Here is a 72,089-nt window from a genome sequence, read left to right as displayed (position 1 = left end):
CACTTTAGAAAATAGTAGGAGAGTTTATAATATAAGTAAAATCTATGGTATTTACTCAGCATGTATTTATTGAGGATTACTCTGTGACAGGTACTATGCTAGAGTCTTCGGTGAAGGACACAAAAGTCCGTTTCCTTCTTTAAAGGAGATTACATTCTGAGTGGGTGAAATAGATAAAAGAGTAATAAGCGTTTCAAGTTATGTGTGCTCTCATAGAAGTTTATGAAAGGCATAAATAGCATGGAGACGAGAGTGACTAAAATCCCTTAGGCAAGACCAGTGTCAGGAAGACCAGCAAGGAGGCTACCGCAGCGGTTCAAGTTCGATTATGACGGCTTGAACCACACAACTGCAGTGTTGACGTGGACAAGGTATATTGAGAGGTGGAGCTGATGACCCGCTGCATGTGAAAGCAGAAGAAGGACTCCAGGGTTAGCTGTAGGACCCTTGTGTGGGTAACTGGAAACCAGTATTCAAAAGCAAAAGAATGAAATATGTTAAACAGTTTAGATGTAGACATCACTTGGGGTCATACCCAAAACGGACCCATCCTTTTTTAACCATTCCATCTTATCCTAGCTAGGCTTTGCCCTGGAAATCCGTTGTTATGTGTGGGCTCAAGACCACACTTCCTACAGTTGATGATAATATACTAGGTGATTCAAATCTTTGCCCCTTAACTTTTCTTCGTGGTCTATGAAATGTTCTTACTATGAGAGTCCATACTGTAAGTCAAACAAAATATCCAGTTTGTCTGTGAAAATGGTGTCACACACATGGGAACCTACTATAAAGAAATCCAAGTACTTCGGGAGTTGAAGCATAGAGTATGAGAGTCCTGGGAAGTTGTTCTCTCACAAATTCAGATGTGCCTTGAGCGGACCTTCTCCCCTGCAGGTTTCAATGGCACCATCTGCCATCAGAGTGACCTTCTTGCTGCTGAACCATCACTTTGGTGATTTCTTTTTTCATGCGGAAAGTTTATTCCACTCAAAGACAAAGGGGCAATGATATCTCTTCCCAACCGGGGGCGTATGAAAGCTCAGTGTGAACAGCTGTTGGAACAATTGTGGGTGAAAATTTTGCTCTATAGAAAACAACCTTGAGGAGCAGACATGGTCACACTGCTTTCAGGACTGATGCCCATCTGCTGGGCTGGCTGAGTGCCTGTTCACTGGTTGGTCAGACTTTAGGACATATCATGTCTCCGCCAGCAAGTTCTGGCTCCTCTCCTGCCACACCACTGCCCCCTGGGTGTTGGATGCTTCTTTATCTCCGACAAGCCGTCCATGGTTTCATCAGATATAAACCCCTCTTCTCACCAGCTCATCAAAAAAAAAAAGTCAAAATTTCTTGGAAGGTGTACATTGAAGGACAGAGTATATTGTCTGTTATTGGCTCACATTTTTTCTGTTTATTCTCTTCCCTCCAAAGATGAGAGAAGGTCAGCACAGCATGCCATGACCACACGTACGAATCACTGCATGTTGATGCTCCTTTGGTTTTCATAAAGAATAGCTTCCTTATAGATTCCCCTTCTGCACACATATAAAAAAATCAAATAAAATACAGTTTAGGAGTCTGAAAGCAATTTTTCTGATTTTAATTTCTTTTATTTTCTTACTATTTTTAAAATTTTCATTTCCTTGTTCCTTTATTTTTCTTCCTTCCTTTTCATCCTTTTTTTGACTTTCTGCTTTACTTTTCTCATAACATTAGGATTCCAGTTTACTTTTGCCCTGACCTTTTTTAGTTTCCCCTCAAGTCTTAAATCTCCCCAGTGTATTCCTCTAATTATTTCCTTCTTTCTTAATTCAGTTTTCCAGTTTGCCTGTCACTGATCCTGTGCATCTTCCAGAAGATTGAATTCTTCACATTCCTGGCCCTTTTGCAAGCTGTCTCATTTCACTTGCCCACTTCCTTCTAATTCCAAGAGGAACTATGGGATAATGTCGCATACCTCTCCTCTTCTACTGTGCTGATTAGCTGCGTTCCATTTGACACTCAGACAGCAGACAGACGAGGGCTCAAAGGGAATATAACGCTAAACAAGGAGATTTCTCTGCAGGACACAGAAACACATCAATGTCCTTTACGCAAACCTGTGTGGCTGAGGGGCTGGTCTAGGTAAGTCACTGTCACCTGGGGACCATGAAGAGTCACAGGCACCTCAGGCCAGAGATGCTCGTGTTTACGACATTTATAACACGCAAGATGAAATGCTGACTCTAGGGTGAACGGATACTCAACATTACAACATTTATAACACGCAAGATGAAATGTGAGTCTAGGGTGAACGTATTCTCAACACTGCTCTTCTTCCCTTCTGTTTAGCTGTGCCTCTTTTTCTTCCAGGCCACAACCAGGATGGCAAAAGCAAGAGAAGGGGGAAAATTCTGGGGGATGGTGAACGTAAAAATGGAACAAAATGTGTCACCTCCCTACTGTGCCCCAGCACCAGACACTTGACCACCCTGGCTTCATAGAAATCAATGAAGATTGGGTAATTGTGCTTTATTGTTGTTTTTTAATCAAATAAATAGTAGCAAATTATATGTCGTATTCATTGTTTAATAAATGTTTATTAAGTGGATCCACCTGTGACAGGTAATGTTCTAGCCACTGGGAAAGGCTGAACAAAATGTTAGTGTATATGTGTCAGAAAATGAAGCTAAAGTTATATCCCTGTTTAACCAACATATTAAGTTGTTTTTTTTTTTTTAATTTTTATTTATTTATTTATTTATGGCTGCATTGGGTCTTCGTTTCTGTGCGAGGGCTTTCTCTTATTGTGGCAAGTGGGGGCCACTCTTCATCGCGGTGCGCGGGCTTCTCACTATCGTGGCCTCTCTTGCTGTGGAGCACAGGCTCCAGACGCGCAGGCTCAGTAATTGTGGCTCACGGGCCTAGTTGCTCTGCGGCATGTGGGATCTTCCCAGACCAGGGCTCGAACCCGTGTCCCCTGCATTGGCAGGCAGATTCTCAACCACTGCGCCACCAGGGAAGCCCCATATTAAGTTTAATAAATCCCTTAGTCACCAAATATTGAAAATGTTATTATATTTAGAAGTAATTAAGCCCTACTAAGAATAAAAATACTTAATCTGTAAAATCATTTTTAAAGTGAGATATAATCAGCATATAACAACTGTGTGAGTTTAAAGTGTACGATATGTTGATTCAATATATTTACATATTGTAATATGATTACTGCCGTACCTTTTAGCTAACTCTCTATCACGTCACATAATTATCATTTCGTTTTTGCTGTGAAAACATTTGAGCCAGTCTCACAGCAGTTTTGAAGTTTATAATGTAGTATTGTCGACTGTAATCACTACTTTGTGCATTAGATCTCCACAACTTCTCCATCTTCCAACTGCGAGTTTATACCGTTTGACAACATCTCCCCAACTCCCCCATGCCCCAGCACCTGTTACCCACCGTTCTGCTCTCTGTTTCTACAAGTTGAGCGCTTTTAGATTCCACATGTAATATAATACAATCTTTGCCTTCGTCTGGCTTATCTCACTGAGCATAACGCCCTCGTGTTCCATCCATGTTGTTGCAAATGGCAAGATTCCCTTCTGTCTGATGGCTGAGTAGTATTCCGTGTGTGTGCGTTTGATGGACGCTAAGTGTGTTTCCGTATCCTGGCTACAGTGAATAATGCGGTGATAAACATGGGGATGCAGAAATCTCTCTGAGAGCCTGCTTTCACTTCCTTTGGATATATACCCAGAAATGGGATTGCTGGATCATATGGTAGCTGTATTAAAAATACTTAATATTCCTGAGGACTAACTATTGGCGCTATGCTCAGAATAATACAATGAGGTAGGCTGCTATTTCAAATAACATTTTGAAGGAAACGAACTCAGGAATGTAAGTGCTTGCTCACAGCTAATAAGTGGAAGAGCCTGGCTTGAGAATGCTCTACTTCGGGATCGTGGGGGAAACCTGTATAAGTGTGTGTGTGCGCGTGCGTGTGTCTATATACATATAATAGGTATATATATACCCATATATATTTTTAAACCTAGCTTCAGTCACTCTTGGTACAGAAAAATCTTTGTGCAAATGGTGAATATTAAAGTTCAATTTATATCATTGTTATCATAATGTGGAATGTTCTGTTGATTACATGCTGCAAAATGTTGACTGCTTTAATACTTAACTTGGGAATTGCTGCAGAGATCTTTCTTGCCATTTCAAGTGCTCTTTCTGCAAAAACATGCTACATCACCTCTCCCAAAAGCATTCTATGTGTTGCAGCAAAGTCAGGAGCATTTTAAACATATTTTAGTGAGAAGAAGAATTTCTTTAAGAAGACCTGAACTGAGAGCTAGTTGAGACAGAAAACTGAACTCTATGGTAATTCTCATAAAATTGCATTAAGTGCTATATTCTGAGATATTCTACTTCTTTTTTCAGAATCTGCTGGTATAATTTCTTCTTCTCCATTCCCATTCACACTGCCCCATATATAGCAATGAACTAAGAGCTTTGTCTTGTTTAAAAACAATCACCACCATCTATTACCAAAGCAAAATCTGTTAAAACTTTCCAAGATTTCTGCATTACCATAGGACTTAAGATATGTTAAACACTCAAATTTGATGTCATATATTAACATTTTGCCATTTGGCATTATTTGAGTTTATTTTATTGACAGTGAGCATACCAACTAGATCAAAGGAAAAAATTTAGATATCATCACTATTTTGGTCTATGTTATACAAAATATTTTGTCATTTGAGAAAACACTTAAAGGAGAGAGTTTTGCAGTATTAATTCTCTTCACAAGCATCATTTAGCCTATTTTGAATTTAATTTTAAATCAGTGCAGGTGATTTATATTTATTTTCATCAAATCCTGTTGTCCTGAATACTTGGAGTTATATTCTACTTATTTGGTCCTTATCATATATACTCAAATGCAAGTAAATAACATGAAGAGAGAATTGTGTGGAGAACAGTGGGTTATATTTGGAGTCACAGAATATTCTGGCAGGACTATTGTGGAGGGTATAAGATACAGCATGGTGATCTACAAGACCCAATCTGCATATAACATTTCATTGATCCTTTGTTCATAACAAAGTCATGTAATTTTTACATCAACTCTTTTGCAGAACAAGGTAAAACACAAATATGTAGTTATTAAATTATGTCAATTTACATAAAAACCCAAACTTCCATATTTTTGAAGTTAGTGTCAAGCAGAGAACCCAGGTCTAAATATTTTTCCAGACTGAGAACAGTAAAACCTCATTGAAATGCATAGCATAACTCTCTTTATATAAATTGCACTCAATTTAATACAAAACAACATCCTTCTGCCTCTATTATAAAGATCTTGAAAAAATTTTACATATAATCAAACACATGGTACATAAATGTTCTTTAATATAATTATATGCATATATATGTGCAATATATGATAATATATATGCATATATGTGCAGTAGATGTGAACTTATGTTATTTTCATGTCTGTCTCCATGTTGCTGTAAATTTATTGGTCTTTAGTAAATTCTAAAAGTTACAGCTGTAAAAGCTATTTTCATAATATTTGTACTTGTAAAGTATGTAAAATTTAATATATGATCTCTGCAGAGATCTAATGATTTAAATTATATCACTGTAGTCTTCAAATAAAGTAAAACTTTCAAATAGTGCTTCTGAAATGCATGACCCCTATCCCTTCAAACTTAAAATAATTATACGGCATTTTCTGTGCATTTGGTAAGTTAGAGAAAGAAATTATTTGGTGTGCTTTAATATACACCATCCAAAATAAGGCTACCCTCATATTTTCAGGCTCAAAAATGTGGGACATTTTTGCTTGTAAAAGGAACAAAACTAGTTTGAGAGAAAGGGTCACTTTGAGAATGCGAGGTCATTAAGAAGCCCATCATAAAAGGCTGAGTGATGGATTATACTGTGTTACGTAGGTGACAAGGGTGGAGGTTGACAGCATGAAGATGAGAAGAGGTAAGATCAAGGCAAGAGGTAACCTTGTTTATTTGGAAAGTAAAACTGGAAGCTGTCTAAACAACTGATAGATAAATCAACATGAAGACGTTCTTCCCAAGAAAATAAAAGTTAGAACAAGGGGTTTTTATGAGAGGAAATGCCAACAGTCCTTCCAGATAATAAAACCTTCTGTTAAATTTCACTCCATTCAGTTTAGACTAATTACAGAATTTAAGGATGTGAGATGCTCTCATTCTGAATTTCTTCTGAAAACACAGACGTACGTGTTAAAAAATGAAAAAAAAAACTATCAAAAAGCATTCTATCAGTGTTGAATACACATTAAATAAGTCAGTCAGCAAAACAATTTTCATCTTTCTTGTATGTGTTTTTATATGGCTAAAGCTTGGTTTCTGAGAATGTATTATACACACACACTTATATCTAGGGTTTCTAGACAAAGCACATTCTTAAAAAAATTCATAAAATAACTATTTTCTAAAAGAAATAGGGATACTCATGATATTCGGTGTTTAAAACCTTTTAAGTAAAAATCAACTCTACCTGTTGAGTTTTCTAGGTCTAAGAAACTCAAAGCAAAATGTTAACCTAAGAAGTATTCTTCCAGTATATTCATGAGGGAGTAAAATATTGTATTTAATCTATACATAAGCTCACTAAGTTACACAATTAGTTTGTAAAACGTATCAACACTTGTACTAATACTGTGGAGAATGCTTCACTCACTCACTAAACCGTTTGTTTTAAATGTGTGTTAGTCTCAGAGAAGCTTTGGGGGTGGGTGCCCATGAAATTTTGACTGTATTTTCTCTATGAAAATGCAACTTGCATGGTATTAATGAATAGCTTGCGTATGCTTCTTAACAATCAGTATAAAAATGGTGTATTTTAGGTGCACAACATAATGATTCGACATTTGAATATATTGTGAAATGATCACCTAATTAAGTCTACCTAACATTCATCACCATACGTAGTTACAAGTTTAAAAAATCTTTAAGATCTACATCTTAGCAACTTTCAAACATACAATACACCTAAAACTAATGTAACGTTATATGTTAATTATATCAAAAAATTTTTTTAAATGGTGTATTTTTTCCTATGAGGTTTTATCTCAGGTCTTGTTTGTTTGTTTTATTTGTTATAAGCAGGAAAGATTGTTCGAGTTCAATATCCCTTGGAAACCCGGATTGCAGAAGCCAATTGCTCAAGAAACACTACTTTAAGACAAGCTTGGCCTGCTTTAGTAAAGAGCTGGTAGCTAGCTGGAAAGCAGTCTGTGAATGAGTCCAGTTAAAGCACTCATGTCGTCCCTTCCACAATGCTTCCACAGTTGAAGCAGCAGTGTGGCACTGAGGGGAATGTGTCAGCTTTGTATTTAGGAACTCCTGAGCTTAAACGCAGGCAAATTAGCCTTTAGGAGCCTCAACATTTTCAACTGTTAAATGGGGATATGAATATCTTGTGTGTGGCTTGTTTTAAACGGATTAAATGAGATAAAGGATGCACAGCGCTTGGCACACCGGCTGTGCTTGGAAACTCATAGTGGACATCGTTACCTTTTTAACGTGGATCCTTCAAGATAAAGCAGAGGCTTGATTTTTCGTTGTATATCTCAGCCTGTCTTTGTAATCATGGAGGCTAAGCATCTTCATAAAATACCAACTATTCCCAGAACTTAAGTCATAAAATTTGGATTTTTTTCACGTAAGATTCCTTGATGTAGCCAAGCATGCAAGCGAAAAGTACTTCGATGGCTTTTTTTCCCATTTAATTCCTCACATGTAGAAATCAGACAGATTCACAACTGTAGTATGTTAATGATCAGTTTCAAGATGCCCTAGGACCACAATAAATGACCTCTGATGTCCATACCATTTTGTGACTCATTGTTCATAACCGAAGGACTTCCCTGACATTTATCTACTCTGTTAAACCACCCATATCCGTGCAAAAAGAAAAAAAAGGGGCATTAGCGGGTATATTTTAAACTAATCTGAACAAGGCCATTCAAACGTATGACCCAAAGCGTTATCGGAAGACTCAGTTATTCGATTATGGAGAAACCAGCCTACTATCGCACGTTAATTAAGTGTAAAATATGAACTGTCTCTATATATCTGTATCCTGACACTGCGAGTGATATCAGATGAAGTATTATTTTTATATGCTTTAACAATGTAATATATTTAAGGGCGGCATAAATGTCCTTTGACTGCCTTTTATTCTGATAGGCACTGCCAGGTAATTGCATTCGGTGGTTTATGCACTATGATCACGTGACTCTTTAACCTTCCGCTCAGGTTGGCAGCGGAAGCATCCGTAAGGAGAAAAGGCACCAGGCTTGCGGGGAGGCTGGCAAGCGGGCAACCTCCGTCACAGCCGCCGGTTAAAGAGAGGCGAAAGGCCACTGCGCCAGAGAGGAACTGGAGGGGCAGGGGATTGCGACCCCATCAGATAGGCTTTGCGTACTTAAAGCTCTGTGATCCTTTGAATTCATTGTTAAAAGTACAGACAACTCTGGGAGAGCTTACCCCTTAATCCATTAACAGAACACAACCGGAGTCGGCACCTGCACACCAGGCTGATGGGAATGTGAACTGCCAGAGAGAGTGGGGCATTACTGGAGAAAAGGGAAAGTAAGACAAGATACTCCTACTTCACTTCCTCAGTTTGTTTCAGTCCAAATTTGTCCGGTTCTACCCCCGTGAGACTGTAGAAAAGGAAATGGTTCTGCTTATGGTTGATTCTTATGTGCATTCTTCTTCCCTCAGAAACTGAAGTTGAATGAAAATAATGTCACCCTTGCGATATTATAAAAGCTACAACTGATTTCAAATATATCGTGAATGTTGGAAAGTATTACAGAATCGTAACACATAGAGGTGTTTGTATATCAGCCAGCCTAAGGTTGACTAGAATCATATCCTGCTAAAGTCCTTGGGATTAATGTGAACCATTTGAAAATAATAACATCTCTTACAGAAATGTCTTTAGAAAAGTGATAAAAATTTTAAAGTAAAAACAGCGGACTACTTCTCCATCTGATAATAGCAAGGAAAATCAAAGGCTAATGTCAGGGTGCAAAAGACAGGAATATTAATTAATGCCATAGAAGCATAAAACAAATGCCAGTTTAAAGGACAAAATATAGTGATGACAGGATCCTTCTGGCTCGTATGGGAAGGAAGGAAGTGATGCCTGGAAGAGATTGTCTGAGACTGTAGAGTGAAACTGAGGCTTTCAGAGGGCACACGCTTCCTCGACCTTGAATAAAGAAAAAGTTGCCATGACTATAAGCTTGTTTAAATGTAATTTATATAAATTCTGTATCTTCAAAGATCATCATGGTCATAACAGAACTTCAAAATGGAAAATTGAGTTTACAGGTGCTTTGGCATGGTCCTTTATACTGACACCTTGAAAATGTGCCTTAAGTATGTCTCCAAGATGTGCAGGGAAAGGAGGAAGCTGGGGTAATGTGGATATGGCAATCTAGAACCTACTCCCAAGTCAGAAACCACTGAACTCTAGAGTCTACTAAAGACTAGGGACCTGTTAACAGTCATCTAGAGAACTTGTTAACAAGAAGAATTCTTATTTGACTAGTCTAATAAGGGATCAACTAATCTCTTTATTTGAAAAGTTCCCCAGAAGGCTCAGATGTATAGAGAATTATTAACTGGTCTTTTCAGAAACGACTGGCCAGAGTCAGCTTTAGTTGCAGTTAGGTTCCTGCAGTTCTCTGGCTGGTTGTCCAGACTTACAACAGGTGACTCTGGTTGTCCCTTGTACCTGTGTAATGCAGAAGGGGCCGAAAAGCACAAATTTGAAGAACCCCCCCAAATTTGCCCCAGCACCCCATCTATTAAAAACAGCAGAAGACATCTCCCTGATCCAAAATCTTCCATTTCCTAGTCCTTGAAGAAGTAGGAAAATCAAGTCCATAGTTACTAGCTTTTTGTAATTTGTTCATGTATTGGAACAAATCCTCTGCTCCTACTTACGGCTGCATAAAATTCACTGGTTATGAAAAGAAAGAAAAGAGGAAAGGAACAGGTTTTCATTATCAGGAAAGGCGAGAAATGGGAAACAGTGAAGTCACTGGTCTGTAGAAATTCTGAAATCATGCTAAAGAAATGTCAGGAGGAGCCCTTATGTTGGGAGAGTGAAGCATGTTTTCATTGTTTAGACTGTAATTCTGGTTCCTAGAAGAGCCCCGTCTTCTACCTTTTCTCCATGGCTCTTGGCCATTCCTCTGATAGTTTATTCCTTTTCTACTACCCTCCTTGGACAACAAAACATCCTCATCTGGAAATGAGACCGGGATGCTATGTCCTCTTGGGTTGCTAAGCAGCTTTCTCAGCTGGCTCCCCAGCCGCCCAGAAAGTTAGGGACCAAGAGTCACTTTAATTCTCGTATGTATTTGTGTGTGTGTATGCCCACACACATGGGCAGTAAATCCTCTTAAAACCTTAATAGTTTTTCAAATGTTTGACTTAGCTAGTTACTTATGCCAATAGCCACGTTCAGAATTCTTTCTAGACACATTTCTTAGATTTACAATATTTCTTTGCTTCCTGCCTTATGCTTTCTTTTTCTCAACTTAATTACAGGCCTTAGGCCAATCAGGCTGAGGTGGGCGATCCGCACCTTTAATCTCTTTTCCCTTGAGCTATTTTATCCAACTGAAAGGATTTACTGTGTGCTACCTTAATGCATTCAAGGGGTTTTAATAATGGGAATAAACAGCTTTAGCCTTGATTTGATCTTCGCTTCAAGGCTAAATTTTAATTAGCCTTTGTTGCTCAAAGGAATTTTTTCCCACCCCTACAAGTCCCCGAATTTGTAGACTCTATTTTTGTTTTGTCACAGCCTTCCAATGAGCTTTATTAATGGTCATGGGACTATTAAGAGTTATTTCAAAGAATACCCTGGATTCTAGATATAGAACTCCTTACCCAATTTGTGAAGCAGCAACCAACTTCCTTTTACTAATAGAAATCAATTTCTGCCCATTTGTTCAGCAGTAAGAGGAGTTTTACATGGCTGGGAAGCAGTCTTAGCTTCTACATTAATGGAACTATGGCTTTATCCCTTGTGGAAGGGTTGTGAGCCCAAGGTTGTATGTAGGGGCAGGAAGCAAATATTTTGTAAATTCCTTTGCAGAATAATTTTGTACAGAATACACAACAGAGAAATCTTTAAAGGGGTCATGATGCCAGCAGAAGCTGTGCGGACAAGGAAAGCACGTCTCTATCTGTGATATGCATCCATTCCCGTGAGGACAAACTGCTGCACCTCATAGTGGAAAGGAACCAAAGTAATCAACCTGCCACCAGATGGCTGGATAGTAACTGACCTCTCCTGATCACTCCAAAATTGGTGCTCTGCTGGAGGCTCTATGTTGACATCTGCTGTTGGTAGGAAGGGCACTAAGTATCAGGTATTTACAGTGCAGTTGCTATATCTACATCAGTCATGAAAGAGGGGAGCCTATTTATAGCCTGCCTTGAGCGTCACTGTTCTGCCTAGAGAGAGAGGTCACCTAATATCTAGAAAATGAGTCTCTCTTGGTCATCTGACTGTTGAGAGCATCCTCTGCAGTAGAGGCCTCTTGTGGGCATTCATATACCACACAGATATCTATACACTATGTGCCCATTCCAAGAGACACAATCCACAACACCCCTTCAAAAGATCACCTCGTCACCAACCTTTTATTCTTTGCAACTGGCCAAATCATTATCCAATGTTCATTATATGGTATAAATTCATACCTCAAATTATTTCTCTACAAAACAATGAGGACAACCAGATATATGCCCATAATTATTACTATTGGGAAAATTTCATTTCACAGCCATCTATCAAGAACACTTTTGAATGGCCTATAACACATTACATCCACTTCTACCCAACCACAACTTATCATGCAGATCAACAATGACAACAAAAAAACTATGCCTGAACTTTTTCCTCTTTGGATAACTAGTTACACTGGTCATGAGGAATTTCCCACTAAGTCACAGATGGGAGCTGAGGAAAAGACCACAAAGCAGCAAGAGTGGGTGTGGGGCACTTGTTCATGTAATTTTCTGGACCTGCTTAGGACTGTCTCATATAGAGCATTCCTATCAAGGAACAGAATACTGATGCTTGTGTTCAGCCTTATAATTTGCTGCATCGAATAATACCCAGTAATCAGCCTAGAAGGTTACTGCTTGAGCTAAATCACTGACAAAGAATCCAGCATGGTGGGCAGAAATCTACCAGGACTGCCATATTCATATACTACACGGACACCTATACACTATGTGCTCATTCCAAGAAACACAACCCAACACCTCTTCAAAAGATCACCTTGTCACCAACCTTATTCTTTTCACAACCTTTCACCCACTTCTTAGAATCGAGCCAGTTCATGGATCCAGAGCCCACTGATAAAGGGGATCTGGGGATAAACTGTCTCCTTTTGAGGAGGGATCCCACAACACACCTCAAATATATGCTCTAAATTTTCTTCTACGCCTTCACTAAGGGGATAACAGACATTTACCAGAGTAACTGTGAACTAGAAAACAGTAAATACCCAGATATTCCAGGAGTTTCTCAACACTGGCTTTGAGTTTACATTAATCCCTGATGACTCGATGCATCACCAAGATCCATTGGTTGTAAGGATTGGGGTACAGACTGGTGACTTTGGAAGTCAGGGAGCAAGTGTAGTTTGGGGAAGAAGCCAACACATGGTGGGTTCTGTGAGCCCATGGAAACATCATACGGTGCTTTTCCAGTTTCTGAATGCAGAGTCAGAAGAGATATATTATACTTAGCACCTGGCAGAATTCCCATATTGTCTCCTTATCAGAAGAGGAAGGGTTGTCTTGAAGCAAGAAACAATGGAAGCTGTTATGACTCCAGGGCTGCAGGGAGAAGTGCAGGAATTATTTTCTCAGAGTCTTTAACAAAAACTGGAACCACGCAGTAGGGGCCAGAGGTAGGCAGGGAACAAAGCACAGAGGGAGCAGCCATTCTCACACTCCAGTCTCCTGCAGGGGTGCCTCCCACTGGGTGTGCCAACCGCAAGTAGCCAGTAGTGCAGCCTGGTTCACGCCACCCACAGGGCTTAGCCTCCCTGGGCACAGAAGAAAGTAAAGAGTGATAGAAAATGGAAGGGTTGCACTTCCCTGGCGGTGCAGTGTTAAGAATCCGCCTGCCAATGCAGGGGACATGGGTTTGAGCCCTGGTCCAGGAAGATCCCACATGTCGCGGAGCAACTAAGCCCGTGCACCACAACTACTGAGCCTGCGCTCTAGAGCCCGCGTGCCACAACTACTGAAGCCCGTGCACCTAGAGCCCGTGCTCAGCAACAAAGAGAAGCCACTGCAATGAGAATCCCACACACCACAACGAAGAGTAGCCCCTGCTCGCCACAACTAGAGAAAGCCCGCAAGCAGCAACGAAGACCCAACACAGCCAAAAATAAATAAATAAATAAATTAATTAATTTTTTTTAAAAATGGAAGGGTTGAGCAAGAGGAAAAAGAATAAGCAAAAGTTCCATAAGTATTTATCCCTGCCTTTGAAGAAAAAAGCTAGAATGGTATTTTCAGGAAGAGGTGTTTCATTGGAGAAAGAAATCACACTAAATATGTTGTTACTGTTGACAATTGATGTGGGATTTCCTGAGAGACAGAAAATGATTTATTTTTTAATGAACTTGACATTAATTAAATAGAAATAAATAAACCAAATTTGTATTATGTTAGAGATTATGTAGTTTGAGGTTAGAGTGTACAGAGGTATTCTTTGATCAAGCATTAGTTGAGTAGAGGGCTTTGGTTTTGCTTTGTTTTGTTTTTGCTATTAGAAATTTATTGAATTGAAAAATATGGTACAACTTATGTCAGACATACGTGTAGCAATCTTCTTTTTAAATAGATTTATCCATTCATCAGGCCTGTGTGCAGTGTGTGAGTGCCTGTGGATGTTTGTGTGAGTTTTATTTAATCATTCCTAAGTGAGGCAACTATTTTATTCTGAATTTTACACTATGATTTGTAGACTAAATTTTTAGAAAATGCCCTCCATCTCTCCACCTCTCATTTTTCCTGCTGACTTGCACTGTGAAGGTTTTAAGGCATTTTTTATTTATTTTAGACAGCTTGTAGAATAGAAGCCTGCCCGCAATTCCATTTTGGCCCAAATTTTGATTTGAAAAATCTAGTGATACAGTGTAATTTTTTCTTGGATATAGTTTCTTTCTCTCCTTGGTTGGACTTAGTAACTTTGAAATTAAACTTTTGGTCTACTGTCTTATAAAACAAAATGTAATACCGTAAGGAAAGATTCTGGGTGTTTTTCAAACAGAGGAACTATGTCTAGTTTATTTAATTTGCTTATTTTTCTTATAGCTGAATATCCCTTCTCTCTTAAAGCGCTCCTTTATTTTCTGTTTCAGTTGTGTAAGAACAAGCTTGGGACAATAAAATCCTTAAAATAAAGCCACAGTTCTCTTTTATATTCACATCCCTTAACAGACTTTCTTACTTCAGTGTTCAGAGATATATAAGTTAAAAGGACTGGGGAATGTGATTTTTCAACACATAAAGTATAAGAACCAAATTGTTAATAAATACTTCTATATCTGTAAAACCACCTCAAAACTTTATTTTAGTATAAATCATATAGAGATAATCTTTACATTTTTGTGATTTACAAGGCAGGAGAAAGAGTCTCATGGTGATGCTTTGGTCAAATGTAACCTCTGGGATTCTATATCAAATTAAAAACAAATACGTTCCTAGCCAGGAAAACTCTTAAATTTATGCTGTCATGGGAGCCCACATTCAAGATGTGTCTTGGGTGGAGACTGATTGGAATTAGAGCAGCAGTTATACTTTAGTCAAACTGTAGGCCCGGAGATACCCAAATGATAAACCTGACAATGTCTACAGAACATTCTGTAGAAGTTCAGCACTTTACTATGAAGAATAGAGAAAACATTCCAGAGTTTTCCCTCGAGATTGACCAAAGCTTCCTGGGGCAATGAGAGAACTCAGCACGCCTTTACTTCTTAGTTAAAAACATATGGGGTAAGAATTTGGAGAAAAGCTTCTGGTGACAGAGAATGTAGCAAAGTGAGAACTGGATCTGAAGTCAGAAGACCCAGCATAAGTGAGGTCCTGCCCTTACCAGCTGTTACTAAGTCTCCAAGGCTTGTTTTCCTAGGTGTGCCCTCTGGAAAAGAAGACCTGTCTGTCAGTTTGCTTATTTTTGGTTATGATAGAAAATAATGAGGACTTTCAGAGATGCATTATAAACTAAATACAGTATACAACACATGCTGCATGTTTTTGCTCGTAAACTTCGAGAAGTAACAAAGGGTGGGATTTTCTGTGGGTAACGCTTAGCGTTTACATATGGAGAGATAGAGATTCAAGAGACTGACTCCAATGCTTGGGGTCACACAGGAGAAAAGGAAATTAAAAACTCAAGTTCCCGGGGAGATCAGCTTCCTAGAACACTTAGGGAGAGACAGAAAGAAATCATAAAGATCAGATCAGAAATAAATGAAAAAGAAATGAAGGAAACGATAGCAAAGATCAATAAAACTAAAAGCTGGTTCTTTGAGACGATAAACAAAATTGATAAACCATTAGCCAGACTCATCAAGAAAATGAGGGAGAGGACTCAAATCAACAGAATTAGAAATGAAAAGGGAGAAGTCACAACTGACACTGCAGAAATACAAAGGATCATGAGAGATTACTACAAGCAACTCTATGCCAATAAAATGGACAACCTGGAAGAAATGGACAAATTCTTAGAAACGTACAACCTTCCGAGACTGAACCAGGAAGAAATAGAAAATATGAACAGACCAATCACAAGCACTGAAATTTAAATTGTGATTAAAAATCTTCCAACAAACAAAAGTCTACTTCACTAGTCCCAGATGGCTTCACAGGCGAATTCTATCAAACATTTAGAGAAGAGCTAACACCTCTCCTTCTCAAACTCTTCCAAAATATACCAGAGGGAGGAACACTCCAAAACTCATTCTACAAGGCCACCATCACCCTGATACCAAAACCAGACAAGGATGTCACAAAGAAAAAAACTACAGGCCAATATCACTGATGAACATAGAGGCAAAAATCCTCAGCAAAATACTAGCAAACAGAATCCAACAGCACATTAAAAGGATCATACACCATGATCAAGTGGAGTTTATCCCAGGAATACAAGGATTCTTCAATATATGCAAATCAATCAATGTGATACACCATATTAACAAATTGAAGGAGAAAAACCAAATGATCATCTCAAAAGATGCAGAGAAAGCTTTCGACAAAATTCAAACCCATTTATGATAAAAACCCTCCAGAAAGTAGGCATAGAGGGAACTTACTTCAACATAATAAAGGCCATATATGACAAACCAACAGCCAACATCTCCTCAATGGTGAAAAACTGAAACCATTTCCACTAAGATCAGGAACAAGACAACGTTGCCCACTCTCACCACTATTATTCAACATAGTTTTGGAAGTTTTAGCCACAGGAATCAGAGAAGAAAAAGAAATAAAAGGAATCCAATTCGGAAAAGAAGAAGTAAAGTGGTCACTGTTTGCAGATGACATGATACTATACATAGAGAATCCTAAAGATGCTACCAGAAAACTACTAGAGCTAATCAATGAATTTGGTAAAGTAGCAGGGTACAAAATTAATGCACAGAAATCTCTTGCATTCCTATACACTAATGATGAAAAATCTGAAAGTGAAATTAAGAAAACACTCCTATTTACCACTGTAACAAAAAGAATAAAATATCTAGGAATAAACCTACCTAAGGAGACAAAAGGCCTGTATGCAGAAAATTATAAGACACTGATGAAAGAAATTAAAGATGATACAAATAGATGGAGAGATATACCACGTCCTTGGATTGGAAGAATCAACATTGTGAAAATGACTATACTACCCAAAGCAATCTACAGATTCAATGTAATCACTATCATACTACCAATGGCATTTTTCACTGAACTAGAACAAAAAATTTCACAATTTGTATGGAAACACAAAAGACCCCGAATAGCCAAAGCAATCTTGAGAAAGAAAAACAGAGCTGGAGGAATCAGGCTCCCTGACTTCAGACTATACTACAAAGCTACAGTAATGAAGACAGTATGGTAGTGACAGAAAAACAGAAATACAGATCAATGGAACAGGATAGAAAGCCCAGAGATAAACCCATGCACATATGGTCACCTTATCTTTGATAAAGGAGGCAAGAATATACAGTGGAGAAAAGAGCCTCTTCAGTAAGTGGTGCTGGGAAAACTGGACAGCTACATGTAAAAGAATGAAATTAGAACACTCCCTAACACCATACACAAAAATAAACTCAAAATGGATTTAAGACCTAAATGTAAGGCCAGACACTATAAAACTCTTAGAGGAAAACATAGGCAGAACACTCTATGAAAGATCCTTTTTGACCCACCTCCTAGAGAAGTGGAAATAAAAACAAAAATAAACAAATGGGAACTAATGAAACTTAAAAGCTTTTGCACAGCAAAGGAAACCATAAACAAGACCAAAAGACAACCCTCAGAATGGGAGAAAATATTTGCAAATGAAGCAACTGACAAAGGATTAATCTCCAAAATTTACAAGCAGCTCATGCAGCTCAATATCAAAAAAACAAACAACCCAATCCAAAAATGGGCAGAAGACCTAAATAGACATTTCTCCAAAGAAGATATACAGATTGCCAACAAACACATGAAGAATGCTCAACATCATTAATCATTAGAGAAATGCAAATCAAAACTACAATGAGGGATCATCTCACACCGGTCAGAATGGCCATCATCAAAAAATCTACAAACAATAAATGCTGGAGAGGGTGTGGAGAAAAGGGAACCCTCTTGCACTGTTGGTGGGAATGTAAATTGATACAGCCACTAGGGAGAACAGTATGGAGGTTCCTTAAAAAACTAAAAATAGAACTACCATATGACCCAGCAATCCCACTACTGGGCATGTACCCTGAGAAAACCATCATTCAAAAAGAGTCATGTACCAAAATGTTCATTGCAGCTCTATTCACAATAGCCACGACATGGACGCAACCTAAGTGTCCATCAACAGATGAATGGATAAAGAAGATGTGGCACATATATACAATGGAATATTACTCAGCCATAAAAAGAAACGAAATTGAGTTATTTGTAGTGAGGTGGATGGACCTAGAGACTGTCATACAGAGTGAATTAAATCAGAAAGAGAAAAACAAATACTGCATGCTAACACATATATATGGAATCTAAGAAAAAAAAATGCTCATGAAGAACCTAGGGGCAAGATGGGAACAAAGATACACACCTACTAGAGAATGGACATGAGGATATGGGGAGGGGGAAGGGTAAGCTGGGACGAAGTGAGAGAATGGCACGGACATACATACACTACCAAATGTAAAATAGATAGCTAGTGGGAAGCAGCCGCATAGCACAGGGAGATCAGCTCAGTGCTCTGTGACCACCTAGAGGGGAGGGATAGGGAGGGTGGGAGGGAGATGCAAGAGGGGAGGGAGAAGATATGGGGATATATGTATATGTATAGCTGATTCACTTTGTTATACAGCAGAAACTAACACACCATTGTAAAGCAATTATACTTCAATAAAGATGTTTTAAAAAATAAATAAATAAAAAGAAAAAAAAAAGACTTAGGGAGATCCGAGAGGAGTGTAGGTCAGCGCTTGTGAAAACGTGGTCTGCGGAAGAGCTGTCTCAGCAAGTGTGTATATTTGTTAAAAATGCAGATTCAGGGCTTCACCGCATACGGAGTGGGAGTCACTGGCAGTGACTGGTTTTGTCCAAACCCCCTCAGAATCACTGAAAACGGCTCGTTTCCAGAGGCCACTAGAGAGGAGCCAGAACACTGGCTCTGGTACGACTGAATCGCTGCATGTCCGTCTTGGTTTCTGGATCTTTAAAGGAAGGTTGAAGGTTGCTGCCACTGACCAGTCCGTGATGTCACAGCGGTAAAACTGTGGCAACAACGGAATGACACGTAATAAATAAACAAGCGCTCCCTTGATAAATGCCCCCCACACAGCTGCGAACTCACTGAGCAGAAGGCAGAGGGCATCACTGTCTCTGCTCCTGCTACAGCCCAAGACCAACAGCATCTGGGATGCCACCCCCTAAGCAGGAGGGAGGGACGCACTGCCTGTAGGGCACTTGTTATTGGATGAAGGAACCACCATGTTTTTAAAAAATGTGATTTGATTTATTTTCCAGAAAAAAAACACTACACTCTTCCTAGGCCTTCTAAAAATTAGGCTTGCCCTTGCAACCGTGCCTATGACCAGGGTGCTGACCCTTTCAGGACCTCTGTCGCAAGCCTGTATTATTACCTATCCCTGTACCACATGCCACAGTGCACAACAAATCAGTTTGATTGCGTAACTTTTCCCATCAAAGGGTTCTGTAGCAAATGGGAAAGGAAGAATAGAGAAGGGGGGAAACCCACATACCAGTGTGGTGACATCAGCTGGGCTTTGTTGTCAGTAAGGACTCAATTCCTATTAAGGACCTGCTGGCTCTATGACCTCGGGAAAGCCACTTAATATTCCTGAATGTCAGTTTTCTTATTAGTTGAATCTGAGACAAAAGCACTGGGTTCAGGTGAGACTGAAATGAGAAAATGCATATAAACTTGCCCGGCACAAAGCAATTTCTAAATAAGTGTTTCCTTCCTTGCCGAAGACGTCCATCCTTTCCTGCCCTTCACCGCGTCCCTCTTATTATTAGATTCACTTAAATTTAACAAACTTTTATTTGGTGCCAACGGTACACAAACACCTATGCACTAATATGTCTCTACTCTCCAACAACCGCTGAAGAATTTCACCTGGATTTCACGTAGGGACTTCATCATCGAGGTAATAATGATAACGGTCACAACTGAGTGAGACACTGTTAGCCTCTTACGTGCAGTTTTAGAAAAGATGTTTCTTCAAGGAAGGAATGATGGTGCTCATTTTACAGATGGAACCATGGTTCAGGGAGATGAATGGGAGAACCGAGGCCACAGACCTCCGCACTGGAGAGCTGCGTTTGAACTTAACTCTGTCTCCCTTCTAAATGCACATTTCCACTGGACCACACCGATGCCCAGGCTAAAACCAGATTGAAAACCTTCCTCCCTCAAACCTACTCCTTTCTCTCTATTTCCAATTTCAGAGAAGAGAATCACAATCAACCCAGTCACCCAAAAGGAAATTGGGGAATTTTCCCTGGAACTGCCTGTTTCTTATTTCCTGCTTCTCATCATTAGCTAAGGTTTCTTCATTTATATTCTTCGTATTTTAAAAATTTGCTCATCCTCAGACACATAAATTCTACCCTTGGAAGTTTAAGGTCTCATGATCTCAAACTTGGGTGGCAAAAATAAATCATTTCTCTTTGTCCAGTGAGAGACCTCATGACTATCCATGTCAACACTTCTAGAATGATCCTTCTAACACCTAGACTTGAATTTGATCATGTCACTGTGTCCTGTGTGTCCACGGTCCTTACGTCCATCCAAGGAGCCTCAGCTCCTGACATTTTCCTTTTATAACGTTTTGCAACCTCATGTGCCATATTCCATTCCTGACTGTCGATGACCCTAATGTCCCTGTTTTCTGAGCCTCACATGAGCGCTCTTCCCTGTTCCCCTGGCAAATACTGCTGCAGACTCAAGACTCACTCAAGGGCCGCATCCTCTATGGACACTTTGTTAATCTCCCATTAGACCTGCGCACCCCTCCTCCCTGCCCCACCATACTGCGTAGGGGTTTGTATCACGGGTGGCTTGTCAAACGTCCCCCCTCCTGGCATACTGTCCCTTCCCTGAAGTCAGGGATGGGGATTTTTTTGCCTTTGATTTTTGACAGTCAGTTCAATGTGAGCAATTAGTACAGGCACTTAGTAGGTGTTTAGGGAAAGAATAACTACGTGAGTGAGTGACTAGTACACTGCTTTGTACTGGGATTGGGTAGGTGAGGGGCCAGAAGCTTCATGCAGGGCTTGTAACACTCCAAGGATAAGACAAGGTCTCTGAAACAGACAGCCTATTTACACAACTGAACAACAGGTCAAGTTTAATTGATGAATTAAGCCTTATCTTCCTCTTTTCTTCACTATTACTTTGCGGAAATGAGAGTTTATTTACCTGAATAAACCACATTTGCTTTGATTATCCTTTTGTGACTGTGAAAATTGTAGATGGTCAGAGCTCTGAAAGGGAATCGAATATTTCTACAAATTCTTTTGTAGATAGATAGAAGACCTTGAGGATATCACTCTGAATGTTTTCCTCACAAAGCTCTGCCTGGGAAACGGAGGTGGATAGCTTATGTATTTATTTAAAGGTTGCTCATCTTACTGCTTCAATAAAAAAGGAAAATAAAATGGAATACCGGAGGGTTCCGTCAAATGGCAAAGAAAACGGCTGGTTTAGTTATGACTGTTTTCAGCTGAATATAAAAGAAACCGACTGCAGGGACTTAATCCAACAAAGGCTGATTTTTGTTACATAAGAGAAGCCCTGGAGGGAGACAGAGAGGGCCAGAGGCAGTTCCATTAAGTCAGCAGTAACTCAGTTTCCCTTTTCTTCTTTCTGCACCATCATCATCATCGGGGGTTTGTTTCCATGGTAATAAGGTGTGTACTTTACAGAGAGGAAGGAGGCTCAACCCCAAAGGAAACAGGTGTGTGGCTTCAAAGGAAACAAAGTGTGTGGCTCCAGGGGAAACGAAGTGTGTGGCTTTTTTTCCCCGCCTCCTTTTAGCTTTTTGGCTCCACCCACTAGACAGCCCTCTCATTGGCTAAATACATCACAGGGCCACACTGTGCAAGGAAATCTGCAAGAAGCTTTGTGGGCCCTTGGCCTCTCTGAACAAATCATGTTCTTTTAGGGAGAAAGAAGGGAGACAGGAAATTGTCACAAATCTATTTTCCAGTTGGGCAACTAACAAGGAAGAGGGACACCTGACTCTGCTGTGACCTCGTGGCATGTTTGGGTGACAGGCAGGGACACTGGAAGAGGCATGTGACACCCTTTAGGCTGACTGTGTACAGGGCTGGCGTTTCAGGTGCTGGAAGTGCTACACGGTCCCTGGCAAATCCATCTACTCTGTGCCCCCCTCGCTGCAGGTCTGTTCAGGCTGCTGTAGATTTTAGCCTGGATTAATGTCTATAAACTCTTACCTAGTCTTCAGTCTCTCTGCTCTGAGGTTTTTCCAACTCCAATACCTTCACTATACTCCTCTGAGAATAAACGTCCTAAAACGCATACTTACTGTGCCACTGCTTGAATCCCTCCTATAAAGTCAGCTTGTTAACTGGGCTCCCAGCCCTCCTCGTCCCCAGCTCTCCTCCACAGCCCCCTTTCTTAGGATGCTGCACCTCGTGCTTTAGCAAATCTGGCCAGATTGCACAACTTTCAGACTCAGCGCCTTCTTAGATGTCTTTGTCTCTGGGCCTTCGGTCATGCACTTCCTTTGCTTGGGCCATTCTTCACCCCTCTCCACCTTTCTTGCTTGAATAGTCCCAGAAAAGATATGACTTTCCACAGGAAAACCTCTGCTTCCTGGGCTACATGATCTTTCCCTTCTACTGCACACACCACCATAGCATTCCTCCCTATACAAATATCTGCATCTTCCTCTAAAATAAAGATTTGTGAAATCAGAGAAACACATGTCCTTTTTCACAACTGCAATCCCATTTGGCTAGTACTGTGGCTAGCACACAATCATTACTCAAAACATGTTTGCTTCATGAATCAGTAAACAAATACTAGTTTTCTTTTGTCCAATTTAGTCTCTATCAGGAAAAATTTGGGGAAGCAGTGGTAGGTGGGCCTTGGGAAAAGAGGTGACTATTTCTCCATTCATGCAACAATCACAAAATCCCTCTTTATTTTCTTGGCCAAAGTAAAGACTTATTGATGTTTTCCCCCATCACTTACATCCTCGTAGCTTCCCTTCTATGATTTTTGTTCACCACGGTTGACCTTGATGTTTATTTACATCAACTTGATCTTTAAACAAAGTTTGGTGGAAATAGGGTGGGGATACTGAATGTGACTTCTCCTAGTTGCACGTACCCCACACACAGATACAGGGCTTCCAATGAATTTCCTGCCTCTGGCTAAGAAATTCACCACTACTCAGGGATTTTCCCTGGGAAAGGTAATATTTGTGTGGTTGTACCAGGTAATTTTATATAAAAGAAGAGTACTTTAATTACAGATATTTATGTTTCCGGAAGACGTATTTATGTAAAATACTTATGCAAAGTTCCTTCTAACTAGAATTGTCCATTATTATTTATGAGCAACAAACTATCTTCTTTTAGGGACTTAGGCAAAAACCTTCTCAGACTTGAAAAAGGGATTCCTTCTCTTAGGACATACTAGCTGAAACTTATTTATTCTTTTTAAAAAGACTACACTGTAAACAAAATTGTTTATACTGTAAATTGTTTGGAGCTTATGGAAGAATGAAAGCAAAAAGATCTACATCAACAGAACCTCTTAGAAACAAGATTCGTCCTAGGATTTTGAAATGAGTGAAGTAAAATAAGGAAACATTAGGATTCAACTCACAGCAATTGAAAGAAAGTTGAGTGTGAGGACCAGAGTCACAGTCAATATTTTTTCTTGGAAACAAATATCAGAAACTGAGTTGAAAAGTCTAATAAAGGATGGGGATTGATGTAACGCACTGAACACACAGAACTATGACTGTGGCTCACAAGAGCCAGAACCTCAAACTAAAAAGCCAACAGAAATTCAGGAACCTCTCTACAGCCAGGTAATCTCCTGACCCTGCTTCTTTGCTGAACATCAGACTGTGCATAGGGCCAGCCCTCAGGGGAGTGCTGGTTTCTTGCGGAGATTGCAGAACTGTCTCTTACAAGCTCTGTTTGGGTTCTTATGGGAGAGGACCCAGTTGGCTCCGTTTGGATCAGGTGTCCACCTCTGAGCAAACACACCTCTCTTAGTCTGCTTGGGCTGCTAGAACAGAATGCCATAAACTGGGTGGCTTAAACAGTAGACGTTTGTCTCCCACAGGTCTGGAGGCTGGATCCAGCATGGCGGGGTTCTAGTCAATCTCCTCTTGGCTTGCAGATGGCCACCTCCTTGCTGTGTCCTCTCATGGTGGGGAGAGAGACCATCTCTCTTGTGCCTCTTCTCATAAGGGCACTAATCTCATTCATGAGGGCTCTACCGTCATGACCTAATCGCCTCCCAAGGGCCCCACCTCCAAATTCCATCACACTGGGGATTGTGGCTTCCACATATGAATTTGCAGGGGGATGCAAACATTCAGTTCATAGCAGAGCCTAAGCTTGGTGTTCCAAGTGACACGGTACACACATGGGTGCCGGGGCCACACTTGTCATGGTGGGGAAAGGGGATCAAGACCTTCTCAGAGAAAGGGATATGGGAGGCATGATAGGGCCTCCCCCACAAAATTTTGCGCATCACAGTGAAGACAGTATAATTTTTGGTTTGCCCCAGTCTGCCACCTCATTTGTAAGACTTTCCTATACTTCTCTCGGCCTAATGAATCATTTCCTTTACTTTCGTCACTTAGCAGGCCGCTTATTGTCTTTTCCAGCTAAATTTTAAGCTACTTTAAAAAGCAGACCCTTACATATGATAGGTATGTAGTTATTTGCTGGTAATGAAAAGAGGAAATGCAGCATCATCCAAATAGCACAGAAGTCTGAGTACATGGATTTGGGCCCTGTTCTCAGCTCTGTACCTAATTAGCAGGATGCATTGAGTTATTTCACCTCCTGTGCTTGGTTTTCTCATTTGCTTAATACACGGTATTACCAATGTCAGTGGATATCAGGTTGGCACGCCCAGTACCCACTCCTTCTTCTTCTGATGAGAGCAGCCTCATTTCCATTATGACACAACTCCTCTCAGATGCTGTCACGTTTTTTGAGTGAGGCGTGATATCCAAGCCTTGTTGCTCAGTATGTATCTCTTATGGCACAGGGATCTGTTCCAAGATCAATAAGGACCAACCCAAGCTAATAAAAGTTGATTGTGGGATATCTGGTAAAACTACTGCAATGTAAGAATAGCTCTCTTATTGCTATACTTGAAACGAAGAGGAGGAAACCTGGAATATCTGTGTTCCCAAACGGACAGAGCCTGCCTGAGTGAAGCCACAGCAGAAAAAACAGAGGTGAAACGGAAAGATAATGAACTCACATGCCCTTGTTTGAGCCACTGGATCTCTTAACACCCAAAGCCCACGTTATCCAATCATTATCCAGCTGCTCGAGTCTACATCAATGTCCCCAACCCCCCAACACCACTTTGATTTTTTCACTTATCCCAGTTTGAGTTAGTTTGACGTCAGTCATAATGAAAAGAGTCTGGATTAAATGATGACAACAAATGCATTTCCTTCATATATTTTTGGAAGGATTGCAAATTGGTAGACCCTTTTAAGAAATCCATAGGCTTTACTATGTTCATACTTTTTTTTTTTTTCACATTTGGAAATCCATCCTAAGGGAATCATCCTAAATACGGAAAGGGCTTTTTGACAAAGAAGATAGCAAACTCCTTAAAATCAATTTTTGTTTCTTATCAATCATTGTATACACAGCACTTGGCACAATGTTTAACGTAAATTACTTGTTAAATCAATCAACCAACTAAATAATGTTAACCGTAATTGTCTATCATAATGTATAAAAACCCAAATGTACAATCTGTAGGGAAACGGTTAATATATATAGACACACACACACACACACACATACATACATACATATATACACATACACACACACTTCACAGTATATTATACTGTCATTAAGATATTATAAAGCAGCAGTCCCCAACCTTTTGGCACCAGGGACCAGTTTCATGGAAGACAATTTTTCCACGGACCGGGGTGGAGGGGTTGGGGGGATGGTTCAGGCAGTAATGTGAGCGATGGGGAGCGATGGGGAGCGGCACATGAAGCTTCGCTCACTTGCCTGCAGCTCACCTCCTGCTGTGCGGCCCGGTTCCTAACAGGCCATGGACCGGGCCCAGGGGGCTGGGGACCGCTGTTATAAAGGATTTGTAATACCATGGAAAACAGTGACATAACATTAAGAGAAATAAATTTAGAAGCTTTTATTTAAAGCACAAGCATATCTATCTTATTAAACACGTATTCCAGAGGATAATCCAAAATGATAGTGGAAGAGCGTGAATATTTTCTTTCTCCCACTTTTCCATGACTACCAAAATGTATTAACATGTTTACATATGATGGTTTTAGTATTGAGAAAAAAACAGGCACCTAAAAATACCCAATTTCAACTATCTGCTCACAATCTTTTCAATTCTGTCATTCTATGATTCCAAGAAGCACTAAATTATCATGGTTTGCACAAACCTCATTGTTTTTGCGAGTGGGGAAAATTTAGTACCAAAATTCAAGGACAAAGCTGACAGAGTTGAGTTATTAGTCTCAAGGAACTTGCACTTTCTTTGTTTTTGTTTTTTAATGGTTGTTTCTGACTCTTTCCTATACTTGTGAAATCAGACAGAAATGAAGATTGCTACAGAGACAAGGAAGAGGTCACGTGCTTTCTTGGATGAGATCCTTTTACTTGATCCAAATGATCAAGCATGGCGCCCACCGTCTTCACGTTCTCTGGCCTGACCAAGAACCCCCTCTACGTTTTCCTGGTCGGTTTCCTCTCCCCTTCTTTCTAGCAGCCACCTCTTGCCTATGCTTACTTATCCTGTCTTACTGTGTGTATCCAACCCCTGCCATGTTGCTCCCTTGCTCCCCTGACCTCGTGCTAAACAGCTGCTCTGTGACACACCCATATGGAACTTCATGCAGTTCCCCCAACCCTCTGTCCTCTTGCTTTCAGAGTATTCTTTCTCTGCCTATGTTTATCTGGCAAAATTCACACCTACTATTCAATTTCCAAGTACAGGATGCCTTTCCCTGAAAACGCCTTCCCTGAGCCCTAAGATGGGGAGTGTTGCCCTTACGATAATTTCTCACGGGGCCTTGGGCTCCCTGTCCATAGCACTGACCACATGTAACCATGTACTAGCAGGTCCCCCACGAGACTGCAACCAGGTGACCACAGACATCTTCTGTCTTGCACGTAGTCACAGCACTTGGTGCAGAGCTGGCACACATTAACTCCAGTATTTAGTAAAGTTACAAAGAATGGGTGGATATCACACACTTGTTTAATAGCACAGTCCCAGCTCGGTTCCACTCACAGTGTCACTCTGCCTTCCTTGATTTCTCTAGTGGGCTGTCTGCAACTTTTCAAAGTGAGTCGTATAACATTATGCCTTTTTTTTTTTTAACCACAGACTTCTGGGCTATGCTTCATTTTGTTTCTACAAGTGGAAAAGAAGAGAGAGTGGGGAAAAAAAAGGACAAAGGGGAAAAGGAAGAAAACAATAAAGTAATATGCTCAGAGAGATCATGTCTTCGGAAAATCAGTCTTTCATTGTTGATCATATCTCTGTGGTAGCAGGAGGCTAGGGTACAAAGTCCCTTATATTAACAAAAACTATAATATATAAACATACTTATTATTGGCTTGAAATCCCTGGATCAGAAGTTTCAGAGAGGAATTTATGAAAATATTTTGTTTTAAAACCATTATTGTTATGATGTTAGTAAACTGTGGTCATTTATGAACTTTTGTAGAAAACTCAGTAGTATTTAGAAACTAAAAATAAACAAAAGAAACAGGAAAACTAAAAACTGGAGCTCTTTCATGCTCGTCCTTTTGGTGCCCTTCAGATACACAGATAAGACAAGAGCTTCTAGGTTGTGGAGTCAACTGTCTCAAAAATTAGCAAGGGATACATGATAAGCAGCAGAAAACAGGTGATGTGAAAACCTCTATAATGATCCAGCATTGAATTATAACAGACGGTAAGTCCCCATGAAACTGTAGACAAAAAATAGGAAAAACAAAAGAAACTTGAAAGAGTTTAAGGAAAACTGGCAATCTTTAGACTCCATAATTTTTTTTTAAAGTAACAATAATCACTTACACTTCAATCCAATATGAGTTTACTTAACAAGAGATTTGACTACCTCAATAAATACCTTATTTTAAAGCTTCACATGAGACATTTGGCTGGATCTCTGCTATAGTATTTGTATTTTAGGGCAAGAAAAAATGTACAAGCTGCAAGATATGATGAAACTATTTCACTTAACATTTACTTTTCAAACAACTTAATGAAAATGATGATAAATTTTACTTCAGGGATTTCTGGTGAGCAGTTATGAGGCTGAGCTCAGCAAATCAAATGGTCTGAAATTGGGCCATGACCCTGTGTGCTCTTTGCTTCACTGGAGGAAGCAAAACAAGTTTGAGATCAATATTTACACATAGAGAAAATTTCCTAAATATCTGGGGTTTTTGCAATGGTTAATTTGACCACTCAATGCCTTTTTTATGTTCTGCAATCATAGAAGGAAAATGTATGAATCCTCAGATACTTTTACAGAAACATATCGAATTAAAAACAACCTTTATCTTCAATGACTGATTTAATTGCCCAGATTACACAGTGTATTCACTGTCAATAAATTAATACTAGCCATCGTGGAGATTCAGCAGGGTACTGAGTCAGACCTCAAGAGCATTCCCTGAAGATAATGTCTAGAGAGAAATGGATCACCCTAAAGAACTGGCCAGGAAACCATATGATTTGAAAAATACCAGTTTTAGAGTCAAGTATAAACCATTCTTTGACTTAAATCAAGGATTGTTTTCAATTTTATTGTTTTTAGAAGAACTCAGAAACATCTAAAACATTTTTGGAGCAAGCTGTATCAATGGTCAAACTTATCTAGCCATGTCAGACCCTTTGATGATCCAGTTAACAAGTATTCATAAGCCATTATTATGTGTTAGGTGCTATGCTAGAAATATTGATAGAAATATAAGACATAGGTTCTGTTCTCAGAGAAGGTACACTTTAGGTGAAAACGAAGAAACAGATGAAAAGCTAAATAAGATATGTATTTAACAATAATATAAGCAATTATAACACTTCTGAATTTTCCTGTTACAAATAACACAAAAACTAACTCCATTTAGTTTAAACAATAAAGCTAACTGATTGTATTATGTAACTGGAGGGTTGTAAGGCTTTGGCGCTACAATGGCTTAATGATAGAATCAAAGACACTTTCTCCTTCCTTCTTAGTGTTCCACCATCCATGGTGTCAGTTTCATCCTAAGGTGGTCTTCCCTCATGGTGGCAAGAAGGCTGCAGCAGTGCCAGATGCCTCATTTGCTTAGCACATCATCCCAAAGGAGAAAGAGCATTGGCTTCTGCAGGCTTGACCGGAAGAATGAGGAACATTCTAGTCCAGAAGACTCTCATATACCACTGATCTGAATCAAGTCAATTTTACTTGTGAAACAATCACTTTGCCCAGAGTAATATCATGCGTTGATTGACTTAGTTGTGGATTTCCCGAATTTATCTCTGTGGCAAGGGGGTTGCAATCAGCCTAGAGGTAGGAGCAGGCTGAATCCTGTGCCTCACTCCACCCCTAAAGCACATGGGGATTTGAAATGCAGAGGATAGTCCAGCAATAACCAACACAATGCCTACTTCTTTTGTTTCTCCAATTCTCCCTCTCTCTCTCTCTCCCTCTCTCTCTCTCTCTCTCACACACACACACACACACACACACACACACACACACACACACACACCATCTTATATGCACTTTTCTAAAACCCATACAACTATAGGGAAATATTTAACTCTTCCCAAAGGATAACATCAGACGTTTTTGTTTGCTGCATGCAGATCCGCATGCGAGATCTCTTGGTGACATGCCATCCTCCTGGTTGCATTGGCTGAAACTTTCTATGGTCCAGTGACCTATGGCTAAGAGATATTTTATCCATCCCTGGTTTTCCAAATATATAATCATGGGGAAAAAATAGGAAATGTCAATGAAAATTCTCATTTGAAAAAGGAGAGAATGGGAAATAACATATTCTATATTCCATAGCACAGAACATAGGCTGCTGTCCAGAAAAAGCAAGGATTCCCCTTTCCTTGAAATGGAGTCAGTCTTTTGATGAGACAACAGCTACTCAGGAAGCTGCTTTCTGGGAAGGTCTTCCTTGTCCATGGTCTTACGTGGCCACATCAGGGGACAATGTCCTTTCCATGCAACGCACCACCTTAGCAGTCCAGTGGAATTATTTCAGGTCTCGGGAGATTGGTTAGGAGGATGAAGAAATCGCTGACTGGTTTCAGTCAAGTTTGAGGTTTCTTTGGTGAATCCAACTCACTTAACAACGTAGCCAGCTTTGGTCTATTTGCTTCTGGTGAAGTCCACGCCCTAGAGATTGAGTCGACCACCAGTGCTCGAGCCTGCGATTTCTGTTCTCTGTGACCCCTGGCAGTCCCTTCAACAGACTTAAGCTCATCCTGTAATTTGCCTCAGAACAAATGGGAAAATAGCCTCTTGTATGGAGGTGCCGGTAATTTTCCACTTTTCCCCATGTTACAGCCTAGGCACATCTTCAAGGTGAGATTAAGTTCCACTTTTATCAGTCAAAGAATACTTCATAAAAGGTACCTCAGAGACCCCTGGGGTATCTATCCCAACATTTTCTATTTTAATGATTCCTACCTCTCCGCCACTGCCCACAAGGACTCTAGCTTGGGGTAAAGTGTTTGGCTTTTACACTCTACCAGATTTCAAATGACAAATATTTTAAGGCACTACAGATGATTGTTTGAAAGCAGAGTACACTTTTTTTTTTTTTTTTAAGCAGAGCTGTGTACTTTTTTCCTTCTATGCCTTCAGATTGACCTGTTTTAGATTAATCCTCTAATCCTCTTCCTTTCTTCCGTCTTTTTATTGGGAGTCAAAAGAAACAGCTAACACTCCAAAATTCTATTTTTCCCATCAATTCTCTTAATGCCATAGCTAAAAAGCATGTGAGCTTAGCCCTGGCATCCCATGGACCACAGTTTACCAATGCTTCTTTCTCTACCACACAGTAGGGTTTAGAACCCCACTGCTTTCCACCTACTTCTTCAAGCAAAGGACATCCTCACACTAGGACTTGTTACACGGACTAGCTCAATCCAATATTGAGCCATATTTCTAACCTCACACTTACCCATTTTACAGAGATTTTCTCCTGGAAGAGATAACACAAAGAAACAGAGAGTGTTTCAAAATCCTACCCCTAAAAGGAACACGTAGAGCTTGTATCCAAGAAAACAGATGTGTGAAAAAACAGGAAGGAGTCATCAAACAAGTCCTTACTTCCATCTTCAGCCCTGATAAAGTTCTTCTAGGTTGGAGAAAGCGAAGTATGCAGGTGAGAATCAAACAGTGAGTAGACACGGAGTGGAGTGTCCTGTGCATTAATCTTTTTAAGTGTAGGTATCTGAAAACAGAGATCGTGTGCTTATACTTATAGGGATTTCCTGGGAAAATAACAAAATCCCAGAGTAGAAAGGGTTTGGAATGTCAAGGCTGATGAGGCTGAGAAAGCAGCACAGAATTCCCAGTGTCCCTGCAGGAATGAAGTTCTAATTTTCCCAAAGTGGCATGAAATAGAATCAAACAGGCCCAGTGCTGGGTCGACAACCGAGAGGTCAGAAAATTCTAGCTTGCATAGATGATTACCCAAACCAGATGAATTCCTCTGGGAAGTAGATGGAACCCTCGATTAAAGAATATATATATATTTTGTGGGGAGAAGGAGGAACAATTTTGAACCTTCTGGGAGGAGAGGGAAGGACAATTTGACAGATTAAGTTTCTAACTCTTTGCCTGAATAGAACCACTTAACAAAATTAAATCTGGTGTAATCAAAAAATTCCTGAAAGCTGAGTTTATGGGCTAAGATCTGTACCTGCTACAAAATAATCATGTGAGAAAATTAGAATTAGAGATGAAAGTTTAGGTGTGCTTAATTGATAGCAAATAAGCCAGCTTAGCTGGAACAGAGTATTTATGTTGAGAAATAGTAAGAATTGATGCTAGAAAGGTAGGTTCCTACTAGGCTAGAGACTCCTTGAGAATCAGACTGAAAAAGATGCTTTTCTGGATGGAATGAATCAGGGTAGGATTATGTTCAAACTAAGAGAACTAACTGTGAACAAGACGATGGAAACATCCTTGTATAGCACAGTCTCCAATTTGTCAAATATTAGAAATTTGATATTTGTAATGAGAAAATTTATTCTTCATGACACATTTATCCAACAGATATTACCTTTATCTATAGATAAGGAAACTGCACCTCAGAGAAACTTGAAAGAGAGAAGGTCACTCAACCCAGAGTCACACAGCTAGTGACAAGAAGAGCTGGAAGTTGAACCCTTAATTTTAGACACCAAGTAAAATATTCTTTTCACCATAACTAAAGGCATGCCTGGCTCCCTGCCCCAACATCCCTCTAACCTCAAGGATACAGTTCAAGTTAAATTAACAGTGTTTACTTTCAGATTTTTGAAACCCAATATTTCCTCCAAAGGACATCCCTGTGAGTTAGGTTTTTCTCCTTCTATGCCTCGGTCTCCCATAATTGGGTTGTTGGTCCCTGGTGACAGATCATTCTATGATTGTTGTTACCTGGATATCTCCACTTTCCTGTTGCTCTTGACTAAGTTTATTATTTTTTTCTTCTGCACTAAGGTAGGGCTGGTGGTATATATATTTCTCATCCTCAAAATTTCAAAAGGACAGAGAAACATAATGGAAATAACATGACTTTCAAATGAGAGGGGTTTGGATCCGTTTTCTACTGCTTAACAGGTGTCTTAAAGGGTAATATATTCAAGATTCTGTCTTCCTCTAGAGAACCCCCTGCCTTTCTTTCTCACCACCAGCCCTCATCCACTAAGGGCTGCTGCTATATCTAATCTCAGAAACTCAATCCATTCAAACCATGTATTTAGAGTAAAAGAAACCCTGAAAGACAGCTAATTACATCATAACATTTAAGATATCAAGATATCCAAGATTATCTTTTCTTCATAAGAAAAATATAAGTCCCTGTGGTTACCTTTATTTTCCTTTCTGTACTGCAATGTGACCCAAATCCCTTCCACCCCCTTCTAACCCAGACTTTCCCCCTTTGCCCACTAGAACCGCCCCCCGCCCCCCGCCAAATCCAACGGTGAACAAATTCTCCATCATCCACGTTTACTGTCCACTTCTTGGCACTAAGTGAAACCTGGCTGACCTTAAGGATATAGTTTCCACTACAGTCAGTGAGTGGAAATAATAAGATGAGGGAAAAGATATTACAGACAGATAGGAGGCCAGCAGAAGAACAGATTTCGGGGGGGGGGACTGGGAATTTGTTAATACGCTTGTTCTTAATCTGAAAAAAGAATTGATAATGATCAAAAACTGCAGTGGGGAGAGAGAAGAATACTAAGCACACCTATGTTTCTCACCTCACTTCCTGGTCCTGAGGAATGCGGCATGTGAGGAAATGAGCAGCAGACACTTAAATTAAATGAAAATAAAGATAAAAAATAAAGGACAACATGAAAAATAAAAATGAATGTAAATGAAAAAGAGAATTTAAATGAAAGGTAAACATATTTTTTAAAAAGTCCTAATATCCACTGCAGCATCTCACAATCTGTTCCTCCCAACATTAACGGTGTAACAAATTTAACGTAAGCAGTGAGCACAGTGTCAGGAAGTAAATAAATTTAAAAAAATAAACAACCTAATGCAATTGTGGCTCTAAATTTGGTAAGGTATGTGCAAATTGCTCTCATGCAGTGATACAATCGATCTTCTTTTGGTGAGTTCTCGGTATACTGTAACACACAGGACCAATCTTTTCGTGAGCTCTACGGAGTTTATAGATATTTAGTGCAGGAACTCTTAACACTTTGGCACACAGAGTTGGGTCCCACTCATTTCCAGCATCATTAGAACTGGAAATAACAAAATTACATAAATCCTATTTATCAAGGAAGCAAATAATTAAGGCAAAACTTCAGATAAAAGGACTGCAAGTTATTATTGGGTGGTATAATTTAGGAGATAAAGAAGAGTTATGAGTCCCTAATTCTGGAGAACAATGGAAGAAAGATTAATATTTGTCAAGAAAGGCATGACTCCAATCTCCCACACCTTAAGTAGGGCGTTCACCTCAGTGCTGATTACATATCCTTTATAAAAAGTTTCAAAACAAATCCACATAATTTTTAAGTATCTTCATAATATCTGGCATATAGAAAGCACCCAACGCACATTATCTCTTATGGGTTATGGTGTTGGTACCAGTACTAGAATATGTATTTCTTTAGAATAGATTAGACCAATTAGAAAAGTGGTCGTCAAAAGAAATCTGATTTGAGTAGATATAGAGAGCCACATAAAGATCCAAGGGCAGGCGTAGTAGGACGATGAGGACAAGTATGGTGAGAAGGTGCGCTGCAAGTTAGGCTGGGTAAAAATGAGGCTGGGGCTTTCATCGTTTCATGAGCTTTACACTGGAGAGCGATTCATGGGGAACCCGGCATTCCTTAAAGGCCAAGGATAGAGTGAACAGTTTCTCCTTAATGACTGTATAATATACTATAAAGTATATATATGAAAATTAGCCCTAATAAACAATAAAGTAAAGTACTTAAACATTTAGTTTATTTAAGTTATGATAAACAATTTTGGTTAATATTATTTAATTGGTTGACTGACTTAATAAGTAATTTATGTTAAACATTGTGCTAAATACTGTATCTACAAAGACCAATAAAAAATAAAAATTGGTTTCAAGGAGTTTGCTATATTGTTTGTCATAAAGCCATTTTCATGTTTAGAATGATTCCCTTAGGATGGATTTCCAGATGTGAAAAAAAAAGAAGTATGAACACAGTAAAGTTTCTTGATTTCTTAAAGGGGTATACCAGTTCACAATCCTATAAAAATATATGAAAGAAATTTATTTTTTCCCATCATTTAATCCAGATTCTTAGTTAATTCAATTGACATTTAGTGAACATTTAGTGCATACTATAGTCACATTTTGCCCAATGAAATAAGAATATAAAAATTAATAAAACACTGCTTTGTCATATCTAGTGGGGAAAACTTACATGGAAACGATTACTCAGTGCCACAGCCGAGCTATTTAGTACCATGGGAACAAGAGGAAGAAATGATTAATTCTATCTGACAGGTCATGGTTCATAAAGCCTACAATATTTTGAGTTTGGTCTTTGGGGAAGAGAGGGGGTTTTTCAGAGTTGGCATGGGGAAAGGAATTTCGTGAAAGGGTAGATAAAGTGTGTGAAGTCCAAATTGTGAAAGTTTATGGCATCTTTAAGGGAACTGTTAGTTGTCTGTTTTGGCCAGAGTTCAGGAAATGAAAGAAAGAAAATGATAATGAAACTAAAACGTGTCCTGGGACCAGACCATGGCTGAACTTATAAGTTTGCTATGGTAACTGGACTTATAAAGAAGTTTAAGAAAGAGGGATGATATAATCAGATGTACACTTAGTGAGAGAATGCTACCTTCAGGGTTGAGGATGGATTAGAAAGGTCAGGAGAGAGTGGAAAGAGTCAAGGAGTATTACAAGGAGCCAAGCATGAGCGATGAGGTCAGAGCTGAGTAAAAATTCTAGGCGAATCAGGACTAGTGAGCCGGAGATGATTCCTGAGGTAAATTACTAGACTCAGGTAACAACTGACTGTTAGTGCAGAGCGAAAGAGGAGCCACAGGATACTGTCTCTCTCATTTGGAACCCCAAGTTGCAGGTATGCAATTGTCTTGTTAGGAACAGTACAACAGCAAAAACAGTTTTTCATGAGGGGCAATAAGTAGTAAGTCCAGTTTTTGACCTGTCGATTTTGAGGTGCTAGCAAACATTATATAAGGGAAATTCAAATTCAAATTATGGTCCTGGAAGATATGAGAGAAGGATGGAGCTTGAGATACAAATTTTCAAGCCATCTATCTATGTAGAGGTGATAGTCGAAGTTATTGGAAAAAATGGGCCCATTCACTGAAAGTGAAAGCATGGAATGTGAGAAAAAAAGCCTGAAGCCAGAATCTTGCGACCTTCTCATCTTTAAGCGGCTGAGTGAATGAAGAGAAGGCAACAAACGTGTGGGGAAAATCCCACGACAGCCTCAGAGTCGTCAACACCCTCATAGGATGGAGACTTCAAAACGATGCTCCAAGGCAGTTTTCAGTAGTAGCTATGTAGACAAGTGTAGAATTATTTTTTGAGTGTGATGAAAAATCGGAATGTTGGATGTAACGGGGGAAGTTCCCATGATGGACATGATTTGAAAGGTCTCCTTGTTAAAGGCAGGAGGTACACAAAGTCAACTGGTGGAGACGATAAGGACAATTCTTTCAGGACCATCTGCCCACGATGAACCTCCAAGGCTCTGTGGCCTCAAATACATCAGCACGGTCTCTGATATGACCTGACTCCACTCCCACCCTATAAGAAAGGCTGCCTGTCAGTAAGGATTTGGGGGAAGCTTGGTTCCAAGGTGTTTACCTTTGCTGTGTGATGAATACTCTCATTGTCTGAATCTATCTCCCTTTCAGACTGGTTTGAGGGCTTCCTAGCACCCTTGAGGTTGGTGGCTGCTGACGCTCCCTCGACAGCCTTCTCTACCTCATTCCTAAGTTTTCCTCGTGAGAATACCTTGGTATGCACTCCTTGGGCTAACGTCCCTCCTTCCACTTACTGAATATAGGAATGTTGGGAGAGAGCAACATGAATTATAACTGCTTTAAATGAAACTCCATTTCTGCGTATTACACCCTCATTACTCTCCGGCTCATCCAGGAGCTCAACTCCTTCCCTCCTGAAAAGATGGAGAACAGGTAGACACAGAAGAGATCAACCTGGGGAGAGTAGAAAATATCATGGAATCCAAGGACTACCATTGCCAAAAATGTCTTTGATTTCAGATGTGAGATGAGGGGAAAAAATGGCATCAGAGCAGTTGATGAGGAGACTAAATACGGCCACAAATTCCTCACTACTCCTTTCGTTAGGAGAGGGAGTCTAATTCCTTTTCCCTGGCATCCAGGCTGGCTGCAGTCACTCGTTTGGCCATGAGACTGCAGTGGACGTGAAGCTAGGTCATAAGAAGACTTGTGGCTTCTACCCAGGCCTCTGGGAACACTCATTTCTGAACCCCACCTGCCACGCTGTGAGAAAGGTGATAAGGAAGCCTCAGGGGAAGGCAATGACGCCTTTGCCAGACAGCAAAGGATGCAGCCAGCAGCCAGCAGCAACTTGCTAGCCACGTGGCAGAGCTACCCTGGAGGTGGGTCCTTCTGTTCCTGCCAAGGACTCTCTTCAGGTGAAGCTGTGTGGAGCAGAGGCATGCAATCACCTAGGAGCCCTGTCCCAAATGTGCATTCACGGGGAGAACAAACTATATTCTTGATTTAATTTACCAAATATGGGGATGGTTTGTTACACGGCAGAATATAACCAAAACACTTGGTCCTAATATTTCTAATTGCATAATAATCTCTCCAAATCCTTAGAAGCTAACAGTTAAAATGATAACTTTCTCAAAGGCTAACATATCTAAAACCATAACGAGGACTCAGCAATGAAGATGTAAGGTATGAAATATATTCTACCATTCCTTCCAAATAACTTTTGGGTTATCTTCTCTGAATGCATGTCCTGAGGGAGGACAAATGGAGAGACGTGCTAGTGATCAACTATTGTTTGCTCCTCTTACAAGAAAGGTCAGTTAGAAGAGTGATGCCCAGGAAGGGCAGCTGTGAAATGGTCAGAGTAGAGGTGGACATAACGAAAACACATCTCTGTAGGTCAAGTGAAATTGCATTACTGAATAATTTTCCGAACCTCTCTGCAAGGGATACTTACAGGGAAATGTTTTATGTTAAATACCAGCTCAAACATCACAGGCATGCCTAATGAAGTTAGGTAAAAGAAGTATTTTCTTCTATATAACTACAATGAAAATATTTCCACATATAAATGAGATAAGGGCACACCAGGAATGTAGCTAATAGATATTTGAAAAACATGATTTAATTGTTCTGGCAAAGTTACTTATTACGTTTTTAGTGCTTGACATTATTACAGTTCTCTTTTTACTGTGGTATGTTTGAAACTAAATGATAACAAAAATCATTTTAGGAACTGAAATGCTCAATAGAAAGATAAATGAATATAATTTGGAACACATGAGAGGATATCAGAAAATGGTCTGGAGAAAATTTAAGGGATTATCATAAGAAAAAGTAACTCTCGATTTAAGGCATGCCATTTCAAGAATCAAGTCATAAGGAGCTAAAGACCTCAAAAGTGACTTAACTGTCTCTTTTGCTAATGGATAAAGAGGTATCTCTAAGGTAGCTCATCTAGCATATAGAGCCTAAAACTTGTTAAAGATACAGGATACACAGCAGAGCAGGATATATTTGCAATATGTTCTCATACAAAGGTAGGCATCCTGTGAGCATTTGGTAAATATGAATTAGATTGAAATTTATGCTTCTAATACTGACATGCACAGTTTCTCATCAGTGGAATTCTTTGAGAAACTTTACAGCATAGAGTCTTCATAGGAAATTCCCATAGCATTGAGTAGATAAGAATGTGTAATGTGTATATTTATGGTATAGGGTTGGGGAAAAGAGTAATATATCTAGTCATGTCAGGTTGGCACTATTTTGAGCACTAACTAGGATTAGTATAGAAAGCTGGGAATGTGTGTGATTTGGAATACATCACAAACACACACACACACACACACACACACACACACATTATCATTTTTAATTTGAACATGCGAGGTATATAATATGTTCTGAGAAAATTAAAAGAGACCAAATAAAGTAGAATTTAAGGTGTCATATTATATAATGCAGTCCTAAACAATTAACAAAAATATCTGCAACTCTCATAAACACCTTCACCAGTGCGATCTTTGTTTTAACTCTACCCAGATTTTCTGACGCCAATCCACTTTGGGTATTTCTCTGAACACATGCATCTACCTGGACTAAATTCTTAAGTATGTAAGAAAGTCAGTGGGTCTCATCAAACCTGCCAAGTTCACAATATAAATAAGATACTGAAGTTATCAAATTTCTCCAAGACTTTCAACCTCTGATTTCCTTTATCCTTACTCTGCCTGGCCGGGGCGTGGAGGCAGTTCTTTGGCTCCTGTCTGATTCTTCTGAAGCCCTGACCATACGGTTATTTGCTCATGTGGCTGATGTAATTTATGTCCTGTTCAAAAATGACAAAATTCTAAAGCTTCATGCATATTTACTTAAAACAATTAAGTTTATCATGCCATTTGCAGCCATCCAAACAACATTTTCTAGCCATTACGAAACATAATAAAACCGAGTTTCTAGCTCATCTTTGATTTTTATGCTCCTTCTGAAAAGCTAACTTCACAAATATTCTTGGTTCCTATAATACAGTGTTAAGGGAGAATTCACATCAGAGAACAGGAACAGTCAACACTGAGCTGAGAACTGGAATTAAAAGGGATTGTTGATCACAAAGAGCGACATGTGTGCTTACACATCCGTGTGAGAGAGAGCAGAAAAAAAAACATTAATTAGAAAAAAAGCAGAGTGAGGGAAAGAGAACTGAAGGAAGTCTCCTGTGGTCAGAAGAACAGATATGGAAAAATGTAGAAATGAAAACCGTTGTCAGGAAAGATATCTATTTTATTAATTTTGGAAAAGTGAAGTGGGGAAAGGAACTAACTTTTTCCAAGTGCCGTGTGTGCCTTCAAGCCCTTCTGGCACTGGGCTAGATGCTTTAGGTAGATGATTCCATCCTGTCCAGAGGCTCAAAAAATCCCTGTGAAGTAGATACACTGTATACGGTTTTGAGGTAAGGAAACAGGCTGTGCTGTGACTTGCTGGCAAGTGATAGAGTCAGGCTTTGATCACGCCTCCCTCCCCCTCCACATCACACTTCCTATAAAGTCTCTTGATGGAAATGGGGCTAATGGGAATATATTTAATTCAGTCTGATTGTTACAGGGTGAATGAATTTTAGATGTTTTAGGCTTGTAAAGTTACCTATAGCTTATCAATTTCTAATACATATATATAATTCCTAAAGTAGATATGCACATAGATATAGATAGGTACCCACACATATATTTCCCAGTATCTTTTTAACTTTCACTGTTCAGAAACGGTAAACATTTAAAATATGTGTCTGATTCAAACAGCTTATTTTAAAATGAAAAATAAATCATAAAGAAAAACACATTTTTCCAAATATCTCATTTCTCCTAGTCTTTTCTATAAAATAAGCTCAGGTCAGAATTACATCTCTGGGTAAAATAAAATCAATATTCCATAACCATGAGAACAAGTTGAATGAAGGAAAAAATACCAAATAATACTCCTCAGAAATCTCTGACATTGGTCCTTATATTATGCTACGCGTGTTTCCTTTTCTCTCCCTTTAATATAATTTATTAGAAAGGTGAGTGTGTGTTTAAGTGTGCATGCCTGTCTGCTTACGTATTTCTTAAGAAAAGTAAATCATCTGAATGAAAAAAATGTAGCTATAGTCTCATACCTATCTATGTCTATCAATGGATATCGAGAGTATTTTAATTATGGAGTTTAAAACTGAGAGAAAATGTTGTTTCCTATAGAAAATTAACTGACAGGACTTTAGTCTGATTTAATAAAAATGATTGAATTAATTAGGATCCCTAGCTTATATGAAGGTTGGTTTAGTCTCATTCTTGCCAATGGCTATAGCAACACTATCCAGTAGATACATAATGCAAGCCACATACGAAAGTTTAAATTCTAGTAGCCACATTAAAAGAAACTATAAAAACTAAGTGAAATTAATTTAATAATATATCCCAATTTTCCCAATACATCCAAACCATAATCACTTTAACATATAATCAATATTAAAATGTTGATGAGATATTTTACATACTTTTTTGTGTGTCTCCAAAATCTGGTGGGTATTTTACGCTTACAGCACGTCTCAATTCAGACTAGCCATATTTCAAGTGCTCAAATGTTCGTTTCAAGTGTATCTAGTGACTACCATGTTGGACAACGTTGATCTAAAAGTGGACCCTTCGTGTAAACCTGGAACTTGGGAGACCAGTGAGTCTTGATGCCTCAGAAAATAGAGTGCCAACTCTACCAGCTCGTAACCACTTTTATTATGCCAACTGAGACCACACAGCTAACAAATAGCTGAGACCTGCCACCTGCCACCTCCAGGAATATAAATATTTTTTCCATGTCTAACTCAAATGAAAAGAATGTGGAGAAGATGAAGGAAGGAAGGAAGGAAGGAAAGAAGGAAGGAAGGAAGGAAGGAAGGAAGGAAAGAAATTGTAAAACACACCATTATGGTATTTTGCATTCATTCTCAAAGTGTGGTCCACAGACCCCCCTCAGAGTCCCCAAGACCCTTTCAGGGGGTCTGCGAAGTCAACGCTTTTAAAATCAATCAGAAGGAGGAGGAGAAGGAGAAAAACTTTTCACCGTGTTGACATTTGCACTAAATGGTACAGAAGAAATGGCAGGGAAAACTGCTGGTGCGTTAGTACAAAATAAAGGCAGTGGCACTAACATGTGTGAGTTGATCATTGTATTCTTCACTACCAAACACATCAAAAGGAAAGAAAAGCCAGTTTCACCTAAGGATGTCCACTTTTATAAAGCAGTAGAAATGGTTATTTTTATTGAATCAATGCGTGACGTGTTTTTTTAATATTCTATGTGACAAAGTGGAATTACATGTAAAGCACTTTTGCTGCATGTTGAAGTACAGTATTTGCCTCTAGGAAAGCCCTTGTATGATTATTGAGATGTGAGCTGAACTATTCACTGTTTTCATGAAATACCATTTTTACTTAGAAAAAATGACTGAGACATGCTACTCAGAATTGAGTATCAGACACATATTTTCTTGAAAAATGACAGTGATGAAAAACAATAGATAGCATATGTCAATAGGGAAAATTGAACTTTCAGGTGAAAATGAGAATTTTAGAAGACTTGTAACTATCATCCTGAGTTTGACAGCTTCCTAACATTTGAAGACTTTTTCTGATGTCATTGGTAATAATATTTTTAAATGTGTCTTTAAAAAATTATATGAAGAAATGTGCCAATATTTGCAGGATCTATCTGAATAATGCATTGAAGTAATATTTTCGTAACGCCTATTGAACAATATTTTATAAAGTGTTTATGGGGTGAAAGAGTCATTCATCAAAGTGAAAGACAGACCAATGGATTTTGATGTAGCAGAGTACATAAAGTTTAATGATGTAATTTCAGAGATCACAGTGCAACTGTTAGAATATACCATTTGTAGAGTGTGATATAGTATCCTAGAAGAATATTTACAATTATCTGAAAATGTTGTTAAAATACTCTTCCCTTTTCCTACTACATAACCATGTGAGGTCATAATTTCTTTATATACCTCAACTTAAACAACAGATTGCAACAGATTGAATATAGAAATACATCTGAGATTACACCTGTCTTCTATTAAGCCAGACATTTGCAAAAATATAAAACAATGCCATTCTTCTATGTGTTTTTTTTGTTTTGGAAGATATAGGTTTTTTCATAAAATATTTTATTCATGTTAATACGCATGGGTTTAATATTCTTCTTTTAATATGATTTCATACACAAAATACTTCTTAACTTCTCATTTTTAATTCCTAACATAATTTTGATAGATGTACCCCACATAAACAGAAGCTCTTTGGATTTCACAATAATTTTTAAAAGTGTAATGGAGACCTGAGACTTTAAAAACTACTAGTGAGTGGGATAAGTACACAGGTTTTAGAATCATAAAGACATAGTTTTGTATCTTGGTTCACGCCATATACTTGACAAGTAACCTTGGTCACTTACTGGACTAGTAACCTTGGTCAAGTTATTGATTGGGAATTATGAATATAAAGGGTATGGGTCTAGAACATTACTTAATACAAAGAAGACCTCTGATAAATGTTGGCAACTATTATAATTATCACCATAACCCTGTTAAGATCATCTTCCTACAAGTATTGTGCTGACTACAAGTATCCACAATTACTTGAGAAGAGACTATAATTTCCTATGAGGAAGGTCATTCCTTTTGATATGAAGAACCCACTGTTTTTGTTTCTGGTCTTCTGGCCTGACAGGTTACCAACTTACTACTCATTGTGGTGTACAGTAAGTGCAGAAATGCCCAAATCCACTTGTTATGCAGATGTATCTACATTAATGAACTGGACACACTGTCACAGCATCTGCAAAGTTCCACTGGGTTGATTAAGAGTGTTTTTGTTTTCTGCTGCTCTGTGTTGGCTCATAATGTTGTGAAGCTGGCAGGCTGAACCCTCACACAGCCCTCCTCTTCGGGGTGTCAGGAGACACACTCTCCAGTTTAGAGTCTTGGAGGTACAGCTAATAATGGGTGTGAGAAGAGCCCTCTGGCCTTCCCCTCTGTTTATCTCTTTGAGGCCCTGAGCACTTACTCCGTGAGGAGTGGAAGTATTTTGTCACAGGCTGGGGAAGAGTGAAGAAGGGCTACGGGAAAGGGTAGTCTCACTGCAGGGAACATTTGGGAAGGAGATGCTTTTCACGTGCAGGTATGAGAGAGCTTGAGTGTGAAGAGCTGAGGAATTGTGACGCTAATTCTACACTGAAATGCTTTCCAACTTGGAAGGCTATTTATATGGGGCTGGTTAGGAAGTACCATGCTTCTTTTATTAGAATTTGAAGTAATTCCTCCTATTTCCTTCATGCAATTATTACATATTGCATGGATGGATTAGAAATTTCTGTGTGGATAAAAATGTATCCATAACCCCAAAGTCACAGAGTTAAGTAGAAGTATATAATGGAGACTCCCTTTTTATTTTGTACCAGTTAAGCTAAGAAGTCAGGAAATCACTTTCTACAGTAAAAAGAAACATGGATTTGGACTTCACCTTCTATTAAGTCCTTGGCCATGGTAATGAATAACAAAGAAGATTTTTTTCTCCTTAATATATTTCTTAGTAAACTAAAACATATTACGCATTTACCAGAATGAAAGACTCTCTAGTGCGTATATTGTAAATGTAGCTCAGTAGGAGATAATATGAGGCTAAAAGTGGAAAAAACAAAAACAAAAACAGAGGACAGGTCATGGAAAATAATTTTAATTCACTGAATGATTTCCTCTTCAATTAGGAATGTTCCAGAAACATGTGGATTATTGCATATCTTAAAATTTTCTGGAATATGGTAATGGAAGAAAGATCTTGTTTTACGCTGGAAGTTGCTAATATCTTTGTAAGTCTCCAGTAGAATTTTATCAGTTTTCATAAATATCTAGTTATGAAACTATAAATCACGTTCAGACCCTCTTTAGGGATGTGCAAAAAAGACAACAAGCATTCATTTTTCAACTTGCAACCTACGCAAGAGATAGGAACTTGGTGTTGATTATCCAGCTGTTTGCGATTCTAAAAATGAATCTCCTCAGTTACTTCCTCTTTAAGTAAAAAGGAAAACGGAAATATTTAGTAACTCTTATCAATCACATTTTTCAAGCATGAAGAGGTGTGGAAAATATTTTTTTTGATAAAGATTTCACATTTCTAAATTATTATTCCAAAGTTATGCAATTATTCCAATTTTATGAAAAGTAAATGTGATAACTATTCAGGACTCTCCTACTACACATATTAACTTGCCAATGGAATAAACAATGGCCCAGATCTAGTATTTGGTATAAAATTTTAACTCATGTCACACTTTTAGACTAAAAGCGATTTTACATACACTTCTTTGGAAGATCCTTTTTCTAGGAGCTGGACCCGCCTCATTACTATAGATTTTCTGTTGTCCTACTATTAGAACTGACTCGCACTAATTTCCTATCCTTGTATATTTTTCAAAAATTATGGCAGCTGGCTGAGTGCCAGATGTCTGTTAGTGGAAAAACCCTTAAGGATTAATTGCTTACATTCTCCTCTTGTAAGGGGTCTGTGACCTGTGAATAGACAATGTCGGAACTTGTCCCTTGATGAGTATATTTGTAAGCATGTAGGTCGTGGCCTCCTACCTTCTTGGGACAGTGTTCATTTACCTGAACGGTGAGGATCTTCATGCTTCCCCCAAGCGGTCTGAGTCCTGTTGCATTGTCATTTTAAAAATTACTGTCATCCAGCTGCAGAGAGGTTCTTCATGTCACTGAGAAGTTATTGTCTGTTTTTCTAAGCTATGTCTCTCTTCCATATCGCACAACTATTTTAAACCTAAACTACATTTCTAAAGCTTTCTACTAACTTCTAAGACACTCCTCCAACCATTGTGTCCCCCCCGATTTTGCCATAAAAAGCGGAGTCCAACAGGAATGAACCCCTTTAATTTTCCACGCCCCCAGCTACAACTGTATGTACATCTGCCTTACAGTATTATTTTCTTATTATTAATTTTATAAGCAAAGATATTCTTCCTTTTTTCCCCAAAGGAAATGTTTGTCCCTTATGCACTCATCTCCTGCCACCTGCTCATGGACCCTTCTCATTTGTCAAGCAGTTATTGTTATTAATTAAACAACCATTTCCAGTGCATATTGTGTGCAAGACATCAAACCAGAGGTTATGAATACAAAGATGAAAACCATTTAGATGGACAAGAGACAAGCGGACAGTCGATTATAAGAAACTTTGGTTGCTTCTATGCTGAGGAGGACGTATCAGGTACTGTGGAAGCTCAGGCTGCAGAAAGGTTCCGGGCAAGTTGGGAAAGGTTTAAGAAGTCAATATATAAGTTGAGACTTAAAATGTCAGTAAGAATTTGCCTGTCGGACAGGCAAGAATAGGCTACATGTGTCCTTCCCTAGAAGTCCTGCAGTAAATTAACCGATTAGCTTTTAAAAATCAAACATTTTCCAACATTATTTGAGCAGACAGCAGTGATGAGTCAACAGAGAGGCACATGGAGAGATGACGGCTCTGCTGGGTGAGCCCAGAGGCTTCTCCTAAGAGTTCTTACGAGAACCATACCAATGCGAGTATGAAGCTTCTGCTTCTAAACTATGTGTTGTACTCGAAATATTGTTACTTCTCAATTTTTAAAATTCATTAAAAAATTTTTACTTCGCAGTCCTTTTGTCCTCAGAGGAGGTTCATATAGGGCTCTGCTATATACAGATGCTTAGAGCTCAAGCCCTAGCCCAGATTGTTACTTCTTCCTGGACCATGGTTCAGCTCATTTTTAGTTGCCAAAACCAAAGGAATCAAGCTCAACTTCTTTCAGCAATATAAAATTATTTTTGACATGATAATTTGATATATATTTTTTCTTTTTTTATTGAAGTATAGTTGATTTATAATATTGTGTTATTTTCAGGTGTACAGCACAGTGATTCAGTTATTTTTTCTGATTATATTCTGTTATAGACTATTATAAGATATTGAATATAATTTCCTGTGCTATACAGTACATCCTTATTGCTTCTCTATTTTATGTAAAGTAGTTTGTATCTGTTAATCCCCTCCCCTGATATATTTTTATTTTTTTGTTGTTGCATTTTATTTCTTTCCCTATTCTATTCAAATATTTAAGATCCTTTTATTCCTTTATCTCAGAAGCATTTGCAAAAGCTACTCCAAGGCCACTGTTCTTGCACTGGGTGTAAATAGGGTCTCCCAGAGAGAAGCATAGAAAGAAAAAAGCCTTGAAAACAGGTGAAGAGATGATTTCTCCCAGACATGAAGAGGTCTGAAGTGAGTAGGGTTCACCTGTGGCAGATGGAAAATGAGAGAAGGAAAAATGATTGGAGAGGGCTGTGTGGTGCACCCAGGAGAACTGGACCCTGGTCAGTAGGTCTTTGGGCCCCTTCAGAGATTCAAGTGCCCCAAGTGGGTCACACAAGTAGCTATAGCCACCTGGCTGCAAGGCCCCTCAACACCAGTTATAAGATGGCTGTAATTTATTTTGAAATACTTCTTAGCAGACAGTATAATACACATAAGTGTGTTAAAGTTCTGATGCTTTCAGAAAGCTGTGAGGCTGGTGTGGTGGTCAGAATTCTAAGGTGGCCCCCAAATTGCCAGCTCCCTGAGTGCACCTTCCTCCTGTTATTTACACATTAGTCTAGGTGCCGCTGTGAAGGGAGTCTACAGGTGTAATTGTTTCCAGATCAGTTGACTTTCTAATAGAGAGATTACATGGGAGGGCCTATAAAAAATAGACTAGGAGGTTATAATTTAGTTCTCTTTGCCTCAAAACATTAGCATCAAAGATCTTCTAATGATAGACTACCAAGAGATTCTGGAGACTGACCCAGTATTAAATACCGGATTAATTATAGCAACTATTTATTTACTCACTGATCCAATAAATTACTTTAACGTCTAGAACCAAATAAAAATTAAAATAAATAATAAAATACAGTGAATTCATAAGAAATATGCAATTCTGTGTTAACCTCTGGCACTGTTATAGAATGAGGTTGCTTCTTTATCATTCACCGAGTATATGATTTAAAAGAGGGTAAAATATCTCAGTAAAATCTAGGAAGTTACATTTAATACAATTGTGATTTACATAAATAATTGCTTCCATGACTCCTGATTGTCGGGAGCCATTAGCCTCTTGTGTTTCTGCACATCTTACAAGCAAGGTACTAACTGCCCTTTTGTCCCAGATCGTCTTTTCAAAGATGTGTGTATTGTGAACAGCCTTGAAAAATACCGTGTTTGCTCCATTTGGAGCAAAGGGCAGATTTTCTTTCCGTTCAGTGTAATAAAGATAAAGTCTTCTTCCAGAAGAAAGGCCAGGTTTGCTTTTGCCCGTTAGAAGAAGATTCAGGTTCTGCGTGTAACTCCACAGCTGTGATGCATCCCTACTGCACGTGTGGCATCCACATGGACCTGCCTACGTCACACCCGTGTAACGTGGGGAAGTAGGAGAACCAACACAAATATGCCAGGTTCATGCTGTTTTCTGTAATGTGAATAGCACTTCCTCTCAAATCCAGGAGTCTCCTGTCTTCTGCTAGCATCAGTGAAACCAGAATAACTGGTTAGCTGCAATTAGTTTAAAATCATATCCTTCAAAGTTCTTGATCCTGATTAGCTTATAAACACAACCGATTCCTGGCACACTCTAGGTGTTTCCTATTTTATAAAACAGAGTTTTGACAAAAAGTAACCAATGTATTTTTCCTCACTGATTTGTATAAAATAGGTAATGAGATTACTTTTCTACATCAACTTCTAAATGTGTGATTCATTTAAAAAAATTAAAATGGACTCTTTCATAACCTTCAAAACCTTAACAAAACATTATCTTCCTAAGTCACTTGGGGAATTTGGCTTCAATCACTTCTCCTACCTTTATCAACAAAAAAATAATAATGAAGGAATGTTCTTTGCTTACTTATTTGTAGTTGCAAAAATTTGGGGGTGGAAAAAGAAATACTTTTTAAGAATGTACCTTTTTTGGTTAATTATAGAAACAAAATATTCTCATTAATTCTCCTTTCTAAATGTTCTATCAAATTCCTTGCAAGAATACTATTAATTTTCTTCAGTATTTACTGCAGGAAAGTTGTGGCAGAACATTAATGAAAGTGAGAACAATTATGATACAAACTGTGACTTTAAGCACTTTATTCTATTAAATAGTTCCATTCAGCCATAAACTAATTTTGTAAGTGGAAACTTTTATTTTACATTTAAATTTTAAAAACTCTTAAGTCAGAAATAGACTGTGTAAAGCAAAGCTGAGGGCTCTGTATACATAATCGCTTTGGACCTGTTTACTGAATTAAGCGTGTATTGTGTGGTCAGCTGACTGTGTGTGTACAGACAGCCGGTCTTTCTCTGGAACCAATTAACACCGTTAAAAAGCCAGAGAAGGGCTTTAACTGTCTGCTCTGTAACACATCCTAAAGTGTTATATAACTGGCCAGTCGTTTTGTTTTGGTTTGCTTTGATTTCGCCTTCTGAATGGTTCATTACTGAGTCCTATAGCGTCTCTACAACATAATGGTCTGGAGAAGTTTTTAAGAACAAGAAAACACAAAAACATTTCCAACTTGTCAACTAAGTCGAAAAACATCCTAATAGTTCAGTGTAGGTTGTATGGTATATTCCATAGCCTGTGTAGTCACAACAGCTTTGTTTGTTGCTTGTTTGTTTTTCAGGAGATGCTATTCTGCAGGAAAGAAAGTAGGGAAACAGAAGACAAAGACAGAGACAGAGGGAAAACGAGAGAGAGAGAGAGAAAGAAAGAGAGAAGATATACACTTTCTGGAAAGCAAGCATTATCACCTTCCACAATCATGATAAGAGGCTTTATCCCAAAGCAGACACTTAGTCACCATGACAGGTGCTTTTACTTGCTAGAGAAGATTGATTGTATCCCTTGAAATCTGGGGTCCTGTGACCTCACCATTGCAGATACATCTTACTTGCACCATCAGCATTCCATTTGTCAGTTATAGAGTAAGCTTAGGAAGCTCATAATGAAACAATACTTTTCTTTCACATCTTTGATAATCCCTAGAAGACCCTGGATTGTGGAGAACTGCTCAAATATTGAATTGGCTTTAAATTCTCTAGAAACTATGAATAGCCAATTCTCCCACAGCCTGAAGAAGATGGAGATTATAAGCCATAAATCTACAAGGAAATGGCTGCTCTTTTGGGCCTATAGTTTGAAGAAGGAGGAAAAGGTTTGCCAGCTGTAAAGACTTCAAATCCTTCTATGTCACTTTTTTCAACTGGAGGAGGTGATGAGTTAAATGAACTAACAGCCTACAAGATGTATCACTGTATCTTCTGCAGCTCTGAGACATCTGCCCCTTCATCTCTTGCATTATTCCACCCTTCTTTTACTCCTACAGCAAGGAGGAGAAGGGAGATTTTGTAGCTAAGCTACCAGAGCATTTGTTTTGTAGGAACTCCAAAACATGAATCTCAATCAATCACTTGGTGGGTGGTGCTAATGAGGTCAAGTTTACAAATTTAGACTCCACCTGAACCAGCTCTTTGGCAGCAAATCATTACTGTAGGGTGATAGAGTTCTGGATTTTATTTTAAGTTCAATGAGAAGATGGTGATGGCTTTCAAGCAGAGGACGGGTAAAATCCATTTTGCCCTGTAAGTAGATCACTGTAGACGCTACAAGAATGAGGACCAAGAGTAGAAATCGGAAGTCAGGTAGAGGATTGTAGTGGATATATTTTTAACGACCCCGACAGATCCACTCTCCACCTTTCTTTATACTCTCCTTCTCCACCCCCCCTCCACCCCAGGATGCTGACTACAAGAACGGGAACCCCAGCAGCATCCTTCTCTTGGTGGCTTCCAGCTCTGCTTGGCCAGCGGGGATCATGGGCAGGAAACGAGGGAGAGGGAGAAAGAAAGATCAAGGCATTTATTCACCAGGCTCATTCTCTGCTAGGTCGCCTCACCTGGCCGTGTCCCGCTATTGGAAGCTGAAGCGACTGCCCTATGGTCCTCATCACTCAGCTCTCTGCCCAGCTGCTGACAACCCTTTCTCAACCTTTGCTCCCTTGTGACTATTCTTGGAGTACTCTACTATCCCTCCTTGTCTTTGCATAAACCCTGCCAATACCTTTGGAAATAACTCCTTTATAAAACCTTCAATTACTAAGCTCGGATGTCCCATGTGTTTCTATCCAGGATGTATGTGCATCCAGAGGTTATCTTAGTATTTCAGGCAAGAGATAATGATGATATGATCTAAGGGAGTGGTTGTGAAGATAGATAGAATTAGACTGACTTGAGATGTATTCTGGAGTTAGAATCACAGGACTTGTTGAAAGACATGATGTGGGATTTAAGAAAAAGGAGGACAAATCCAGGATGATTCCAACCAAAATAAGTGGTTCAATGGAAGGTAATACCTCTTATTTATAAGGGAAAAGTGGAAATGGAATAGAGTTGGAAGATAGGAAAAGGGCAAGAAAACGTCATTGTAAGGTGCTTGGGAGATATCCAAGTGGGAATACCAAGAAGTAGTAAAATAAATAATTATGGATTTCAAGGGAGGTCAGGATGGTAAGTTTGTTATTCTTCACTTCTTCGGTGGTATTTGAATGTCATGACTGACTGCCATCACCCAGGACGTGGGCACAATTAGAAAGAAGTCTGAGGTCTGATCTCTGGTCAAGGAGAAAAGGTGATGCCTGAAGTTGAGTGAGAAAGAGTAGTGAGTGAGGTAGAAGGCAACCTAGGAGAAAGGCATCATGAAAGCTCAAAAAAAGGATGTTAGAAGAGGAACGTTAAACACATCTTAGAATTGGCCAACAGTTGCGGAGGGTTTGAATGGGATGAGAATGGATAGGTATTCGTTGAATTTTGCTGGCAATTTTGACAATATTAGTTTCTGTGCATATTTTGACCAAACCAGACTAATTGGAAGAATGACTGGGAGAGAAGTAAGTAGAAACATCATTTGTAAGTAATGCTTTTAGTAGTAAATTTATTTATGAAAGAAATTTCCTTTCTCTCCAGGAAAGAAATGGAGATATGGGTGGTATGTGAGAAGAAAGGAAGACTGTTTTTGTTGTTCTTAAGATGGGATAAGTTTGAATGAGAATGATAGAATAGATAAGGAGTAACTAATGCTGATAAGCAGAGAGGCAAAGAGATAAGTAGCAACTTCTTCGAAAAGGTGAGAGAGATCCACAGCAGGAGAACACAGAATGACCTCTTTTTTTTTTTTTTTAAGTTTATGCAACTTAAAAAAAAAATCTAATTGACTTTGTCCAAAGAATGGAGGGCAACTTTCAGATATTATAATGAAGAGAATAAAATAGTATATGTTTTTAAACAATCATTATCGTATCAGTTAGAATATTATAGTATAAACAATGAAGAATACACGGGAGTAATGTTAAAAAGATATTTCCCCCTTCTGCAAGCATGGCATGACCTCAGAATGGATATACAGCATTAAAAGAGCCTTATTGGTGGTTCCATGCCCTTCTCTAAGTCATAAAACAAATAACAGTAATTTTCCTCAGTGTTCCAGGGCACATGGAAAACGTTACATGTTTTCAATAATTGTGTGTCCCTCATCCAAACTTTCACTATTTCCTTTTTCTGTCTGCACCGGTTAGTTGTTTTGTATTTATCTCTTAGAGTATATTTTAATTTTATTGTTAAATGCTTTCCCAAAAAAAGCTGCAAAAGAGAAACAGCCACCATAATGCGAATATTGTGTGTAACTACTATCTGTTTCAAAAGAAAAAAATCAGAAGGCTTTACTTGATATAAATATTTTGGTCAAAAAACAACCTGTTTTCAAACAGAGACACTTCAAACCCAAAAGTGGTGTGAGGCTCAGAGGCGGACGTTCTAGAACGGTGTACGAAGAGAGAATGAGAAAACTTGTTTAACTTTTACAATGATTGGTGGTTACTATAATGGGAGTTTCCAGACAGCAAGGAATTGGTTAAAAGTGATTATCTTTTACCATTTTAGGAGGACAACTTAAGTTTTGTTTATGATCATTAGAAGCATTTACAAGAAATTACCTAAGTTAAATTTTACTTACATTCATGAACTAAACTAAATTAAGTTTGGCTTACATGGCTTAACTGGTTTTGTCTGGTTGGGGAATTTTCAAGTCTGGTCTCTATGCTACTGAATTTTAACACAAGAAATTTGACAGAAAGTATCCATAGACGGATCTTTTTTGATTTCAGTATTTATAAATTAAAGTTTATTAACATGACTCTAATTGCTTACTCTTTATAGTGGCCATTTTGCTAGAAAACTGAATTCAAATTTTGTTTCCCAAATGTTTGTTTCCTACAGTATGAATTATTTTGGATCTTATCTTTGGAAAAAATATAAAATATCCACTAGATTATATAAAATAATCCCAATAAATGTGTTTATATAATGAAAATTAAATTTTCATTTAAGGTGAATGGTGATATACAGATGCAGCTAGATTATATCCTTTGACAAATAATATATCATAAAATTATCTGAAATCTTTGACAGATATTTTCAGATGCATAGCCTAGGAGTGAGAACACAGGCTTGGAGACAGGTGGATTTGGTTCTAAATACCAGTTGTCACATCTATGAGTCATATGATAATAGATCAGTGGAAATATTCAACTCAAAATATTGCTTAAAGTACTGAAGGAAATCATGTAACAATAAAAAACAGCACAGTTGTGGGCTTCCCTGGTGGCGCAGTGGTTGAGAATCTGCCTGCCAATGCAGAGGACACGGGCTCGAGCCCTGGTCTGGGAAGATCCCACATGCCGCGGAGCAGCTGGGCCCGTGAGCCACAACTACTGAGCCTGCGCGTCTGGAGCCTGTGCTCCGCAACAAGAGAGGCCGCGATAGTGAGAGGCCCGCGCACCGCGATGAAGAGTGGCCCCCGCTCGCCGCAACTAGAGAAAGTCCTTGCACAGAAACAAAGACCCAACACAGCCAAAAATAAAAATAATAATAAATTTTTTTTTAAAAGCAGTTTTACTTTCCTTTTCTTCACCCTCTATTTCCATATTTCTAGATTTTTAATTACTTTGTTATTCTGATAAAAAACCCACATGAAATTTGTCATTTTAACCATTTTTAAGTGTACAGCTAAGCAGAGTTAAGTACATTCACGTCATTATGAAACAGATCTCCAGAACTTTTTCATCCTGCAAATTTGAAACACTACACCCATTAAAAAAGAATTGCTCTCTGCCAAACCCTTCTACACACTCCCAGGTAACCACCATTCCACTTCCTGTGTCTATAAATTTGACTACTTTAGATATTTCACGTAAGTGGAATCACACAGTATTTATCTTTTTTTTTCTCAAGTCTCCCAGATTTTATTTCAATAATGTCAATTAAAAACCTTCCCCAGATATCCCTACACACAATTCATCACTTTCTTTTTTTTTCCTATTTTTCACTCTATTTTTTTTTTTTTTAATTTTTGGCTGTGTTGGGTCTTCGTGGCTGTGCGTGGGCTTTCTCTAGTTGTGGCGAGTGGGGGCTACTCTTCGTTGTGGTGGGCAGGCTTCTCATTGCAGTGGTTTCTCTTCTAGCGGAGCACAGACTCTAGGTGCGTGGGCTTCAGTAGTAAACAGTATTTATCTTTTTGTGACTGATTTATTTTACTTAGCATAATGTGTTCAAAATTCATCCATGTTGTAGCATGTTACAGGATTGTCTCCCTTCTTCAGGCTGAATAATATTCCATTGTATGCAAACCCACAGCCAACATCATTCTCAATGGTGAAAAACTGAAACCATTTCCTCTAAGATCAGGAACAAGACAAGGTTGCCCACTCTCACCACTATTATTCAACATAGTTTTGGAAGTTTTAGCCACAGCAATCAGAGAAGAAAAATAAATAAAAGGAATCCAAATCAGAAAAGAAGAAGTAAAGCTGTCACTGTTTGCAGATGACATGATACTATACATAGAGAATCCTAAAGATGCTACCAGAAAACTATTAGAGCTAATCACTGAATCTGGTAAAGTAGCAGGATACAAAATTAATGCACAGAAATCTCTTGCATTGCTATACACTAATGATGAAAATTCTGAAAGAGAAATTAAGGAAACACTCCCATTTTCCATTGCAACAAAAAGAATAAAATACCTAGGAATAAACCTACATAAGGAGGCAAAAGACCTGTATGCAGAAAACTATAAGACACTGATGAAAGAAATTAAAGATGATACAAAACAGATGGAGAGATATACCATGTTCTTGGATTGGAAGAACCAACATTGTGAAAATGACTCTACTACCCAAAGTAATCTACAGATTCAATGCAATCCCTATCAAACTACCAATGGCATTTCTAACGGAACTAGAACAAAAAATTGCATCATTTGTATGGAAATACAAAAGACCCTGAATAGCCAAAGCAATTTTGAGGAAGAAAAACGGAGCTGGAGGAATCAGGCTCCTGGCCTTCAGACTATATACTACAAAGCTACAGTAATCAAGACAGTATGGTACTGGCACAAAAACAGAAATATAGATCAATGGAACAGGATAGAAAGCCCAGAGATAAACCTACACACATATGGTCACCTTATTTTTGACAAGGAGGAAAGAATATGCAAAGGAGAAAAGAAAGCCTCTTCAATAAGTGGTGCTGGGAAAACTGGACAGCTACATGTGAAAGAGTGAAATTAGAACACTCCCTAACAACATACACAAAAATAAACTCAAAATGGATTTAAGACCTAAATGTAAGGCCAGACGCCATCAAACTCTTAGAGGAAAACATAGGCAGAACACTCTATGACATACATCACAGCAAGGTCCTTTTTGACCCACCTCCTAGAGAAATGGAAAAAAAAAAACCCCAAAATAAACAAATGGGACCTAATGAAACTTAAAAGCTTTTGCACAGCAAAGGAAACCATAAACAAGATGAAAAGACAACCCTCAGAATGGGAGAAAATATTTGCAAACGAAGCAACTGACAAAGGATTAATCTCCAAAATTTACAAGCAGCTCATGCAGCTCAATATCAAAAAAACAAACAACCCAATCCAAAAATGGGCAGAAGACCTAAATAGACATTTCTCCAAAGAACATATACAGATTGCCAATAAACACATGAAAGGATATTCAACATCACTAATCATTAGAGAAATGCAAATCAAAACTACAATGAGGTATCACCTCACACTAGTCAGAATGGCCATCATCAAAACATCTACAGACAATAAATGCTGGAGAGGGTGTGGAGAAAAGGGAACCCTCTTGCACTGTTGGTAGAAATGTAAATTGATACAGCCACTATGGAGAACAGTATGGAGGTTCCTTAAAAAACTAAAAACTGAACTACCATATGACCCAGACATCCCACTACTGGGCATATACCCTGAGAAAACCATAATTCAAAAAGAGTCAGGTACCACAATGTTCACTGCAGTTCTATTTACAATAGCCAGGACATGGAAGCAACCTAAGTGTCCATCGACAGATGAATGGATAAAGAAGATGTGGCACATATATACAATGGAATATTACTCAGCCATAAAAAGAAACGAAATTGAGTTATTTGTAGTGAGGTGGATGGACCTAGAGTCTGTCATACAGAGTGAAGTAAGTCAGAAAGAGAAAAACAAATACTGTATGCTAACACATATATATGGAATCTAAAAAAAAAATATGGCTCTGAAGAACCTAGGGGCAGCACAGGAATAAAGATGCAGACGTAGAGAATGGAGTTGAGGACACGGACTCCTTAGCTTTCCTTTTAGAATAGAAGGACTCCTTAGCTTTCCTTGTAGAATAGGCCTAGTGGTAATGAAATTCCTCAGCTTTCGTTTTTCTGAGAAAGTCTTAATTTTTCCTTCATTTTTAAAGGAAGTTTGCCCTATACAGTATTCTTGGTTGACAGTTTTTTGTTTTTTTCCTTTCAACACTTCGAATATATCATCCCAAATACCTTCTGGTTTGCAAAGTTTCTGCTGAGAAATCCTCTGATAATTTTATGGAGGCTCCTTTGTATGTGTAAACTTATTCAGAGTACTAATATTTGTGACTTAATAACTCCAGTCCTGATGAATCAGAACAGCAGCCCTCCTGCTTTGAGGGAATAAGTAATAGGAGGCTAGGAAAGACGCATTGGAAGTCTTTTACTTTTAGAAATAAAGATAGAAAATGGGACAGAAATATTTTCCTCTCCCCTTAAATCTGTTTATTTTAAACAGGTTTAGTATATATTTTTTAGAAACCATGGTTACTTGGTTTATTGAGGGCTAGTTAACTCATGCATAATGGAAGCTTATACTAATGAAAAGGTATTTAAGCAAGGAATAAATTCTCTACTACTCATTTAGGTCACTATATTAATAAGCCTATAGTTAATTTATATGGCCACCACATGGAAGTGCAGGCAAAGAAGTTTTAACTTTTACAGATATTAAAATTCCTGAAATTTACCCTAAGTCTATAAAAAATTGACGGCTATAGCTAGCTCTCTTCTGAAGACCATCAATGCCCCCAATATCATCACGTTTTATGTTACTAGGTATAAATAATGCAAGGTAGAAGAATATTAAATAGCAACCTAATTAGGAGTTACTATTTAACTTTAATCAATCAGTTCTAATATATTGTTTGGAAATAACAGAACTGAACGTTTTTCTTCAGCTTGTGGATTACAAATATGGTTTCACGCTAACAGCATTTTTATATGCATCCCTTTGTCTGAAATAATGAACAAAGTCATCCCCTCAACGTTAATGTGCCAACAGTATGACCACATGGGGGAAATTTACTGTCTTACATTATTTTATCATAAACAACATATTTGCTCATGATTGTAGATATTGTTGAATTTACAAATTCCTTAGCAACAGCCAAGCCAATTGTTTTTATAAAGTTTTGGAAAAAATCTTAACCAGAAGTGAGTTTACATTAATTAGAAATATATTGTGTTCTCCTCCTTCTAAGATCACTTCTGTCTGCTCAAGATTTAGCTCCAGAAAATTTTATGTTTAATTTTTTGTCATATTTTGGCAAAACAGAGACACTCACATGGTTGTCAAATTGGGCCAGATGGAAACGTTGATATGGTGGCACTGCAGTTTCAATATCGTCGTTTCCAAGTGTTTTGTTCCCCTTTCCTATGTCCCAACCTACTCATTCTCAGCACACAAAGTCACACCAAAATATGTGTCCCTCTGCAAGAAGGACCCTCAAGCTGTAAGAATGCAATCTCCATGTGTCAATGGAGCTTTGTTGCTGAATGTCCTCATATAATTAAATACAGGAATTAGTTTTTTGAAACAGAAACCAAAAAAGCATGAAAATAATTCACACCATTTATATGTCCTGGTAGAGATAAAGAAATACTAAAAACACATTTTAGTAAAATGTTTACCTTTCATTGATTGTTGTCATTTGATAGCTACAACACATGTATCTATAAAGCTTGAAGTCTCAATTTTGTTTCTGTAATGAAAATAAACTGTGCGGGATTTATAATGAAATTTAATAACATAAGCATTGAAGTAAAAGAAAAACACTTCAGCTGAGTACTACCATTAAATCATATAAACATATCTGTAGAATTTTGCCAAAATTCCTTAGAAAATGGATTGAATAATACTTATTACTATTTTTAGTAAAACAAACTATAAGAAACATAGTTTTCCAATAGTAAAAATTTCCTTTCCTCTGAAATCTTGGAAAGTTTTAAAAAAGTGATTATTCACAGGCACACTTTAAAGATACATCTTTAAAAATCTATTTTTGCTAGCTAATTCCCCCAAAGACTATGTGGACTTCAAAGATTTTCTGAGCACTTGTTTTGAAAATGTGTGCCATTGCAGTAGGCATGAATTTAAAAGTTAACACAAGTTCGGAATCTTATGCTAAATTAATTTTATAAAATTTCTTTTTAATTTTTCTAGTTAAGAGGCATGTCTTCAGTTTTTACTTTTTTTTTTCCATTTTCATTATTAGTAAAAATACCAAACTGGTGATTGTCAGTATCCATTCCCATCTTGTTATCAAAGCTTTAAGATTTTATCCAAAACTGTCACCACTTCAGGTCCTTTTGTAGTAGTTGATCAAAGTATTTAAGATAAGACAAATCTTTTTTCAGAAACAATTGTTTCCAATCTTAGGATTTCTCCTATATAGCTCTGACAGAGTAAAGATTTCTCTGATTCTAATTCCTTGAAAAATAGAGTGTATTCAGGATTAGTCAAAATAATGTTTGTTTTCTGTCATTCCTTCAATAGAACGTCCAGCCTTCGATGGGTAACAAACTACACCTAGTCCACCAGTGAGATTTTAATAACTTATTCATAGGCTATGGTAACTCTTCATTTGAAAAGGTTTCTTTGTTCTTGTCTTTATTTTTCTATTCATCTAATGTTACTGGATATTCAATTGAAATAATATATGTAGAAGTATACATAGGAATGAACAGTATGAGACAGTATATCAGATTGGAAGCCACGCTAAATCAGCTTTAGCAGGAGAGTCTGTCAAAATGTTCTCAAGAGTGGAACATAGGAAATAGTGCAGCACTAAATATTTTAGTATTAATACATCAGGGTAAATTTATTGTGGACAAAATTTTTCTAAGTGAGAGGTTCTAAGTTCAATTTATAAAGAAGTGAATGAGACCAAAGAAGAAACATTTTAAATAATTAAAATTATCGAAGTGTATTTATGATCTACATGTACCTGAATATAAAATTTATATATCTTGTGCTTCGTATTGAAACTTAATCACTGTAGACTGAAAATACTGTAAGTTTACAAACTGTTCCACAATCACGCATGGTAATTTATTCCTTCTTATCTTTCTTCATGATGTTAACCTCCATCTACAATGTCTTAGACCTCACCTCAAATGTTCAAATCCAAGGCTGACCTCAAATTTTCCTTCTTCAGCCTCACCAACTACTCCATTCTGTATTAATTTTTTCTCCCCGTTACCCAATTAACTTTCTTATCTCTACTGTACCATTGTTAGACTTTGGTGGTAGGATATCTTGCATACGTCTTGTTTAGCTAAAACTATTTCCATTTCATTGTTTTAGAGCCTGTATAGTACATTCCTGATTGTCACACAGTATGAGATTTTACTGTAGCTAGCACAAGCTTGGCACTCTCTGTATGGAGACATTTAGAAATATATCATGATTTCTATTCCTTAAATTGATGAAGAAAAATTTTTCTTTGGAAAAGAACAACTCTATGTTGAGTAAAACATCCTAATAACAATTTTTGATAGTGAAACATCAGTCCTCCCTGTGTTCCTCTTCCACAAGACACTGCAGATGAAAAATGAAAAATGGAAGAGAAAATGAAAAATGAAAATGTTATGTGGGAATTATTACAGATTAAAACCAATCAGCTCAGGGAAGAAGGGTTTAAGTTTAAGGACACCAAGCAAAGAATCAGATGGAGAAGGGTCTACAGAAACCATCTCGGCCTGGAGACAGTGGATAGGTGTTCCTACCTATACTGTAAACAGCTGATTAGTTACTTCTTTTTTTTTTTTTTTTAACATCTTATTGGAGTATAATTGCTTTACAATGGTGTGTTAGTTTCTGCTGTATAACAAAGTGAATCAGCTATACATATACATACATGCTCATATCTCCTCCCTCTAACGTCTCCCTCCCACTCTCCCTATCCCACCCCTCTAGGTGGACACAAAGCACCGAGCTGATCTCCCTGTGCTATGCGGCTGCTTCCCACTAGCTAGCTATTTTACATTTGGTAGTGTATATATGTCCATGCCACTCTCTCACTTCTTCCCAGCTTACCCTTCCCCCTCCCCGTGTCCTCAAGTCCATTCTCTACGTCTGCGTCTTTATTCCTCTCCTGCCCCTAGGTTCTTCAGAACCTTTTTTTTTTTTAATAAGATTCCATATGTGTTAGCATACAGTATTTGTTTTTCTCTTTCTGACCTACTTCACTCTGTATGACAGACTCTAGGTCCATCAACCTCACTACAAATAACTCAATTTCGTTTCTTTTTATGGCTGAGTAATATTCCATTGTATATATATGCCACATCTTCTTTATCCATTCATCTGTCGATGGACACTTAGGTTGCTTCCATGTCCTGGCTATTGTAAATAGAGCTGCAATGAATATTGTGGTACACGACTCTTTTTGAATTATGGTTTTCTAAGGGTATATGCCCAGTAGTGGGATTGCTGGGTCGTATGGTAGTTCTATTTTTAGATTTTTAAGGACCCTCCATACTGTTCTCCATAGTGGCTGTATCAATTTACATTCCCACCAACAGTGCAAGAGGGTTGCCTTTTCTCCACACCCTCTCCAGCATTTATTGTTTCTAGATTTTTTGATGATGGCCATTCTGATGAGTGTGAGGTGATACCTCATTGCAGGTTTGATTTGCATTTCTCTAATGATTAGTGATGCTGAGCATCTTTTCATGTGTTTGTTGGCAATCTGTATATCTTCTTTGGAGAAATGTCTATTTACGTCTTCTACCCATTTTTGGATTGGGTTGTTTGTTTTTTTGATATGGAGCTGCATGAGCTGCTTGTATATTTTGGACATTAATCCTTTGTCAGTTGCTTCATTTGTAAATATTTTCTCCCATTCTGAGGGTTGTCTTTTCATCTTGTTTATGGTTTCCTTTGCTGTGCAAAAGCTTTTAAGTTTCATTAGGTCCCATTTGTTTATTTTTGTTTTTATTTCCATTTCTCTACGAGGTGGGTCAAAAAGGATCTTTCTGTGATGTACGTCATAGAGTGTCCTGCCTACGTTTTCCTCTAAGAGTTTTAGAGTGTCCGGCCTTAAATTTAGGTCTTAAATCCATTTTGAGTTTATTTTTGTGTATGTTGTTAGGGAGTGTTCTAATTTCATTCTTTAACATGTAGCTGTCCAGTTTTCCCAGCACCACTTTTTGAAGAGGCTGTCTTTTCTCCATTGTACATTCTTGCCTCCTTTATCAAAGATAAGGTGACCATATGTGTGTGCATTTACCTCTGGGCTTTCTATCCTGTTCCAGTGATCCATATTTCTGTTTTTGTGCTACTACCATACTGTCTTGATTACTGTAGCTTTGTAGTATAGTCTGAAGTCTGGGAGCCTGATTCTTCCAGCTCTGTTTTTCTTCCTCAAGATTGCTTTGGCTTCGGGGTATTTTGTGTTTCTACACAAATTGTGAAATTTTTTGTTCTACTTCTGTGAAAAATGTCATTGGTAGTTTGACAGGGATTGCACTGAATCTGTAGATTGCTTTGGGTAGTATAGTCATTTTCACAATGTTGATTCTTCCAATCCAAGAACATGGTATATCTCTCCATCTGTTTGTATCGTCTTTAATTTCTTTCATCAGTGTCTTATAGTTTTCTGCATACAGGTCTTTTGCCTCCTTATGTAGGTTTATTCCTAGGTATTTTATTCTTTTTGTTGCAATGGAAAATGGGAGTGTTTCCTTAATTTCTCTTTCAGATTTTTCATCATTAGTGTATAGGAATGCAAGAGATTTCTGTGCATTAATTTTGTATCCTGCTACTTTACCAAATTCATTGATTAGCTCTAGTAGTTTTCTGGTAGCATCTTTAGGATTCTCTATGTATACTATCATGTCATCTGCAAACAGTGACAGTTTTACTTCTTTTCTGATTTGGATTCCTTTTATTTCTTTTTCTTCTCTGATTGCTGTGGCTAAAACTTCCAAAACTATGTTGAATAACAGTGGTGAGAGTGGACAACCTTGTCTTGTTCCTGACCCTAGTGGAAATGGTTTCAGTTTTTCACCATTGAGGACAATGTTGGCTGTGGGTTTGTCATATATGGCCTTTATTATGTTGAGATAAGTTCCCTCTATGCCTACTTTCTGGAGGGTTTTTATCATAAATGGGTGCTGAATTTTGTCAAAAGCTTTTTCTGTATCTAGTGAGATGATCATATGGTTTTCCTCCTTCAATTTGTTAATATGGTTTATCACATTTATTGTTTTGCATATATTGAAGAATTCTTGCATTCCTGGAATAAACCCCACTTGATCATGGTGTATGATTCTCTTAATGTGCTGTTGGATTCTGTTTGCTAGCATTTTGTTGAGGATTTTTGCCTCTATGTTCATCAGTGATATTGGCCTGTAGTTTTCTTTCTTTGCGACATCTTTGTCGTTTTGGTATCAGGGTGATGTTGGCCTTGTAGAATGAGTTGGGGAGTGTTCATCCCTCTGTTATATTTTGGAAGAGTTTGAGAAGGATAGGTGTTAGCTCTTGTCTAAATGTTTGATAGAATTCACCTGTGAAGCCATCTGGTCCTGGACTTTTGTTTGTTGGATGATTTTTAATCACAGTTTCAATTTCAGGGTGTGGGAGTGGTCTGTTTATGTTTTCTATTTCTTCCTGGTTCAGTCTTGGAAGGTTGTGCTTTTCTAAGAATTTGTCCATTTCTTCCGGGTTGTCCATTTTATTGGCATATAGTTGCTTTTGGTATTCTCTCATGATCCTTTGTATTTCTGCAGTGTCAGTTGTTAGTTCTCCGTTTTCATTTCTAATTCTATTGATTTGAGTCTTTTCCCTTTTTTTTCTTGATGAGTCTGGCTAATGGTTTATCAATTTTGTTTATCTTCTCAAAGAACCAGCTTTTAGTTTTATTGATCTTTGCTATTGTTTCCTTCATTTCTTTTTCATTTATTTCTGATCTGATCTTTATGATTTCTTTCCTTCTGCTAACTTTGGGATTCTTTTGTTCTTCTTTCTCTTATTGCTTTAGGTGTAAGGTTAGGTTGTTTCTTTGAGATGTTTCTTGTTACTTGAGGTAGGATTGTATTGCTACAAAGTTCCCTGTTAGAACTGCTTTTGCTGCATCACATAGGTTTTTGGTCGTCATGGTTTCATTGTCATTTGTTTCTAGGTATTTTTTGATTTCTTTTTGATTTCTTCAGTGATCTCTTGGTTATTTAGTAGTGTATTGTTTAGTCTCCATGTGTTTGTATTTTTACAGATTTTTTTCCTATAATTGATATCTAGTCTCATAGCATTGGGGTCAGAAAAGATACTTGATACGATTTCAGTTTTCTAATATTTACCAAAGCTTGATCTGTGACCCAAGATATGATCTATCCTGGAGAATGTTCCATGAGTACTTGAGAAGAAAGTGTATTCTGTTTTTTTTGGATGGAGTGTCCTATAAATATCAATTAAGTCCATCTTGTTTAATGTGTCACTTAAAGCTTGTGTTTCCTTATTTATTTTCATTTAGGATATCGGTGCACTGGTGAAAGTGGGGTGTTAAAGTCCCGTACTATGATTGTGTTATTGTTGATTTCCCCTTTTATGGCTCTTAGTGTTTGCCTTATGTATTGAGGTGCTCCTATGTTGGGTGCATAAATATTTACAATTTTTTATCTTCTTCTTGGATTGATCCCTTGATCATTATGTAGGGTCCTTCTTTGTCTCTTGTAATAGTCTTTATTTTTTTTTTTTTTTTTTTTTAAGTATTTATTTATTTATTTATGGCTGTGTTGGGTCTTCGTTTCTGTGCGAGGACTTTCTCTAGTTATGGCAAGCGGGGGCCACTCCTCATCGCGGTGCGCGGGCCTCTCACTATCGCGGCCTCTCTTGTTGCGGAGCACAGGCTCCAGACGCGCAGGCTCAGTAATTGTGGCTCACGGGCCCAGTTGCTCCGCGGCACGTGGGATCCTCCCAGACCAGGGCTTGAACCCGTGTCCCCTGCATTGGCAGGCAGATTCCCAACCACTGCGCCACCAGGGAAGCCCAATAGTCTTTATTTTAAAGTCTATTTCGTCTGATATGAGAATTGCTACTCCAGCTTTCTTTTGATTTCCATTTGCATGGAATATCTTTCTTCCATCCCCTCACTTTCAGTCTGTATGTGTCCCTAAGTCTGAAATGGGTCTCTTGTAGACAGCCTATGTACAGGTCTTTTTTTTGTATCCATTCAGCCAGTCTTTGTCTTTGGTTGGAGCATTTAAACCATTTACATTTAAGGTAGTTATCGATATGTATGTCCCTATTACCATTTTCTTAATTGTTTTCGGTTTGTTATTGTAAGTCTTTTCCTTCTTTTGTGTTTCCTGCCTAGAGAAGTTCCTTTAACATTTGTTGTAGAGCTGGTTTGGCGGTGCTGAATTCTCTTAGCTTTTTCTTGTCTGTAAAGGTTTTAATTTCTGCATCAAATCTGAATGAGATCCTTGTTGGTAGAGTAATCCTGGTTGTAGGTTTTTCCCTCTCATCACTTTAAATATGTCCTGCCACTCCCTTCTGTCTTGCAGAGTTTCTGCTGAAAGATCAGCTATTAACCTTTTGGGGATGTCCCTGTATGTTAATTGTTGCTCTTCCTTTGCTGCTTTTAATATTTTTTCTTTGTATTTAATTTTTTATAGCTTGATTAATACGTGTCTTGACATGTTTCTCCTTGGATTTATCCTGTATGGGACTCTCTGCACTTCATGGGTTTGATTGACTATTTACTTACCCATATTAGGGAAGTTTTCAACTATAATCTCTTCAAATATTTTCTCAGTCCCTTTCTTTTTCTCTTCTTCTCTGGGACCCCTATAATTCGAATGTTGGTGTGTTTAATGTTGTCCCAGAGGTCTCTGAGACTCTCCTCAATTCTTTTCATTCTTTTTTCTTTATTCTGCTCTGTGGTAGTTACTTCCACTATTTTATCTTCCAGGTCACTTATCCATTCTTCTGCCTCAGTTATTCTGCTCTTGATTATTTCTAGAGAATTTTAAATTTCATTTATTGTGTTGTTCATCATTGTTTGTTTGCTCTTTAGTTCTTCTAGGTCCTTGTTAAACTCTTCTTGTATTTTCTCCTCTCTATTTCCAAGATTTTGGATCTTATTTAGTATCATTATTCTGAATCCTTTTTCAGGTAGACTGCCTATTTCCTTTTCATTTGTTTGCTCTGGGGCGTTTTTACCTCGCTCCTTCATCTGCTGTGTGTTTTTCTGTCTTCTCATTTTGCTTAACTTACTGTGTTTGGGGTCTCCATTTCATAGGCTGCAGGTTTGTAGTTCCCATTGTTTTTGGTGTCTTCCCCCAGTGGGGAAGGTTGGTTCAGTGGATTGTGTAGGCTTCCTGGTGGGGAGGACTGGTGCCTGTGTTTTGGTGGATGAGGCTGGATCTTGTCTTTCTTGTGGGCAGGACTGCATCTGGTGGTGTGTTTTGGGGTGTCTGTGAACTTATTATGAATTTAGGCAGCCTCTCTGCTGATGGGTGGGTTTGTGTTCCTGTCTTTCTAGTTGTTTGGCATAGGGTGTCCAGCACTGTAGCTTCCTGGCCATTGAGTGGAGCTGGGTCTAAGCGTTGAGGTGGAGATCTCTGGGAGAGCTTTCACCGTTTGATATTACATGGGACTGGGAGGTCTCTGGTGGACCAATGTCCTGAACTGAGCTCTCCTACCTCAGAGGCTCAGGCCTGACACCTGGACAGAGCACCAAGCCACACGGTTTTCAACTATTTTGGGAATCTTCCAGGTGTTCATCAAAGAAGAAGGAAGCCGCTGTCTCTGTGAGATGCATCCCTACTTGTTCCTACGGTGTCTTTTAGTCACTGGGACAGCCTTGACTTTTAGTTTTGTGTCCATGACCCATACGATAAATGCGACCTCTTTGGCATAAATTATAATTCCCCAGAGGTGAAGTCACAAAGCTTGGTCTTGCAGCTCATCAGCTTGTCCAGATGCATATTTCTGTTCTACCGAGAAATAAGCATAAGTTGGCAGCCAGTGCTGAGCAGGGGAGAAAGAGGCAGGATCCCCAAAACAAATGGTTTTGGCAGCTGCTAGGAACGTCCCCCCAGAATCCCCTCCTGGGGACAGCAAGCCAGGAGCAGCAGCTCCTCACGGCCACCCCTGTGAGTTTCCATGGCCGCGGCTCTGCTTCTGATTAGTTACTTTTTACTCTTGGTTTCTGAAACCAGCATATTTCTCACGAAATCCACAACTGCATAAACACAATCCTACAGCCCTGTTTTCTTCATGGAGTTGGGGCTACTTGACAATCAATACCATCTATGAACCTGCCAGTCTACAGATAGGACACTGAAATGAGAGAAGATTAATCAGACAAGCTTTACTTTCTTAAGAAAACTAAAATCCTTCGGTTTGTCAGGAAAGACAGATAGCAGCGGCAGAAAATCAAAGAAACATTCAATCAGTGAGTTCATTTCCTGTAAAACTTAGCTAATATTTTGATGTTATAGAGACACGTGTCTAGTAAAAGCATGTTTGATAATTTTATCCACTCAACAAGTATTTAATAACAGCGTATTTTGTGCCAGGCCTACAAAGTTTGTTTTTAAAAAATTTATGTCTCGCCTATTTCCAAAAAGGTACTCGAAGTGACTTTTCCCACCCATTACAATTAATCACGATCTTATGAAATCCATACAGTCAAGTTAGTCTACTGGTGGCTCCCTGTCTTTCAAAGGACTTTGTTCTCCAGGAATGTAGTACATGTCAAATGTTCTAGTAGGTAAGTTAAGAAAATAATCTTGCTCACAAATCAACTAATATTTGCTGAGGGCCATATTTTTTTTTACCGATTATTTTATTATTGTACGCTAAAAAAAAATAACAAAAGAATAAAAAATGTTGTCCTGCTCCTACTATAACTTCTTGCCGGAAGATACACAAACAAGCAGAGAACAAATTTCTGCCCTTGGGGACATGACGTTCTCAAGTAACATGACAGCTGTTGCTTGAACAACTAAAGAGCAACGTAAGACTCTATTGAGCAATGCTTCTAAGATGTTAATGTGGTTAGAATCATCTTGGGATCTTGTTAAGATGCAGACTCAGGTTGAGTAGATCTGGGGTGGAAACTGGGCTTCCACGTTTTTAACAACTTCCCAGGTGATGGCGGAGGCTGCCGGCTCCTGCACCCCCACTCCGAACTAGGCTGTGCTACTGGCCAGTTGAGCTAGTCACTTCATCTCCTGAAACTTCATCTATTACATGTGGAAGAGTTTAATGCATAAAATAAACAGGTCTCTAATGTTCCTTGCTGCTCTAACACTTTGATCCTGTGTGTTTTTTTCTCTTTTCTCTTTCAACACTTATTTTCTCATTCCAAGATTCATGACCAGATTCTTTACTGGCAGAAGAGGCAGATGAGATAGTCTGCCATCTTGCTTTCTAAATTAATGGCTCCTCTGCTTCCCCGATTTACCCATCTTTTAATTAATTATTAGGTGATTTCGTAATCTTCTTCTTCCAATAGTTCATGTATTCTACACAAATTGTCTTTTGAGTTCTCTAATTTTATATTCTCATTTTTTTCTACGCCACCAAATTTTTTGCCATAAAAATATAAAACTCTGAACGTTTTTATCTGCCACATAGTCCTCTAATATCTTGTCCTTGTTTTAAAAGGGAACTGGCATTCTACAAGGTGCCTAAAAAATAAGGCAGTTTTGAACTCAAAGACAAACTTTTTAATTTAACATTTTACTAGAATTACTGTCACACAGTCTTGTGTTGAGAATTCTTGGCCATTGAGGTAGGAATACGTCACTTAAGAAGCTCACAAAGATTTTCCCTTCAATGTCCTCTCCTTTGGTGTTGCCTCTTGGCCTTTCCCGACTGCCACCAGTAAGCATCTGTGGACTATAATGCATTGAGAATACATTGAGCAAAGGAAAGCATAGCCATCTAAGTTTTGCACACTAATTAAGAGTTGCAAATGTCTTAACAAAGTTCAGTTATAATTGAGAAATTGCCTTTTTCATCTGTTTATATAAATAAAACAGCTAGAGTTGGAAATTTTTAGATTGCCTAATAAAAAGATAAGGGCTTTTATAAAAAAGAGTTGATCTTCCTAAAATATTTAAAGCCCTGTCCTTTAAGACCTTTAAAATCTTTTGTTTTTCTGTAAAAGACTATATAGAGATAGAAAGAGCATTTATTATCTCCAAGAGCCATACTTACATTGGCATCAGAAATTGAGTGTTCCTTGAATTTTCTACCAGGAATATTATCTTTGAAGCACTCTTTAAAATAAAAATACTATCTACATAAAGAACTCTGAATAAATGGTACTAGTTGCTGCTGGCTTACTGGGAAAGACGAATTGGCTATCAGGTAAAATGTCTCACTTACAGAATTAACTCTTCTCCTGGATCTGGCCTTCAACATTGTAAAACCAGATATCTAAATATCAGTACTCATAGCAGATTTGCTTCTAGAGCAGAGATCTGTTTTCAAAGCTTATAGGAACTCAAGAATATGATTATCCAAAAGAATGAAATACTCAAACATAACTATAACTAGTACATTGTCTCTTTCAAGGAAGCCATTTGGAAAAAAATCTCATCATGGTTGGAAAGTTACTCAGTGAGCAGAGAATCAGAGCAAGGGGAATTAAGGAATTACTAAATAGATACTGTCTTTTGCTATTTTTTTTTTAACATCTTTATTGGAGTATAATTGCTTTACAATGGTGTGTTAGTTTCTGCTGTATAACAAAGTGAATCAGCTATACATATACATATATCCCCATATCTCTTCCCACTTGCGTCTCCCTCCCTCCCTCCCTATCCCACCCCTCTAGATGGTCACAAAGCACGGAGCTGATCTCCCTGTGCTATGCGGCTGCTTCCCACTAGCTATCTATTTTACATTTGGTAGTGTATATATGTCCATGCCACTCTCTCACTTCGTCCCAGCTTACCCTTCCCCCTCCCCATATCCTCAAGTCCATTCTCTACGTCTGTGTCTTTATTCCTGTCCTGCCCCTACAGCCACTATGGAGAACAGTATGGAGGTTCCTTAAAAAACTAAAAATAGAACTACCATACGACCCAGCAATCCCACTACTGGGCATATACCCTGAGAAAACCATAATTCAAAAAGAGTCATGCTATTATATCTTGATGCCTCTATCACCATAGTATTAGGAAAGGACCAACAAAGGTATAGAAACCACTCTATCTATCGAATAGATATAATCTAATGCATGATCACACAGGTAGTGGAAAAGACTGGCAGTGTAAACAACCGTGGGAAGTTATTACCTTTCTTAGACTAGAGAGGGACAAAAGGAGAAAGCTGGTTTATAGAGCCTATGGGGTCAGCTGGCCAAAACTGGAACCACAATACAATACCCATGTTCCCTCTTCCTTTCATTTCCAATCTCTTGGCAATGCCTCTCACTGGCTGAACCCACCCACAAGACAGCTTTTGAAAAGATTCTCATTCTATTTTTTCTTTACTTTTTTTGAAGGTATTCAACCCTATTTCTATGCTTTTAGTGGTTTCTCTAGAAATTTTAACACGCATACTTTATCTAAATTGAAAATCAATATCTTTACCCTTTTCCAAACAACATAATTATATTCACCACTCCTGGCTTTATGGCTATAATTTTATTTAATTTAAGATCTTTTAAACCTCATAAAACATTGTCATTACTGTTTTATACAGTAGTAATAATAATCATAACACATGCTGACTGCGTTTCAGGTATTTTTCCAAATACTCTTTTCATATCCTCCTGATAACAACCCATAAGGGAAGGAGTATTATTATCACCAATTTACAAAGGAGAAGAAAAGGGCGGACGGAGGTTAATTAATTTTTGCATGATCACACCAATTAAATGACAGAGTCAGCTTTTCAATGCACACTGTTGGCTTCAGAGTCTAAGCTCATAATCACTCTTTAGAACCTCTGCCTGTGAATGCTGGCTTTGATTTCCCCACATATTCCTACATTTCTTAGCTTTGCAATATCTAACATCTCAGCCCATCTTTCTGGAAACATTATTTTTTTCTGTCTACAATTTATTTAATATGGATTTATTTGATTATTTGCAGTTGTCTTTATTTTTCCTTCTTTCCTAAAAAAGACTATTTTTATTGGCTACAGAGTGCTAGGTCAACATTTATCTTCATTTAGCATATTGAAGGTACTATTCCATTTTGTCTAAGCTTTCATTTTTTATGTAATGTCAGTCAGATGTCAGCTTTCATTTTTTATGTAATGTGAGATGTCAGTCTAATCATTGCTCTATTTCAATAATCAGAATTTCTCTTCAGCTGCTTTAAGTGTCTGGCCTTTGCTTTAGGTGTTTTTAATTTTACCATTATGTGTTTTAGGTAGAGTTATTTATTTGTTTTTTAGTTATTTGCTTTTATATTATATTTATTTTCATTTATAAATCATTGAGGTTCTTGAATTAATACAATTTGGTGTCTTTCAAATTCTGGGAAGTTCTCAGCCAGTATACCCTTAGATAATACTTCTGCCTTATTCTCTCCCTCCTTTCCATTGGGAACTATTAGGTTTTTTAATTTCTCTATGTCTTTAATCTTTTCATTATACTTTCTAATTCTTTTATTATTCTGGGCCAAACTCTGGATATTTTCTTCAGCTTTTATTTGATAATACAATTTAAAACTTAAAGTGTTTTATTTATTTATTTTAATTTCCAGGAATTCTTTTGATTCTTCCCCCCAATCCTCTGGTTCTTTATGATTGTTTTAAAGTTCCTTCTGCTTTTATAAAGTGCTTATAATTCCCTTGAATGGTGTCTTTGCAGGCCCTAGATTTTGCTGCTGTAATTTCTTCTGGTGTTTAGAGTGCCTTGTTTCTTTATATGTTTTTGTGATTTTATTTTACTGTGAGGTGCTCAATTTGCCTTGAAACTTTATATGTGGAAGCACTTTGAAGCCTGGGATGTTTTTCTCCAGAACAGACTGGTATTTGCTTCTGTAGGTACAGTCCAGACTCACTAAGCCAAATTTATAGCTTTAGTTTGTGTGTGTGTCACTCAGGTGGTGTGAATTCAGGCCGTCATCTTCTGAGAAGACAGGTTTATCACTACATGTTCTCAAGGGAACATTCTTTCCCCCTTGCTCAGGAGAAGTATGACAATGCAGGCATTTTCCTTGACGTCCTTTGTGGTAGAATGGAATTATCTCTAATTCTCCCTCACCCTCAGGCTACGGCCCTTTTGGAGTCTGAGAATTATTGAGGTGCGGGAGTCTGATGACTTCTATCATAAAACTCTGCAAAGTGTGTAAAAACTTGTGTTCAAGTTCACTTGGATCAGAAAAAGAAATAATTTCAAAGCCTCTCAGCGTTCGCACTTTCACTCAGGCCTTGGCCTTAGTACTCCTGACTTTGTCAACATACAGATACATTAAAAAGATACTTTTTCATATTTTATATAAAATTTTTAGTTGCTTTTACCAGAAGCATAAGTTTACCAATGCATTCCACATATTTACGAAAACAGAAGCAGATCATACTTCCCTTAGACGCTAATGTCAGTTGCACTATAGCCAAAGGAACCGTAAACCAATCTGCAGCTCAAAGACAATTGTTTCTGTTTTACGAGGCACCCATTATGAACTGACTTTTAGAGTTTCTCAAATAAGTCCTACTTTTGCCTTTATTTCCCAGGCATTGGAAGAACTCTTTACTCCTCCAACCTCTTCATCTCCCAGTTTGTCCACCTCGAAGAAAA

Source organism: Balaenoptera physalus, assembly GCF_965194825.1.
Source record: "Balaenoptera physalus genome assembly, chromosome: 21".
NCBI classification, from domain to species: Eukaryota; Metazoa; Chordata; class Mammalia; order Artiodactyla; family Balaenopteridae; genus Balaenoptera; species Balaenoptera physalus.
This window is presented reverse-complemented; position numbering follows the sequence as displayed.